The 72,089-nt window shown below is 38.3% G+C and overlaps 4 protein-coding genes across 6 annotated transcripts in view; 2 read left to right on the top strand and 2 right to left on the bottom strand.

The window, feature by feature from the left end:
- Nucleotides 1–42,645: 42,645 nt before the first annotated feature.
- glrx2 (glutaredoxin 2) lies at nt 42,646–46,304 on the top strand. 3 transcript variants are annotated; one of them, XM_008406666.3, is made up of 4 exons: nt 42,646–42,733; nt 44,291–44,357; nt 44,832–45,008; nt 45,559–46,304. In XM_008406666.3, exons 2-4 carry the CDS (start codon nt 44,292–44,294, stop codon nt 45,712–45,714), a joined length of 399 nt encoding a protein of 132 aa, XP_008404888.1. In that variant the 5' UTR covers nt 42,646–42,733; nt 44,291; the 3' UTR covers nt 45,715–46,304. The 3 variants fall into 3 exon arrangements, with proteins under 3 accessions (XP_008404888.1, XP_008404886.1, XP_008404887.2); XM_008406664.2 differs by lacking the exon at nt 42,646–42,733 and adding an exon at nt 42,762–42,944; XM_008406665.3 differs by lacking the exon at nt 42,646–42,733 and adding an exon at nt 44,174–44,193.
- Nucleotides 46,305–46,622: 318 nt separating this feature from the next.
- Nucleotides 46,623–52,866, top strand: uchl5 (ubiquitin carboxyl-terminal hydrolase L5). Its single transcript, XM_008406669.3, has 11 exons — nt 46,623–46,844; nt 47,237–47,300; nt 47,380–47,485; nt 48,704–48,829; nt 48,984–49,045; nt 49,331–49,461; nt 49,638–49,701; nt 49,783–49,885; nt 51,708–51,821; nt 51,944–52,042; nt 52,487–52,866. Exons 1-11 carry the CDS (start codon nt 46,769–46,771, stop codon nt 52,529–52,531), a joined length of 990 nt encoding a protein of 329 aa, XP_008404891.1. The 5' UTR covers nt 46,623–46,768; the 3' UTR covers nt 52,532–52,866.
- Nucleotides 52,867–56,670: 3,804 nt separating this feature from the next.
- On the bottom strand, nt 56,671–58,869 carry rgs2 (regulator of G protein signaling 2). The gene is made up of 5 exons (XM_008406670.3): nt 58,744–58,869; nt 58,569–58,655; nt 58,092–58,153; nt 57,706–57,872; nt 56,671–57,602 (listed from the first exon to the last, which is right to left on the bottom strand). The coding sequence occupies exons 1-5, from the start codon at nt 58,836–58,838 to the stop codon at nt 57,408–57,410; spliced, it is 606 nt and encodes a 201-aa protein (XP_008404892.1). The 5' UTR covers nt 58,839–58,869; the 3' UTR covers nt 56,671–57,407.
- Nucleotides 58,870–68,357: 9,488 nt separating this feature from the next.
- Nucleotides 68,358–72,089, bottom strand: part of LOC103463369 (regulator of G-protein signaling 21-like) — a 6,403-nt gene continuing 2,671 nt past the window's right edge. The window contains exon 5 of the mRNA XM_008406671.3: nt 68,358–72,089. This exon is cut by the window's right edge and continues 960 nt beyond it. The gene's annotated coding sequence lies outside the window, so the exon portion shown is untranslated.

Below are 72,089 nucleotides of genomic sequence, written 5' to 3' on the forward strand. Positions count from 1 at the left end.
TTGAGCCTCGCCTTTGCTTTTATAGTTTGCGATGCTTTAATGATGATTCATAATGACAATGTTGGTTGTGTCAATGTAATTTAGGGTTATGGTGTATTATTATCAGGCAACAGCCCATTATTTCTCAAGTTACTGGGATATTTTAGCAATGCAAAGATTGTTTCATTTTCCTCGACTCCTTAGATCAGACTTATGGACAATGTGTTTTAGGGTTCAAACAGGCTCTTTGATGTTACAAAGAGCCTGTTACCAGCCTTCCTGACAACTTTAGATTTTACATTTTAAATAATTAATAAAAATAAAAAAAAGTCACAGAGGTATTTAGTGTTACATCATTGCTGTCCACTACTTTCTTCAGGACTTGATGATGAAGGTCTTCACTGCACCCTGACGTAAGTGGGACATTTTCTGTTCTCCTTCTGAGCAATACGTTTGAACTCTTTTTGATTTCTCTCTGCAAACTGTAGCTTTACCTCAAGAGTGAAAATGAGAAAATGTAAGGAAAATCTGATTTGGACATTAAAAAAAAAATAAATAAAAATAAATAAAATTTACTGAAATTGATGAAAGCCGTCTACTTAAGAAGACCAAATGGTAAAACTGAATTACAAGCTGATTCATTAAAGCTCAGTTTAATATTGCGTGCACCTGCAACCACTGATTATTTATATTCACCTTGAATTAATTTGTTTGGGTTTTGAATTATACAGACTACATTTCACCTTCAAATTGGAAAAAACTAAAACATTGTTGTAATTATCTGACATATTTTTTTTGTTTTTACAATAACATGGCATTTAGAAAGTGCTATGCTTTTTGCCATGTAAGAAAGTAAAGACTGACTAAGCCAACCATAAATGTGACACACCTATTTTCAAAAAGTAAAAAGTATGTTTATATTTTGACATGCATGTTTTGTATATTTGAAATTGATGCAACATCACAGGTCAAAATCCAAAAATAATTTACATTTTACCATTTAATGAGCTTCTTAACAGCTTTCTTGTCAATTAACATTATAGTGCAAGGAACACAGAGAGACGATATGTTTAAGAAAAACTAAAATAGATCCTTGCTGATGTCCTTCTCTGTATCTTACATAAAAGCTCAGCCTTTACAGCTGATTCTAATTTTGCATCAGTTGCCAGAGGAAAAGAAAAGTGACTTTTGAAAAGCAGCTCAGTGACTAACCTGAAATCTGCATTCAGATCTGTGGGAAATACATCTGTAAATAGACTCAGAAATTGTGCTCTTAGCACACATTTGATGACCATGATGCTCATATTTTAGTTGGGTATCTTAGAAAAAACAGAACAGTAGAAGTGAAAAGATAATTCCTCCTAGGGGGAGTGAAAATGTCAATACAGGACATGATTGGATTGTGTCAGCAAGAACAGTGCATCAGCATTAACATAGAAAAGGGATATTAGAGCGAGCGGAACTACACCGCTTGAATGCTCCATTGTGAAACAATACACTTTCCAGATTTTAGCACGTTATAAACAATACTTTCTGTCTTCAGAGAACTGAAAAAGAGGTGTAATGACCAGAGATCATATAAATATTACCATCGTTGGAAGTATCATAACTGTTAAGTAGTTTTGGAATATTATATCTGGGATTAAAATGCTCACAATGTGAATAATCTATCACTCGATTTGCCTCTAACGACTACCCTGCCTTGCATAAGAATGCACACTCTGTTTTTCATCTTTTAAAAGCATTAGATTATAACCAGATAGCACAATTGTCTAGAAGCAGCCTCTCTTTGTAGAACCAACTTTCTCAATCATCTTCACACATCCAGAGACATCTGAAGCTTGTCAAATTAGGCCCCAGAATGTGACTCGGTCATTCAAACACATGTGATCACCCCAGTGTGCTTGTGATGGACCGAGTTAAAACAGGAGGAGTCACAGGATATCAATTAGAAAAATAGGGTTTTTTATTTTAACCCAAAGATTTATAAAATGACAAAAAGATAAACTGAGCTCATAAAAGAGGTCAAATAAACAAAACTGAACTCAGGCAAAAATGTAAACAAACTGGCTGCACAAACAAACATAACTGACCTAACAAAGAAATGACACACAGGGGTTTATATACTGGCTGATCAGACCAATTAAGACACAATAGGGGTAACTAAACAAATACAATTACAAACACAAAAACAAATAACAGTACAGCTAAGTTTGGCTAAACTAAAGACTCTCAAAATGAAAATCAAAAATATTAAAGTTTAAATACTAATATTTACTTAAATACAAAACTTATCTAAACAAAGAAATTACAAATTTCCCCTGCCAGCAGGAACTAGTGGTGTAGTCCAATCAGCATTTAAGCCTGCTGAGCCCTGACCCCCATCTTTTGTCTGGCCACTCCAAGGCAGGTAAGTACCGGCAAAACACAAACAAAAGGTCAGTCTCAAGCAAACAAATTAAACTTAAGTTGATATAAATACACATGCTAACTAAATGTGCGCGCCAACATAAAGAACAAATGTATCCAAATCAACTAATAAATGTTTTACTGAAACTAAAGTGTTGTGTTTGTATGAAAAACAAATTGTGCATAAAAGAGTTACCGACTTCAGAGTGTGGCCATGGATTTGGCCATCACACACTCCCCCACTTCCTGATCTTCCCTCTGGCACCGAGAAAGGTAATCAGCAGTGGTGTTGTCTTTACCGGGGATGTAGTGAACCTTAAACCGAAATGGCTGCATAGCAAGATACCATCTGGTGATTCTCCCATTCGTGTCCTTCATTCTTTCTAGCCACTGGAGGGCTCTGTGATCAGTCTGAAGTGTGAATTCTCTTCCTAGCAAATAATATTTAAATGAGTCAAGGGCCCATTTAATAGCCAAGGCTTCCTTCTCCACAGTTGCATATCGCCTCTCTCTTGGCAGCAGCTTGCGACTGATGTAGGCAACTGGATGTTGTTCCTCTGGTGGTCCCTGCAGAAGCACTGCCCCAAGGCCTCTTTCAGAAGCATCAGTCTGCAACAAAAAGTCTTTTGCAAAATCCGGTGATTGCAAAACTGGATTCTCACTCAGAGATTGGCTAATGTCCTTAAATGCTGCAATGGCATCTGCTGTCCACTGAATTTTAGTGGGACTTCTGGAGCCTGTCATGTCTGTTAAGGATGCTGCTCTAGCTGAGAAATTGGGGATGAATCTATGGTAGAATGCAGCCATGCCAAGAAAAGACCGCAGCTGTTTCCTGGTTTGTGGGAGCGGACAAGATGCTATCGCATTAATTTTATCAACTTGAGGTTTCAGAGTACCACCTCCAATGGTGTACCCCAAGTACTGTATTTCTGTCCTAGCAAGAGCACACTTTGCTGGATTGATGGTAAGGCCTGCTGAACGCAGCCGATCTAGGACCTCCTTTAGATGGTCAACATGCTCTTCCCAACTTCCACTGAAAACCACAACATCATCAAGGTATGCACAGGTGAATGCTGAGAGCCCACAGAGTACCTGATCCATTAGCCTTTGAAATGTTGCTGGGGCCCCATGCAGACCAAATGGCAGGACTGTGAACTCGAACAATCCCCAGGGGGTACGAAATGCTGTCAACTCCTGGGACTGTTTGGCGAGAGGCACCTGCCAGTAGCCCTTAGACAGATCAATAGTTGTTAAATATCTTGCTTCCCCCAGGTGCTCAATGAGGTCATCTATACGTGGCATTGGGTAAGAGTCAAATTTTGATATGGAGTTGAGGTACCTGAAGTCGATGCAAAATCTTATTTTGCCATCCTTTTTTGGAACCAAAACAACAGGGTTGCACCACTCACTTGTTGAAGCTTGGATGATTCCTAGAGACAGCATGAGGTCCATCTCCTCCTTCAGCTCCACCCGGAAGTGTTCGGGTATCCTGTAACTCATGCGCTTTATAACAGCATCTGGTTTTAGAGCAATGCTGTGCTCCACCAGAGTGGTGCGACCTGGGCACTCTTGAAATATGTCAGAAGTAATAAGAGATGTTACCTGAGACTGTTGCTCGCTGGTGAGATGGCTTAGATCCAGCACAGAGGATGTTACTGAAGGTAAATAGTCATTAACTTCTTCCTCCTCCTCCACTCTGTGAATAAGCAACACCTCAGTTTCATTCTCCTTCCGTTGAACCCACTCCTTGAGAAGGTTAACATGGAGCACTCGACTTCCTCGCTGGAGACCTGGTGTAGAGACTTGATAGGTAGTAGGTCCAGTTTTCCTCAGTACTTCAAAGGGTCCCTGCCACTTTGCAAGCAACTTGCTGTCAGAAGTTGGCAACATTACCAGAACCTTCTGACCAGGAGCAAAACTTCTGTGGCGAGCTTTCTTGTCAAACCAAACCTTTTGGCGTTTCTGAGCAGTTGCCATGTGACTCTGGGCCAACTCACTCATCTGCTGCAGTTTATCCCTCATATGGAGGACAAATGACATAACATTGACAGGTTCCTCTTTACTTTGATCTCCCTCCCATGCATCTCTCAGCAGGGTCAGAGGGCCCCTCACATCATGGCCATAAAGGAGCTCAAATGGGGAGAAACCAGTGGAAGCCTGAGGTACCTCCCTGTAGGCAAAAAGGAGGTATGGCAACCACTGATCCCAATCAGACCCTGTATCATTAACAAACTTACGAAGCATTTGTTTGAGGGTTTGGTTAAAACGCTCCGTCAGGCCATCTGTCTGTGGGTGGTATGGTGTCGTCCTCATGCTCCTGATGCCCAACAGCTTATAGACCTGTTTCAACAGTGTGGACATAAAGTTAGTGCCCTGATCGGTTAAAATCTCCTGTGGAAATCCAACCCTTGAGAAAAGCTGAATCAGTGAGGAAGCCACATGTTTTGCTTTAACAGTCTTTAGTGGAAAAACTTCAGGATATCTTGTCGCATAGTCTGTGATGACTAGCATGAAGCGATTTCCAGATTTACTTTTTTCCACCGGGCCAACTACATCCATCCCAAGACGCAGAAAAGGTGTGCCAATAATGGGAAGGGGTTGAAGTGGTGCCTTGGTAGGAACTCTAATTGAGGTTTTCTGACACTCAGGGCAGCTTCTGCAAAACAGGGCGACATCTGATCTTAAACCGGGCCAGAAAAAATACCGCCTAATGCGAGCAGTGGTCTTATACTTCCCAAGGTGGCCAGCCCAGGGAATAGAGTGTCCCAAAGTAAGCACTGTCTCACGAGCCTCCTTAGGGACAACTAACTGCTTAAACTGGCCATGTTGATGATATAAAATGCCATCTTGCAGTATATACTGCTCTTTATTTGTGTCAGATCCTACAGAGGCCTCCCTCCTAGCCTTCAGCAACAAGGCAGACAAAGTCGGATCATTCTGCTGCATTTGATGTTTGTGGGTATTGAAAACCCAGTGAAATATCTGGAGCCACTCCAGCTGAAGTCTCACCCAGTGCATGTTGACATTTCTTTCACTGCGTGGCTTCTGAGACTTTCCAGGTTCTGTCTGCAACTCGGCCTCGAAAAAAGGTAGAGCACTAAGTGTTGCAAAATGCTCATCTTGATTTTTAGCTTGGGCCCTGGTTACAGCCACATTACAGCTCTGCACATCCCTCAACAGGTCATAGATGACTGGCAGATCCTCCCCAAAACTACAGGATAGGGTAGGTTATCAGCTACCCCAACCTTCAACAGATAGGGAGCCCCCTGCACCTCAACAAACATATCAGCAGTGGGGTATGATTTCTCATCACCATGTACACAGCAAACTGATATAGTTTCAGAAGGGCATATACAACTAGTTGGTACATGGTTCTTGTGCACTAGAGTCTGTGTGCTGCCAGTATCTATTAAAGCATTCATTTCATGTCCAGCAATCTTCACTACAATAATTTTACTTGACTGTTTTATTTCAGGTTTAATATTCACATTCTGATGAGGCACAAAGCACATTTGAGTTAGCTTACTTTGATTCTTGGGGCACATGGGTTTGGTGTGACCTTCTTGTCCACAGAGGTAACACACTGGAAGCCTTTTTCCTGCCTTATAGGGCTGGTTTTCTCTTAAGAAAGGCTTACCCACACCCATTGCTAACTTTTGATGAGGCTGAGGAGGTTGTAACCGACGTGAATCTTTGGCAGCTCTCCATGCACTGTTGCTCCATGGCTGACTCCTACTTCTGGCAGCTACAAACACGTCAGCCAGAGTAGCAGTTTCTGCAGCAGACTTCGGATTGTGCTCCTTGATCCAGACCTGAAGCTCAGGACACAACATTCTCAAAAATTGTTCCAGAATAATCAGTTCACCAACTTGTTTCACAGTTTTATCTTTAGGCTGAATCCACTTCTCATAAAGTTCTTTCAGCCTTGAATATAATTCCTTTGGACTCTCATCAAGAACATCAAGGCAGCGAAATCTTTGTCGGTAAGTTTCTGGATTTATATCATATTTTTGTAAAATGGCAGCTTTTACATTTCCATATTCCAGGGAATCATCCACATCCATATTAACATAGGCACAACGAGCCTTACCCGTCAGAAGAGGAATAAGATGGAAAATCCAGTCTGACTTTGGCCAACGATAAGCAGCTGCAATTCTCTCAAAAGTGGTCAGAAAGTGTTCAATATCATCTTCAGCAGTTAATTTTTCCAATTTAGGATGATGTACGTGCACAGACTGACCTGTTGAGCTGAAATCTGAGTCCTCAGGTTGAGATGTTGCTTGAATCTGATCAGTGTGAGTTTCAACAGGCTGTGGATCAGTTGATGTGGGCTCAGGGGGCGGGGTTGTCCTGGCATGCATTTCCATCTGCAAAAGCCGAAACTGGTGTTGCAAACACTTAAAGCGCTGTTCTTGTTGTGCAGAAACCTCTCTCTGCTTTTTCTCCCGAACTTCCTGTTGTCCCATGAACGCCTGAAGAATCCCAGCAATATCATGCAGAGTTGGCTCTCTGGTCTCATCAGTGGCTTCAGCTGCTGCTGAAGCTCCTTCTTCCATTTCCTCCCTCTCCGATTGCTGGGAAGCCTCTTTGGTCTCAACCTTGTTTCCTTTTCTTGGGCGCATACCATTCTGCATGGCTCAAAAAAAATTTGTTGGAATGGGGGAAAAAAAAAAAAAAAAAAAATTTGCTCACAAAAAGCAGAAAAAGAAGAAAAAAAATCCTGGCTCCTCAACTCAAAATCCTCACTTCTGACACCACATGTGATGGACCGAGTTAAAACAGGAGGAGTCACAGGATATCAATTAGAAAAATAGGGTTTTTTATTTTAACCCAAAGATTTATAAAATGACAAAAAGATAAACTGAGCTCATAAAAGAGGTCAAATAAACAAAACTGAACTCAGGCAAAAATGTAAACAAACTGGCTGCACAAACAAACATAACTGACCTAACAAAGAAATGACACACAGGGGTTTATATACTGGCTGATCAGACCAATTAAGACACAATAGGGGTAACTAAACAAATACAATTACAAACACAAAAACAAATAACAGTACAGCTAAGTTTGGCTAAACTAAAGACTCTCAAAATGAAAATCAAAAATATTAAAGTTTAAATACTAATATTTACTTAAATACAAAACTTATCTAAACAAAGAAATTACAAATTTCCCCTGCCAGCAGGAACTAGTGGTGTAGTCCAATCAGCATTTAAGCCTGCTGAGCCCTGACCCCCATCTTTTGTCTGGCCACTCCAAGGCAGGTAAGTACCGGCAAAACACAAACAAAAGGTCAGTCTCAAGCAAACAAATTAAACTTAAGTTGATATAAATACACATGCTAACTAAATGTGCGCGCCAACATAAAGAACAAATGTATCCAAATCAACTAATAAATGTTTTACTGAAACTAAAGTGTTGTGTTTGTATGAAAAACAAATTGTGCATAAAAGAGTTACCGACTTCAGAGTGTGGCCATGGATTTGGCCATCACAGTGCTTAAGGTTGAAATGCAACTGAAAGGCAACCCTTCACCCCATTCTAAACTCTCTGCAGCCTTGATTTACTTATCCATCCACTAAATACAAAAACATAATCCCCACAATAGAATAACATCTTCAAACTTGCTGTATCCCCACATGGTTTGTCGCTAACTGCAACCAAGAATGGCTTTCTTGTTCTTTCAACAGCAGTTTACTTCTTACTTGTTGACGTTCCACTTTCATTAAGGCCAGATTCAAGGAATCCACCTTAAAGTTCTGCAGTTTGTCCATCGACCTCCTAAGTTGTGGTTCTCTGCAGCTTGTACAGAATTATCATCAACCACTTTAATGATTCTCTAACACTGGTGATTCACAAATGTTCCCTAAAAAAATCCATTGAGGCTAGAACAGCTGTATTTGATTAAATTACTCATATGTCACATTTATTGATGAGGCGACTTTTGTAGGCAATTTGGTGCACTAGGTTGCAGTGGTGTGAAAATGTGTTAGTCCGCCTTCCTGATTTTCTGTTTTCTTCTTTTGTATTTGTTACACTTGCCACTCAGCTATGAATTTTTTTTCACCCTTAAAAAATAAACATCTTGATTTAAAAATGTGATTTTGTGATTACTTGTCTTATCTTTCACACACATTTAAATTAGTTTTATGCTCTGAAGCACATAAGTGTGAAAAAGAGGCAAAAGAAATCGGAAATCAGAAAGTAGGCAAATACTTTTTCACTCCGCTTACAGGGAATTAGAGTAACAGTGTTTTTTTAAACTTTTTTTTAAGTTTTAAAGCAATTTATTCCTTTAATTTCAATTTGATTTTATATACTGCTGTATGTTTGTTTCTGAAATAAAATGCAATACACTGAAACGTATTAAAGTGTGCTAACAGTGAGAAGCAGTATGAAAAATAAAATGAACCCCTCTAATTCTGCTGCTCCCTTGTAGAACTCAAACCCAAACCTAAAAATCACCATTAAATGCATTCTTAATAAAACAAAACAAAAAAATATGACATCCAAAGCCATATATTTAATGGAACTTCGACACAAATCCTCTGCAGTCAGTCAACACTATGCAAAGTAGGAAAGTGCACCCTTTTATTTCAGCTCTGTAATGCTTTCAGACAGATGGCAGAACTGAGCCAACACTCAAGGACTCGGTAAAGAGGATGCGCATGCATTGAGCCAAAAAGCTATTTATAAATATAATTTGACAGTGATGCTCCACAATGCAGGAGAACTGTTGGACATCCAACCTGCCAGGGCGGCGATAAACAAATCCAACCCTCTTTAGCACTTTAAAGAGCTCTAGGAGTGTGGTAGTGTTTGTTTGGCATTTTGGCCGCTAGCCACGCGGAGAGCAGTTCCAGTGGAAGAAAGGCATTGTTATATAATGGACACAGGCTGCGAGAATGCTAACAATTGAGATAGGAAAGGAGTGACACGCGACGTGGTGTCTAAATCCTTACAGATATCAGCTGCTGTTTTAAAGCAGTGTATCTGAAATGATCTACTAGCTAAGCAAATGTGCTGTGCTTCAAAGGTCTTTGTCCCCCTGTGAGAGATTGAAGTGCAGGAGGGTAAAACTGCTGAAAAGGAAGATATTTCTGGACAAGCCAAAATAGTGTTAAAAGCCAAAAAATACCAAAAACTCAAACAAGCAGAAAAATGTGTGCAGTAATGAAATGTATATTTTATAATTATGTCACTGTCATTCACACATACTATTTAAGCAGTGCATTTTATCTGACAGAGAAAAAATAACATTCACATTGTCTTGTGAGCTGAGAGGCGAATAACCTTTAGAAAACAGTTCAAATTTAGTCTCTTTCTGAACTGGTACAAGAAAACAAATGCTCTTTGAATTCAAATTTAGCTGACGGTCTCCTTTTAAGGAGACCGTCAGCTAAAATGACCTTGGAAACATATTTATCTGTCATTAAGAAACATAGTGTGTCCAGCCCAGCTAATATTTCAGATTAAAACATATTTCTTCACAGCTGCAGCTATGTTAGGTTGCATTTTAACTCCAAGTGCATTGAAGTGGCACCCTAAATAATCTACCCTGAAATAACTCAAATATAAATAATGAATGTTTTATTGTCAAATGTTTAGTGTTTTTCTTTCAACACTTCCGGCTCTATCTGCAGCACATTTTCAAATGGTTTTACTTCATTAGATTTTGTGAACAAAGATTCTGACCGGAACTCCTGAGATTTCAATGCTGGCCGCCATTTAAAAAGCTGCAATGTTTAAAACATCAAACTAATACTGGAAAATATCAACACCATCTCAATCTCAATCTGCGTGAAATTAGAATCTAAAATCAAGGACACCTCTTTGCATAAGCTAATTACACTATAATTACCTTTTTTTTTAATTTTCTCATTAGGTATTCATGAAATATATATACGTAGATAAGAAAAACTAAGAAAGTGATGAGCACAATATGCATCCCTCTTCAAAACGAGTTGAAATGGTGACGACTTGCTGTGCTGAACTAGAGCCTTACTTCGCTGAGTGAACGTCAGCATTTCTTTTTGTCTAATTTGAATCTGACTTATCAGGTGCAGCTGTCCGTGGTAATGAGCAGTCAGCTTGACCTTGGTACTAATCAAAACATTAAATATTTATAAATGCAGTAGAACTGTCTCCCAATTAAACCACAGGTTTATTAGCTTTTAATCAGAAATGTGCTAAAGATTTGTGATAAAGATGTCATTTTAGTTATAAAATATAAGACACATACATGTAGGAATGTAGCTGCAGTTTTGGTCGGATTTTATCATTTTTAAAAAATCAAAGCACAACTTAGCACGCAATTTTATTTGTTAGCTGTATTTCACCATAAACGATCAAATGTATATTATGCACTTTTATGCATCACAAGTTTAACGCAACCTGGTGTGATAGATAGCAGGTGAGAACTGGTCGGAAAAAAAAAATAATCTTGGAGGCAGACACCTGCCAGTAGTTATATTCTTTACAGCTCATACTTGCATAGCACATAAAGAGTATCCTATAAATTATAACCAAGTCAAAACTACCCTGCCATACATTTCCCTGAATTTTTAGGTCAATAATCTTCTTTCTACTTGGTCTGCAGAATGTTCTCAGCAGCATTAATGGGATATGGGTCACACTTTGTTAAAAAGAAAAAAGTGCCTGCTGTATTTAGCCGAGCTTTATGAATGAGTGCCCAAGTCTGCACCTTAGTAAATGTCACTGACTGTGTGTGATCCCATTAATTAAGAAACTAAAGGAAAAGCAGAACCTCGGTTAGTAAAGACAAATACATTTTCCATTTTGGGAAGATTTTAATTCGTATGCATCCTGTTGCAATGGCCTCACATCAGTTACAGTCTCACCCTAAAGTGTTCATTTGCATAAACTACCTATGACAGCAAGCTAAATGTATGTTGTTAATGACTGGAGGAACAAACTGTGGACAACCCAGTTCTACATTTCCTATCTGTTAGGAAAGCACCTTCTTTATAGAACTGCAAACTATTGGATACAAACAGATTTGATCTCCAAATCTCCAAACAAACAGATTTGATTCATGGGCCAAATGGTCCATGAATGCCATTAAACAAAGGTATAAAAATCTATATATAATGTACGTTTTATACCTTACACCCAAATATTCTCTGGACAGCCGGTGTGCAAAGGTTTACATGAGGATTAAATTCTCTTTGGTCACTGTCTTCAGCTCATGTCTGCAGCAGACTCTCTGTTTGGTGTCAGAGTATTTAATTGTGTTTGATTTTAAAACAGTAATAATACATTTTACACAGCTAATAGCTGAAACCAGTAACTTATTTATTCAAGTTGCAGAAAAAGGCTTTCGGATGTGAGAGTAAAAGCAGCATCATAAACCTGATGGGTCCGAGAAAGAGCATAAAACTGTAATGCATATAACGCGTCTTCAAGATGAATCATATTATCTGCCTCCAAAGATCATTAACACTATCTCATCTTTCATAATCTAATATAACCCACCCATTCGACAGAATATGATAATTTCCCAGGTGATTAAATGTTGCATTGTCACAAGTTATTTTCTGATTTCCTCATTTCAGGTAATAAATATTTAACCTGAGCGTTTAGATGTAATAAATGCTTTTCTCATGCACTCAAAACCCAGTCAACCAGATTTTCGCATTTCCAGACAGTGCAAATTTGATTATCAAGCTCCTTTTAAGGCGACAGGTGGAAGCTTTCTTTTTTTCTGATAACTACAATCTGCCTTTCTCACTCTAGTTAAAATATGTGTTGTCATTACACCAAAATCTCACCAAGATCTTTCCAGATCTATTGCTTATAAACCTGCCAAGTGCATCCGAAAATGTACTCATGTGACCCCCCACCTAAAAGGCAGTCATTTTTTTAAACGTTATCGCATTTAAAACTACTGATAACGCATCCGGGATGGGCTACACCGGTCCGTTAGGATCAGCTGTATGTTGGGAAAATGTGTTATCAGAGGGAGAGAAAAGGCACATCCTCTTTGATTGACAGGTGATCTCTGGCTGCCAGGAGCTGTGCAGAAGCACCACAGCAAAGAGTGATTAATGCCACAGATGGTGACAACAGAAGAAAAAGCAGCTCATGCATAGCATTATCCACAGTGAAAGAAATGAATACGAACTGAGAGTCACGCATTAATCTGTCTGAGACCATGAAGGAATCTGAAAACATTTTTTTCTCCTCAATTAATGCGGTAAAAGCTGTTTGTGAACTAACACGAAAACCTTTCATAGTAAAATATCAAGTATTTATGCTTGATCGGCTTCAAATAGTTTGCCATCAAGTGGGATTGGCTCTAGTACCATCGCTAAAAATAAGGGGAAAAAAAAAAATTATCTGCACAAATAAGACACTAATTATCTCTCCCAAAGCCTGCGCGCCTCCTCCCTGAAGAGAGGCTGTGGAGGGCAGCGGCAGTAAATGCAGCTCCTCCACCTCTGCCGGGCTCATGTTTCAGTGCGGTGTTTACCCTTGCACTTTCTGAGATGACAAACGAGAACAAATTGCAGGCCAAGGGTGCATTAGTAGGGTTATTGGGTTATGTGCCGGTAAAATATAAGCCTGACAAAATGCCCTTTCCCGGCGAATCTCAGAAGTGTCATTCTCCAAAGTAGAAAACGGAGCTCCTGCTATGTAACAATGCCTCTTTGTGCCTTGGGCACAGGTTCCGCAATGCACTTATGGGATCTGTGCCAAGGTGCTGATTTCAATTAGACCGATTTGACAATAGGACTGCGACAATAGTGCCAGTGATGTAAGAATTTTGATTTAAGAGTACATTTGTTTTATATCAAAATGTTAATTTGTTTTGGTAAAGATATGAGTACAAAACTATGCAAGATTATTATGTTTCCACAGTCCTAAAGAGCTAAATACAATTTCGCATTGGTGTTGGATTTTGCCCTTTTATTTTCTTTAGGTTTTCGGATCCAGCACCAAAAAAAATCTATGGGCTGTATTGGAAAAGTTGATCATTTTAAGTGAGCTACCTATCATTTTAGAACAAGCTATTGCTAGAAATCCTTTGTTCTGCTCTGTGGTGATTTTACTGCAGCATAAACTGACTGTCCTCTGAGGGATCATATTGGTGCAGCAAGCAAGCACCTTGGGAAATAAAACAACTAATTAACCAGAAAGTAAATCTACTGTGTTCTCTACTAGCTTCTTAAGGAAATACTTCTCTGGGATCAGAGGCTGAATTGCTTCATAATTGCTGTCACAAGTTGTCAGTGTTTCTAAAAATGAATTTTATGTGAAAAAGATTTGGCACTTTTTGTGAAACATTAACTCCTGCCATGTGATACCTAGCTTGGCTAGTTAGACTGACTTCTTACCCTTTCTCAAAGCACATAGAAGTGACAGAAAGTGCCTCAACTCCACCTTGAAGAGTTTCTGAAAGGGGCTAATGAATGCCTTTCAAAAAACACAACTGAAGCCTTGTGTCACTTGGAGTCACCATACGAAGTTCAAAAATTTCAAGTTGAAACGTTACATATGTATAAAGAGCATTTAAGTACGGTTTCAGTCTCCATGTTGTAACTTTATGGCTTTAGAATATTTCAACATGTTAAAAAAAATATGTGGCAGTTTAATAAGGTACAGCATCACAAAGCAGGCACACAATATTCCTGTGGAGATATTAACCATCTGCTATTTGTAGGTGCTCAACAGAGCTGAATATGCAGCATACAGTGAATTAAATTGAGACCTCCATCACTGCAGATGTTGATAATGAGAGAAACATTTTCCAGGATGACAACAAGTAAAATCTCTTCCTGTATCTGGATCCAGAATTATGACAACAGAGGTTTGAGTCCAAGGGACAGAGTTCCTGTCCTTCAGCGTCTGTTGTGCTGCTGGCTTTATCAAAAAAACTCAAAAGAAAATCACAAAAGCTCAAAGAATAAAGAAACGAGACTCTGGTTTCTAAAAAGAAGTGACTTGACGTGTATATTGTGCTTCAAACAGATAGTTGCAGCATTGTATTAATGAATACAAATGATAATTTAAAGGCAATAATCACATTAGAGAATTATGGAGAGGATAAAAGCTTATTATACTTTAGGAACTGAAGAGATGAAAGTAACCAGAAGGTTTTCTTATTACCTCAGACAATGGACTTGTGAACTTTTCAGTGGTGCATTTGATATGATCAAGCAGAGAATTAAATGTTACTGAGATGAAAGAAGCTAATTTCTTCACTCTATTACTCTCTGTGCATGCTTATGCTCTTATTCTTGTCATTTACTGCGGAACACGTCCTTTTTCCTTCTTATTGGCATGCTTTCCTTGTCTGCTGTCTGTGTTGCGCTGTGTAGATACCACCCTCTGTAAAAAGACGGTTTTCAACTCGTTTCCTCTAATCTGAAAGGCAAAGATTTTGTTGCCTTTTGAGTATTGCATGGCACCATATGAACATCAACATAACTAATCTCACTGTATTAACTGACACAAAATTTAAAGCAATATGCTGAGTTTAATTGGAATTTTCTAACACAAAACTTTGCCTTCTATGAATGATGAAATCAAAAACAATTTGACAGTTTAAGCTGATAATAGTGTGTCCATTTTTAAGGCCCTTGTCACAGTTTCTGTTTGCACTAACCTTAACCATCAGTAATGGTTAAGACCCAGCTCTTTGTGATCTCACCTTTAACCACATCCTTTGCTTTAGCGCTTTGCAAGGTCTCTGCTGAAACCACAGTCCTTGCTGGTCTTGAAGTCACTTAATGGTATTCTGGTCTTCTTCCTGTTCTCTGGTAGCTGTAGGCAGCTGTAGCTTTTGCGACTCCAACCCGTAGCCAATCAATGACCAACAGTTTTCTGTGACCTCATTTTCAGCAAAAACTTCACTAGCTTGGAAACCGTGCATAGCAGATTTTAAAAAAGTTGGCTGCTACCACCTAATCTCCAACGGCCATGAAAGTTCTCAGTGAAGTAACTAAAACAGAATGTGTCCCATATTTTATAACAATATGCACATGAAATGCTGGGGGCTGGAGGTGGAGCAGCTGTTAGCATTATTTCCTTCCAACAAGCAGGTACTGGCTTCACATCCCCACCACCATGCAGGTGTGAAGAGAACGTACTAAAATCTTAGGATTTGACACTTTAGACAAAACAATTAGTCTAAGCCTTTAAGGAAATATAAACACACAATTTTAAGCAATCTTGCTGAATCCAAGTTAATTACCTAAATATCGCCTGTTGAACAGACTTCGCAGGAGCATATTTTAGATCTAATTTATGTGAAAGCCTGTGCATGACCCCATTGTATAAAGACATGTTTAACTTATTGGGAGTCGTAAAGCAAGAACAAATGTTCATATTTTTCTATGAACTTGTTTAAAATGCTACATTCTCAAAATGCTTAATATTCTTTGACCTTTAAGAGTGACTTGTAAAAACACAATAACTTTACAACAGTGTACTTATAAAGTATGCTGTTTCATTTAATTATACAATTTTTCAATGAGGTAAGTCAATGATAAAAATAAACTTCTGTTGTTGTTTGCATATCAAGTAATTTGTAATTTGTAAATAATTTGTAAAAGTTCCAACATTCCAGGGTTTTTTTTTCTTATTTTTAAAACATTATTGCAATTTTAATATTAAATTGCATTTAAAAGTTGTTACTTCAAACAACTTACTTCAAACAAAAGTTAGATGGAAATTAGGAAGGAACATTTTTATTTTAATGTTAAAGCAATGGCTTTTTTCTTCATCCTCACCACCATAATTACTTCCTCAACATCCAACTTTGACTCCTCTTTTTGTCTTCAGTGTCACTGAGGATGACCTTAAAGTTCAAAAAGCCTCAATTCATCCACTCTTACAAGAGTCTGTCCCGAATTTTTGTGAGCTTGCTTGCTCCTGAACAGTGATCACATGTGCAAAGAGGCACAATAGGATCCAGTATTTGATAAAGGAATAAGGAAATCAGATCTAGAAATTCCCTTTGATACAGATAACAGTGTGTAACGTGCATGTGACTGAGGAGCAGTATAGACATAATAAAATCTACTCGCAGAGTCGGATTACTTTCATTAAGATCATGATCAACTACATTTTTAAATCTGTTAGGGTCCAATCTCAGATAGTTTGAGTTTTTGTAGTTACACTATATCCCCATTTATGAGCACCTGAATGAATGAACCCTCACTCTAGTCCATTGCATGTCTACAGCAGCAGGATATAAAAATTATAAACATGTGTGGCACACAATCTCACCTATGGGAAATTTGGAGAGGCCAATTAACCTAACAGTCATGTTTTTGGACTGTGGGAGGAAACAGAGGTACCCGGAGAAAACCCACACATGCACAGGGAGAACATGCAAACTCCATGCAGAAAGACCGGGGCCGGGAATCGAACCCAGAACCTTCTTGCTGCAAGGCAACAGCTCTACCAACTGCGCCACTGTGCAGCCCTGTGTAGAAAATACAGCACCTATATGCTTTCCTCTATTTTAGCTTTTTTTTTTCTGCGATAAAGCTACATAAACACCATTGTCTGAGCCAGCAGCTTTAACTGACCCATGTCCAGACAGGGAATGCTTAAAATTGAAAAAGTTAGGGCTTTTTCAATTTCATTTGACATTCAAATAATGACTTACTGAACACTATGCACCTTTATTTATGTCAGATAAAGCGGCGGTCAGAGGTGTTGGCATGCGACACTGCCAGCAGCTGCTAGATTAAGTCCTATCGCTGACATCAGCTTGCCACTGTTTCTTGCGCTGAGCGTAAATGCACACAGACAAGGAACAGATACACACTTTTGTTCCACGTTTCACCACAACCAGACTGTGCAATTGTTTCTGTCTCCTGCTAATCGTACAATGTGCTTGGCTCTGCTATGTGTTGAATGGCTTTGGTTAACAGCAGCAAGTGAAAAGGCATGGGAAAAGTAGAGCTGTCTGGTGTCAAAGAAAAAAAAGAAAAAAAAATGACAGAAATTGAGGAGACAATATTCAGGCAGGAAAATTGAACAAATCCAACATTTGGAGGATGAAGCTCTGTTTTTGTAAAGGAACTATTCTAATGACAGCAAGACGGAAAACGTTTTGAACTTTGTTTTATCTATTTACAATCCCAGCACATATTAGGGAATAAATTATTCACAGACTTGGACCACAGCTCCCTCTTGCCTAATTGAGATGACTGATGTTGTGCACTTAATGTGTAACATCCTGAGTTTCACTTAAAAAATGCTAAATTCTAGAAAGCACACAGGGGACCTAAGCAAAAGTGGCAACCTTGAAATCGGCGCAGATATAGGTCCCCTGTTTTCAATTAATTCCCAGCGCCAACACTACCAAGCAGCTTATTTGCAGCCTTGCCCATATTTCACCTTTAATAAGTTTGCCATCATCAATGACTGAGTGGAGGTTGCAATGACCCACAGAGACAGACTGGAATCAGCTTTGATTTGTGGAACAGAACGTCATCCTTTCACCTCCATGGAGGTTTTTATTTGACTGTTGTCGATTATTATGCCATTTCAAACAAAACCTTCTGATAAGGGGATGCTCTGCTGATGTTACAGAGCTTGTAAATCATGAGGACAATAACATGTTATCCTATTAGAATCACTTGGCAAAATTGTAAATTATTGATGTATACCAAAGTACAAGTCAAGTTTTGATAAAAAAGAAATGTTTTCTCTGTGAAGAAAAGAGTTGCTCTGTGAAAAACAAATTACACATATATTGTATAGAGATGTTCTTAGGAATATCTAAAAATCTGGGGGAAAAAAATACACTTCAAGTTCCTGCATTGAGTCGTACAATTTAAATTACTTAAAGATAATTTAAATTGTACAAGTAAAAACAAGAAAAAATGCCCCCAAAATCAAATCGATTTTGTATAAACATATATCTCAAGAAGTTTACACATCTACAAATTTGAACCATGCAGGCACTCTTGGCACCCCATGTGTAGATATAAAAATGGTACAATATTTTACATCAGAATTGTAATATGTTAGTAAGTAGCTTTTCTTTGCCAATCTCCTTGGAAGGTGACTGATCTAAGATTGACAGTGTGTAGCTATGTTTCAGGCTCTTATTTTGAAGTTTAATGGGAAGTAGTATTTGTGTTGTTGCCCTGTTGTTTTGATAGAGACAGTTAAAAACAGCACATGGACTGGCTGACAGCATTTGCTTAAAACGCCTGACAGTGAGACCTGGAGAGGCGTGGTTGGGAGGAACGGCCCCCCCGATCTGAACCCAAGCGGTGTTCTGTTGTTGGACTTCTGTGCTCGTCACGGATTGTCCATCACGAACACCATGTTCAGGCATAAGGGCGTCCATATGTGCACTTGGCACCAGGACGCCCTAGGCCGCAGTTCGATGATTGACTTTGTCATCGTCTCATCGGATTTGCGGCCGTATGTCTTGGACACTCGGGTGAAGAGAGGTGCGGAGCTGTCCACTGACCACTACCTGGTGACGAGTTGGCTCCGGTGGTGGGGGAGGAAGCCGGTCAGACCTGGCAGGCCCAAACGTGTAGTGAGGGTCTGCTGGGAACGTCTGGCGGAGTCCCCTGTGAGACGGAGCTTCAACTCTCATCTCCGGCAGAACTTCGAACACGTTCCGGGGGAGGTGGGGGACATTGAGTCTGAGTGGACCATGTTCCGTACCTCCATTGCCGAGGCGGCCTATCGGAGCTGCGGCCGCAAGGTCGTTGGTGCCTGTCGCGGCGGCAACCCTCGAACCCGTTGGTGGACACCTTCGGTGAGGGATGCTGTCAAGCTGAAGAAGGAGTCCTACCGGGCCTTTTTGGCCTGTGGGACTCCAGAAGCAGCTGATAGGTACCGGCGGGCGAAACGACATGCGGCTCGGGTTGTCGCTGAGGCAAAAACTCGGGCGTGGGAGGAGTTTGGAGAGGCCATGGAGACAGACTTCCGTACGGCTTCGAGGCGATTCTGGTCCACCATCCGGCGTCTCAGGAGGGGGAAGCAGTGCAGCACCAACACTGTTTATATTGGGGATGGTGCGCTGCTGACCTCAACTCGGGACGTTGTGGGCCGGTGGGCGGAATACTTCGAAGACCTCCTCAATCCCACCAACATGCCTTCTGTTGAGGAAGCTGAGCATGGGGACTCTGGGCTGGGCTCTCCAATCTCTGGGGACGAGGTCGCCGAGGTGGTCAAAAAACTCCTCGGTGGCAGGGCCCCGGGGGTGGATGAGATCCGCCCGGAGTTCCTTAAGGCTCTGGATGTTGCGGGGTTGTGTTGGCTAACGCGACTCTGCAATATCGCATGGACATCGGGGGCAGTTCCCCTGGACTGGCAGACTGGGGTGGTGGTCCCCCTGTTTAAAAAGGGGGACCGGAGGGTGTGCTCCAATTACAGGGGGATCACACTCTTAAGCCTCCCTGGTAAGGTCTATTCAGGGGTCCTGGAGAGGAGGGTCCGTCGGATAGTCGAACCTCGGATTCAGGAAGAGCAGTGTGGTTTTCGTCCTGGCCGTGGAACACTGGACCAGCTCTACACCCTCAGCAGGGTCCTGGAGGGTGCATGGGAGTTCGCCCAACCAGTACACATGTGTTTTGTGGACTTGGAGAAGGCGTTCGACCGTGTCCCTCGGGGGGCCCTGTGGGGGGTACTCCGGGAGTATGGGGTACCGGGCCCTTTGATACGGGCTGTCAGGTCCCTGTATGACCGGTGTCAGAGTCTGGTCCGCATTGCTGGCAGTAAGTCGGGCTCGTTTCCGGTGAGAGTTGGACTCCGCCAAGGCTGCCCTTTGTCACCGATTCTGTTCATTACTTTTATGGACAGAATTTCTAGGCGCAGCCGAGGTGTTGAGGGGATCCGTTTTGGTGGCCTTAGGATCGCATCTCTGCTTTTTGCGGATGATGTGGTCCTGTTGGCTTCATCGGAACGTGATCTGCAGCTCTCACTGGAGCGGTTCGCAGCCGAGTGTGAAGCGGCCGGGATGAGGCTCAGTGCCTCCAAATCCGAGGCCATGGTCTTGAGCCGGAAAAGGGTAGAGTGCCTTCTCCGGGTCAGGGGGGTCGTCCTGCCTCAAGTGGAGGAGTTTAAGTATCTGGGGATCTTGTTCACGAAGGGAACGGGAGATCGACAGGCGGATTGGGGCAGCGTCTACTGTGAAGCGGGCGCTGTACCGGTCCGTCGTGGTGAAGAGAGAGCTGAGCCAAAAAGCGAAGCTCTCGATTTACCGGTCGATCTACGTTCCCACCCTCATCTATGGTCATGAGCTTTGGGTCATGACTGAAAGAACGAGATCACGGGTACAAGCGGCCGAAATGAGTTTCCTCCGCAGGGTGGCTGGGCTCTCCCTTAGAGATAGGGTGAGAAGCTCGGTCATCCGGGAGGGACTCAGAGTAGAGCCGCTGCTCCTCCACGTCGAGAGGAGCCAGTTGAGGTGGCTCGGGCATCTGGTAAGGATGCCTCCTGGACGCCTCCCTGGTGAGGTGTTCCGGGCACGTCCCACCGGGAGGAGGCCTCGGGGAAGACCCAGGACACGCTGGAGGGATTACGTCTCTCGGCTGGCCTGGGAACGCCTTGGGATTCCCCCGGAGGAGCTGGAAGAAGTGGCTGGGGAGAGGGAAGTCTGGGCCTCCCTTCTGAAGCTGCTGCCCCCGCGACCCGACCCCGGATAAGCGGAAGAAAATGGATGGATGGATGGATGGCCTCCACAAATTGCCACGCAAATGTTTTTTGTGGCAGCATTTTGGTTGCACGGTTGAAAAAAAGATCCACAGACAGATGAGATATGAACAGTTTGTAACAGTTGAACAGTTGAGAATACTGTGACTGAGCAGGCTAACAATGTTAACGTTGACATCCGCTTTAGAGTTTCCAATAACTTCAAAGCAATAGCTAAAGGGATGGTAGTTCACTGTCTTTTTTTTATTTTTCTTTACAGAATTTGGACTCCTGCTGTGCAGCTGAGAGTGGTTACACCGGAACCTGAAACCTCTACAAAAACATGACTATTATGAACACAATTCATTTAGATTTTTTTTATTTTATGAGAAGCAGCATTGATTAATGCCCTTTCAGCATTAGAATAGCCTTGGAATTAGAAAAAATACAAATAAAAAACATACAATTTATGAAATAGTTAAACTAGATTGATTAATTTGTTGGTTAATTGATTAGTCTATTTCAATGAGAGTAGGAAAGGGAGAAAATTAAAAAAATTAAAAAACAATAGACAAAACAAATTGAGATGTTAATCTGTTAGCACCTGAGTAAAAAATATATTTTGTGTTTGTCTATAATTATTTTGGTCCAATGATTTGGTCAACAGCAATAAAAGTAAAATGGCCTTTTGAGTAATTTATTTGAACTTTAATTCCCCAGTAAATCCTGCTCAGCAGTGGACTTTAAACCTGAGATAGCTGGGTAAAGATAGCGCTTAATCTCAGGTTCCTCAAATATTTGTTGTTCTTTTTCCATTAGTCCATCTCTCTATCACTAAGTAAACATTTAATTGAAACATGAAGACTCTAAATATAAATGATTTACCAGTGTTCGATTAGTTCCCCGTAACCAGAGAATGGGAGAACATTTTTATATATAGTTTACAACAAACGTAGCACTTTGCAAACTAGTCTAACTAGCATATTCCAATAAAGTTCAGTTATGTATATATGGTTCAGGTCAAAGTACATACAGTAAAATTCAATCTTTTATTGTAAAAAACATAAAGCAGTACTGTGGATAATACTCTCCCAATGGGAACAGTGTTGTTAATGAGCAATAAACACATTAACAACACAATTCCCAGGAGGTACTGAATGAGAAATGAGAAAAAGTTTGGATGAACACAGTCTTGACATGTGTCGCAATGTTTGCATTGTTTTCATGGTGTTAGGTGATTACAATCTGTTCTGAAAAATGCATATATTAAGACCATATTATTAAGCAGAAAAATACATTTTACCCAGCAATTTTCTAGTCTTTTCTTTGAGTGATGCTTTTCTGGTTAAAATTTGTACAGGGCATAGAAGTAGCAGAGGAAGAGGGTAGAGTTCATGTAGAGGTCACCTGTCAAACTGTCTATACTACTCATCAAAGTTTGACAAAACGTCTTAATTTGATTTCTTCTAGATAATATTTGTCTGAAAATCACCACAGTTTTCCTTCAGTATTTCCATGAGAAGAGAGCATTACCCAGTTTCCAATTCAGTGACTTTGATCCCTCTTCCAGCTGTCATCTAGATCCTGTCGGTCCTCTTGTCTGTTCTTGTCCAGCCTCAGGTCTCCAGGTAAGTCTACCACCCTCCCTCATTACCCTAGCATGGCTGGTGACTAACTGATCGCATCTTCTCTGTTGTTTTTCCTCTTTCTGCTGGTGTAGAAGCAGATTCTTAGTATGTTTTCATATATCCTCTCTAATATTGTATTCCCAAGATAACTTATGTTGGCATGTTTTGGAGCGATACCAAGGTTGCGCTCTATGGAATTCAACCAGTCACCCAGAGCCTGTACTCCACTACCCAGATGCTCTCATTCATTTCCTGGATTCCCTCACCTGCAGCTCCATCTCTGCTCATCAGCTGCACCTGCTCTATATGACGAGTTTCTACAAGGGAGAAGAAAACCTTTTAGATAATACTATTCAACAATGTTATTCCTAGAGTTACACAGTTTTTCGACTTCCTTATCTCTCTCACCTGTGACAGAATGTCACAGGTGAAATAACAAAGAAGTCAACAGTGTTATTTACTGAGACTCGTCTGTCTTCAAAAAAGCTTTTTTTTTCTTTTTTTTTTTAAATTTACACATTAATATTCAATACGACGAGCTGAACTTGTAACACATTGCCTTAGGGCAGAGCCATGATTCCTGCTGAGCTGCTCAGACCCTGTGCTGTGCAGGCTTTCCCATGAGTTGAGTCATTCTTGTAGATATGTATTCTAAATGTCCGTATGAACCTCATCCAACTGCATCATTGATAAGACAAATGCCTTAAACAAGTGCTTGCTCCTTTGACAGCTCTTTTGTCGAATTTGAGTTTCATCTGAAATCATATTAGATTTTGAATCAGTCAAAATAAATAGCTCTTATGGACCCAGGTTTTGGGATTCTGGGATACTTTGTGGCAAAATTGTATTAACTCTGACAACAACTTGCAGCGTTACCACAGATTGCCATGTCCAATGATTAGATCAGACGGGAAAAGCACAGCTTGTAGTACAGCATGACATTTTGATAAGCAGCCAACAATAATAGAGTTTTTAAATACAATTTAGGAAGCGACTCACATATACAGAGAATAATAAAAGTATAAAGGCAACGTTTTGTTTTTGCTCTCATTTTGAGCTGAACTCCAACATCCAAACCTTTTTCTATATACAAAACAGAACTATTTATCTCAAATATTTTGTGTAAATGTGATTAAATGTGAGCAGTTCTCCTTTGCTGTGATAATCCTTCCCACCTCACAGGTGTGGCATATCAAGATGCTGATTAGACAGCATCTGAAAATGAAGAAGGCACCCCTGATTATTACACAGATCAAAATAAAAGGAGACTTTGAAATGTGCAGTTTTGCTATACAGGGAGGTCTAGATGGTTTAGAAAATCAGTCAGTATCTGGTGTCACCACAATGCACCTGACGTAGTGAAACCCATCTTCTTCACATAAAGATTGTCAGATTGTTGCTTGTGGCATGTGGATTGCTTGTTCACTCCTCCTCACTGGTAGGAACTGGAACATGCTGTTATGAAGTGTGAGTTTGAGGATGGACCAAAATGCAGACAGAAGCTGAAAACTTACAAAAATCACAGAGAATGCAGGGAGCCAGAGCAGAACAAAAACTCAAAACAAAAAGCAAGCAGAGTAACGACAGGGAAGTAAGTGGGATATACCAGTTTTTAATGGGAGGAAGAAGCAAGGAGTGTGTGCAGAAGAAGGATGTAAATACTGTGAGGGTGAACGCTGGAACAAAAGTCCTGGGCTGATTAGCTAACAGGTTGCAGGTGTGAACGGAGAGAGCAGACAGTACACAAGGGACTAAGAAAATGGATCTCAGAGTAACAACAAAAAGTTAGACACAAGGAAGAAATAAACATAATAAACTAGAAAAATTAAGCTGGACTAAGGTTAAAAAGAAACAAGGTTCTAATAAAAGGCTCTAATCAAAGAAAGAGACAAAGGAACACAGAACAATAATACTAATAAAACTATGACCTGGATCTGACTGTCGTTCACACTGATCTATGTCGTCCTGACATGCTCAGTGACAGCGGGGCTAAGGTCAGAGAGAAGATCAGGTTAGAATGTTAATAATTTATCCAGTGGAAAAAAATTGTGAAAAAGTTGGAAGCAATAAAACCAGTGCTTCTAGGACAATTAAAATCGAAACAAGAAAGTTATTGAAAGGCTTGGAAGAACAAATTCTAGTGACCAAAAAGTAAATACAGCTGGACACTGTATGTATGACCATCCAGATAACAGCTTTTGTCTGTATAGAGGCTGCTGATCATTAAACACATCTGCTGAAGAGAGATTGTCTATGTTTGGTACATTTGGAAGCAATGAAATTCAAATCTAGATCCCAAAGTTTGATTAAAAAAATAAAAAATACTGTCAATGCCAGAGCGGTGCAGGAGGAACAACATTTAAATATCAAAATCATATTTAAATTCTGGTCAGCAGAAAAACTAAGGGAGTCTTGTTTGCCAACCACAAAATTATGTTACTCATCTAGCCACAGATCTTTTTTTTGTTGTTTTTCTTTCTTTCTTTATCCTTTCGTGTGATTTCTATAGACCTTTGTTATTTCACATTCTCTTCTAATATGCTACCAATAAGTTTTGTTATTTTAATATTTAATGTTTCCCTGCAATTGCTTAAAGGAAACACTCGTTGCTTGGGAAGAAGGAAGCTGTAGATATTTGTTTCCTGGTTGTAAAATACATTTTGCAATATGTTTGCTTTAGTAAATGATTACCAAAATGTTTGCAGAATTATACTAGCTGAAGAAACTCAAAAGGACCTGCAGAGTTTTTCCATCAGTAAAAATCTTATATACATACAATACGCATTTATAAGCTTCATGCCAATGTGATGATACAGATAAAGGCTATATTACAATCTATCATCCACAGATGATAGATTTGGATCATTTATACTTACCTTGTAGAAATAATTAATATAATTTCCTATGTATTTACACACATTTACATTACATAGACAAGTGCAGGAGAGTCTAAGAGCCGCTGGGTAAGGAATTTAACTTATTTAAGGGTTAGATACTGGCTGAGAAGTTAAACATAGATGGTATTTGTAATATTTTTGAAAAATTGATTTGTTCATTACAGATGTGATGTACTGTAGGCAAAGCAGGACTAAGTTATGATACTCTTTGCATATAAAACAAAGTTTGTTCTTCCTTTAAAGTTTGGCTGAGAGCAAATTCAAAACCCTGTGGTAATGCTGAGTTAACACTGCATTGTTCAGATTTTACTGCACAGCCAGCCTCTTTTCTCTTTGTTCCCCATTGCAGTCAGGATGTTATTCAGCATAGGCTCAAAAGTTATTCCTCCTGGCTCCCAAAAGCCAGACTGTCCTTATCCTTTGTGCAAGACTGAAAATGTCCTTATTCTCTACAAATTAATTATGATTTATCTGTAATTAATTCGGTTCATTTCAGGTAACAATTATGCCCCTTTTTAAATCTGCAAGTCAGTGTTGAAGAAATATTAAATAAGAGAAACATTAGTGAGGTCACAAGCAGCTGTTTGCACACAGCATGTTCTGTCACTAAAGAAAAAGAAGCATTTTACACATTTTAAAGCAAGAATCATTCTGAGCAATGGGCCTCAGCTAGAAAAAGTGATCAGCTCCATCCAAGTCAGGGGCCACAATTTCCCTCTAGCAAAGCGGTTTAGCTCTCTGTTTTATTCACAAGTGAATGAACCACTGATAGGCAGGGTAATTGAATTGGAACCTTGTCTGCAGAAATGCAAATGGTGTCTGTTGTGGTGAGCAGAAAGATGATAGCTCTAGTCTGTGTCCTGGATTTTGAGAGGCTGATCATAACCAAAAGATAGAAACTCCTGATATGATAAAATCATCTGTGATGACTTTCCTCCATAAGGCGGCTGGACTTACACCTGGAAGGTGTGAAGCTCCATCAGAGCTGCTGCTTCTTTACACCAACAAGCAGGAGTTCAGGTTTTTGGGCTTTTGATTAGGATGGGTGGAAAATAGCCAGTGGTTTTTGTTGGGTTTCTGTCCTTCTTCCTCTCAAACCTCTAGACATGATCTCTGAAGTTTAACTATGAGGCTTATTCACGATAAATTAGTTGAATTTCTGCAGCCATATTAATGGTACACCAGCATTTATAAAATATTGGATTTATTTCTGGGAATGATTTTAAGTTACCTAAACTCCTCATATTCAATTTCATTTACATTTGTTTTGGAAAAGTTCTTTGCAAAAGGCATTTCTCCTTTTTCTGCGGAATTAAAATAAGACTTTCCAAAGTGGCTGCAAAATATTAACTCTCGGTTTGTCTCTAACAATACCAACATATTTTCTTAATTTACTGAGATTTTGATGTGCAGCGGAACAATCTGTTCAACCTCCAAAGAGTCTTTACCGAGTCCATCCTTCACTGGCTTTCCATCCACTGTAACGCTTTATGAAGTACAGCTGCAGCTGTTGCAGCTAGACAACTTCAGAAGTGATGCAGCTTTTCAAGGTTGGCTGCTTCCTGGTCGAGGCGATATTAGCCTCTGGAGGGAGGTGGGCATCAATCTCACATGTCTCAAAGAACAAAAGGCTGCGTCTGCAACCTTGGAGGGTTTTCTTTTTCTTTATTTATATGCCTTTGCTTTTCTCTTTTTTTTTGTTCCTCCATATATCCTCCTATGGGCTTCTTTAGAAACTTTGTAGGGTTTCCATAATTCCACATCACATCAGAAGTAAAGCGGAAGCTATGTTCAGACATCATGAAAAATTAACTAGAACTGTCCTTTTGAAAGGCATATTTGTGTTTGCACGCTGTGTTTGTCCAACATGAGGTCTGCTTCTTTTCTTTTAATGTGAACACTTTTTGAAAAGCAGTGGGTGCATTTCAGCAAAAGATGGGCTAAAGATAAGACAACCACCACCATTTTAATTTAAATCTGAGGTCTGTCTCGCAACAAACTTCTTCACCTATTTTACAGTGAAAAAGACATTGCTAAAAAGCTAAATATATATTTAATTTCTAAGACATCATGTTCTTTTTAGTAATATCAGCTTCCGAAGCTCCTTTCCTGACAACCTTCAATGCTTGATGACTACCTTCCTATCTAAAAAACATGATTAATTTGTTTTGGTTGATGGTGCAGCACACACTGAGGCCAAATAAAAATAGCCTCATACTCCTCTCTTCCATTCTTCCTTAGGTTCCTATTGTAACTCTTGTTTTGAGGCACAGCAACCTCTCTTTCACAAGGTCAGCCTCTTTGCATGGTACAGTCCTACGTTTCCACCCTGAAGATACAATAAAGTCATGATTGTTCTTAAGTTTTGTTTTTAATTACCACATATGTCTTCCTGCGATACCTTGTGGTTCAGACAACACTGGGGGAGGGGGAGCCAAGAGAAAGAAAAGGTCTGACGACAAGAAAGAGACGTAGTGAGGCATCTGGATAAAAGCAAGGAAAGCAATAATGAAGGAAGGAAGCATGTGGGGAGAGGAGATATAAGAAACGCAGTGAAGTCTGTGGAAATACGTAGCAAGGAGAGGAAGAATGAAAGAGAAAAGAGAATAAAGGAGGAATGCAGGACCAGAGCAGGAAGCACTTTCCACTCAAATTACGTTCATTTTTCTGGCAGAATATATATATATAATTTTTTTTATTTCTCTGGCCACATAAAAGAACTCTTTGCAGAAAGACTCCTAAACTCCAACCTTATGTACCCTACATATGTATCACCCCAGGGATGGAATTCTAATGTTTCTAAATGATCAGTATTAGTTTTCTATGACAGCTGTTGAAGGTGTCATAGGGAAAACTTAAGCAAATAGTTTTGCTTAAGTTGGCTTATCTATTTCCCATGGGTTGCTTGTGAATTTGCATCAGTCTGCACCGAGATTAATTTATTGATCTAACAATTCTGTGTTTTCACCTACAATCGATGTGCCCCACCCATTTCTCCTTTTCCAAAGGTGCTGAAAGTCAAAAATTGGATTGGTTTGTTTTCTCTCAATGTCACATAACCAAATTTGTACCCTTTACATAGAACATGTAGCTCAAATACCTGTAGTGTTGGGAATAGTGTGCAAAGCCCTGCTGAAACTGTAGTAGTCATGTTTTATTCAAGGTTATTGAACAAGACAACTTTCTCTTTATGGTTCTGCCCACGTATAATAACTAGAACTGCATTTAAGTCAAATGCTAAAGGTCTCTTGAGTAAATGGGAAGTGAAAATGCTAACAACAACCTTAGATCTTAGCACAATACTGAAAATTATACTGATGAAAACATCATTGCAGGCGCAAGACGTGAATTTATAGAAGACTTTGGTGTTAAGCTGATCACATTTCATCCTTGGTAAAGGGGGAGAGCAGCTGAAACAGCAAAATATTCAAAATGTTCGGTTTCTGAAGGATGACTTTTTTACACACAAAAATAACAGAATGACATTGAAGTATTTCATAAATCAGATGGAGTCATATCAAAACAAAGTAATGCAGATGTTATAATACCAGTGTTAACTAGACATGTATTTGCGGTTCTGGGAATTGTTATTTATTTCATTCCAGTGCTTTGCAGTATATAATACATCATGAATGATAACAATCTTGAACATTTTTCCGTACCAAACCAAATGAAAACATCTTTCCCAGAGATAAAACTTGACTTTATTGCAGACTGTAATTGTATGCTGTGTGTCACATCAGATGCATGTTTAGCTGCAGTTTCCTTAAATTATCCCTGAATTGAAAGAATATATTAATATAGCAGAACATGTTTATATATATTTTGGGACAACATATGTATTGCTAACATGCCAAAGTGTACAAGGGATACTATAGTGCCCAAAGTGCAGAGAGCTAAGTGCTTCACAATCATAATACTAACCTAGGCTATACATCAATGAATAAGCATGGTAATATATTCTACTGTTTGTTTTAATGAACAATTAATTCCTGACTCGTTATGGGAAAATGTATGCTATTAATAAACTCAGTTTAGGGTTCAGAAATCTCTGCTAGCTCTACTTTAAAAAGTAAGTATTGTTTGAGGGGGAAGATCTTGTTTTATGACGACAGACTTTTATGCTGCACCGTATCCTTCATGCGCCTCTGCCAGCAAGTTAGAGAAATTTCAATAAATAGTCCTCATGTGACAGTGTCTTTAACTAGACAGAAACAAAACAAGCCTGACAGCGCTCAGGGTATTTTTTTTCCTTTGAATTTGGTCATTATTCTGCACAGAGCTGAGAGGAAGCCAAGTGTGGCAGGTGAGAGCATCCCGACTAGACAGCTGTCAAAGCCACTCTGAATGGAAGGGCAGTGCGGGAGAGCAGCGTCACCACCAGAGGCCTCGCTGCTCTGACTGGTAGGAAGCAGGTACAGTTGGTGTACAAAAAACTCAAACAGAAAGGAAACGTAACGCTCGCATGCACCTGCATGGGTGGCTTTTGTTGCCATGGTATCAAGTGATTGATCCCCTGAGTTAAGTAGAGGGAGAGAGAGAATATTAATGATGGGGAAGAAGCGGTGGTGGAGGAGGGAAAGCAATGGCATGGCGGGTGAGAAAAACAACTAATAGAGGCTCACATCGATGTGCCGAGGGAGGGATCAATGAAAACAGCATGTAGTGTGTTTTGTGTTTGGCTAAGTCTGTGAGGACACATTGAAACACTGAAGCCTTTTATTGCTTCATGTGAACTGCTGTTCTCAGCTTATTGTGTGGAAAACCGTAATGTTATAAAGCAAGCAGGCTTATGAGGATTTAAGTAAATCTATACATTCTGAGACTATGATCGGGTCCCAGAAGAGTTTCTGTTTCCATATTGGTTTATGATTAAAGCTTCATGCTCCACATTATTTAATGAAGATGGTGATTCCTCATAAAAAGTGGAACCCAGGTGAGATGGTTGTCTCTATTATCCAAGGAAGACCATTTATTACTAAACTGGTAGTAAAACGAACCATTATGCACAGCTAAGACAAGAATCTAAATAAATGAACAATCAAAACGTGAAAACTAGCCGGGGCAAATGTTATCTTAAATCTATTGTTTCAGCTTCTAGGCACATTTTCTAAACAGATGAACAAGGGGTGACCTTGTTAGATATTTCTGAGTTATTCTGAGTTTCTGGTAGAAGTACATATCATTCTTAGCATTTTCAACAGCATTCAATATCAGGAAACAGAACCTTTAGAGAACATGGCTTTTGTTTATATAAATGATGGGAGGCTGGGATTCAAACTCAGGACCTTATTTCTGTGCAACTGAGCAAATTTACTTGAATAATTATTATTACTGTCACTAAAGCTGTCAGACAGTAAAAGTGATGATGGTAGACGCTCATCCCTCATTCTGCTTGTTCGATCTCCACCCGTCTCTGTCGTTGTGTCCTTGGGCAAGACACTTACACCTTACCTCCTGGTGGTGGTCAGAGGGCTGCATGGCAGCTTCTGTCAGACTGCCCAACAGCAACTGTGGCCACCATCCACTTATATCTTCTGATGATGACGTCCACCATCAGTGTATGAGTGTGTGGGTGAATGGGTGGATGATAACTGACTGTAGAGTGAAGCGCTCTGTGGTCCTCTGGAGTTGATGAAATGTGATGCAAATACAAGTACAGACAACGAACTTTAGATAAGAGAGTGGACAAGGTGGACAACCTACACAGCTAATGAATCGGGAGGATGATGTTATGACCACGATACCAAAGTTCTGTTCTCACAGAGCAGTGGTTGAAGAGGAACTGATATTTCATTGCTGCAGAAAAAGGAGTTACCTTTAACAACAACTTCATTTTTACTTCCTTGATGCAAAATGCAGAGAGCCCAATGCTCTTTTATTTAGCTCCATGCAAAACTTGAAAAGTATCCCCCTGAGAATGCATAAAAATGTGATATAATAGAAGGGTAAAAGACTCAGAAGCACCAACTCAAAGATGTAGCATTTCATGCAAATGTAGTCATTACAGTAATGATGGTTGTTGTACCAGCATGAAGCTATACCTGTCAGGGTGACAATTACCATGTGCTTAGTGTTCTTCAGGTCTGTACTGGATCTGTACTGCAGAATTCATTTCAGTATCTAAACTCATGGTTGGTTGATGTACTTTAAAAGAATGCATCCAAACTGTGATGCTCGGAATTTTCATTATATTTTGCTGCACAAATTATGTTAAATTCTAACAGTAATGAGATGCCTGCTGCGTAGCTCTGTCTTTTCAACCACTGATGAGTGAGTTCCCTTTTTACTAATGAGTAACAGAAACCTAAACTGCTTTTCCATAGCAAACTGTAAAAAGAAAATGTATTAAGATTTTTTTTTTACTCTAAATAAACCTCTTTTTATTCAGAAGTTTATTCAGATTAATCAGATGTGACCAGAGGTCATAATCACAGTTTGACAAATTACAAAGGCTTCCTCTAAGATGAATAAACTTTACAGATAAGATTTGAGAGGTGGAACGAGATGGAAGATTTAACTCGGATTACAAATCTCTCAAATTTGAAGCCAATAGAGCATCTCTGGAACCGAGACCTTGACTCACAATTTACACGACCAAAATGATCTGCTGCTGATATCCTGGAGTCAGGTGGCGCAGCACACCTTCAGTGGTTTAATGTGGTTTAAGCCTTGATGGGTTGAGGCAGTTTGACAGCAAAACAGAATAAACAACTATTAGACAGACGTGATGTCCAATAGTGTTATGTCAAGCTGGTGCATGAAGTTTATATTGTTTATTGATTCCAAACACGATCATGTATCTTTGTCTCTCTGTTCGCAGCTACTCTTATGGCGATTCAGGACAGAGTTAAAAACTAGCTGTGTGTGTGTCTGCGCTCACATCTTTTATCAAACCTCACATCTCTCCATGTGAACAGATGCTAAAGGTCAGTCTTGTGATCAGAATCTTTCAAAGTCATCAGAAAGTAGCTTTCAGCGTGACAATAAGTATCATGTTGTAAGAAGCCAGTTTAACTGACTGAGGAAAATAGTTATTATTCATTGGATCCACTTTGGAATGGTCAGCCTTTTACTTTTGTGCACCGAAAGTAATTATATAAAAACTGTTCTCTTTGATGAGTTTTAATTAAATATTTTACACACTATATTATCTAATTTACAACATGTATTTGTATGTATTTCTGGTAGACAACAAAATGTGTCTTTCTGCTAATTTGAATAAAGACTGTTTGGGAAAAAAAAGTTTTCTCTATAACCAAACACTGAGTAGTTCACTGACATAACGTGATTTTTTTATTTTTTTTTATTTTGTCATTACTATGTTGCAATAACAAATGCTGTTAAAAGCAATGTTTTGCTTGAGGTTACGTTCACAATGAATTTTTGCATCTAAACTTATGAGGAAAATGCACATAAAAAAAACTTCTTTTGGAGGCAGCATGTACGTGCATACAAAAATAATTATCCATGAAAACGGAACTGTTATTTATTTTTTTCTACGTTTTGAGGCAGCTTTTTTCATCATCAGGTAACAACCTGTCATTAGAGAGAGGCTGTAGCAGCTGCAAAATCTGCCAGCTCAGTGGGCATACGAACCGATCCGTGGCTTCCAGTCACTCTGATCAAATTCTTGTGATTCAAAAGAAAGAAAGAAAAAATAAAACAGCTCTCCTTCCAAAACATATATAAATAGGAGTGTAGTTACATGAAATTATTCAGTCAGTCACACATTTTCTTGCAAAATAAATAAGATGCATAAAAGAGCATTTATTATCCAGATTCTGATTTCTGAAAATTGTAGAGCATCAATTATTAATGTTTTGTCTTCCATGAGCAGCTTCAAGTGAATAAAGCTACTCCTGTGAGGAAATATTTTCTTTGAGAAAAATGAGTCTCAACTTTCTGAAAACTGTCTGTATGACGTCTGGTCAATAGTGATGTAACCCCACAGCGCCAACTTGGTCACACGCAATCCCATAACTTCCCTTTTTTTCCCCCTTTTTGCTGATGTGCCTCCCCATGAAGAAGATTGTTGTGCTTCTGATAAAGTGTTTAAGTTGCTGCAAGGTCAACGTTACTGCTGCTTCTGACAAAGTGACACAGAGACAGGGAACTCAGCTCAGGGGGTTCTGAAGCCAGCAGATAAAACTGCACAGGAAGATGGATTCTTAAAAAAGATAAAAGAGGAAAAGAAGTATGGAAAGAAAAAGGGTGATAGATAGCCAGCTTCTAGGACCAACAGAACGTCATCTGTGATTGCTGCAGGCCACCCACACAGGCAGAGCAGCAGCGACAGGCTGTTTACTTATCTGCCTTGGCCCTTGGAGCCTCAGGGGTCGAAGATTATTAGAGATAAATGCAGCATTTTCACTCTGATGTATGGCGTTGGTTTGTGGTACTGCTAGGTTTTATTGCTTTACAAACTGTTAGGCTAAGCTCTCTTTGGACAAGAGAAAAGTCTTGGGCTAAAAGTGAAAAAAATGGGTAATAATACAATCAAAAGCAAATAATTGTAGAGAATATATCTAAAACAAGATCAATAGCTTCTGAGGCTCTCATTGGTTGAAAGCTGCAGGTAAAGATTTCAACTCTTAGCTGAGCAAATTTCTTTCAAAAGTCACGTTTACATGTTAAACTTTGAGGCGCTGACAGAACAGCACAACCCTGCCCTCTTGAGGCAAAAAAAAAAAAAACTCCACACATTGCGCCTTCACAAGCAGAAATAATAATAAAGTTAATTTGATATACAGAAATAAGCATCAAATGTGCCGGACAGTTATATATTTAAAACCTAGGATGTTCTAAAAGACAAGTCAAGTATTTAAAAAGAATGAATATTAAACCTTTGATAAGGAACACTCCATGAACACTGTAGACACTTTAAAATATTCATAGTAAAAAGTCATGTGGTAATGTGCTAACGTGTCATTTGGGAAGACACACTGACACACAGGGTTACTACCAAAACATCATGTGTAAATATTCTGAGGGTGGAGGATGAACGGGACAATTATTTAACACGTGCCATATATTATCACTTTAAGGTTAAGCTTGTCTTGCGGTTGTATGTCGATTGGGCAACTACAAAGCAACATAACAAGGTGGCGTTGACCTTATTTGTAAAGGGCCAGAGCACTTCATGGTGTGGAGTGATACAAATCAGGGGAAGCAGGGATCAGGAAGTGTCTCAGCATCTTCCAGGGGGCCTTTTTATTTGCCATCTTGTATGAAGAGCTCCAGGATTACCGTGCTCAAGGAGCTGTGAAATCTCCTCTGACACCTTGGGCGTCTGAAACAACTGGTGTCGCCTCTCCTATCACAGAAACACACACTGGCCAGCGTCCATCCTGAATAACAAGGAGAAAAGCTGCCCCAAAGCCCTCACACGCAAACCGTCTCTCAAGCCCAGCACACACACACACACACACACGCACACACGCACGCACACGCACACACACACCCCCACACGCAGACACACAATCTCTCACACACAAAGTCAAAAAGAATCCGGTCCTGTCCTTTTTAAATTTCTAAACCCTAACCTGACATGCCACCAATCCAATTTGTGTCAACTGCGGTCCTTCTACCCATCGCCTCAACGACAAGAACAAAAACAGCTATTCGTGTTGACAGCAGTCAGGAGAATACTTACTCGCCACATTGTCGTAACCTTCCCTAAAACAAATGTCACCGTCAATAGCCCGGCACATCTCAGCTGACACATGCAATGTCCGGTCTTTCAGCGGAGACATTTGAAAACCAGAGATGACACAGGAGTGGGAGGGGAGCGCAAAATTCATTTAAATTGCACAAATATGGGATTTATGGTTTTGATTTTCTTTGGTGTAACCCTAAATCTGGGTGTCAACAGGCTGAATTGCCCTGAAATAATACATGGTGGGACTGTTGTTGGTGCATGTTTTCCAGGATAACAACAACGAAATGACTTATATTTGAAAGAGTTCGGCATCTTATTGAATTTGAAAAAGTTTAAAACCTTGAGCAAGTTTCTCCTAAGAATGACATAAATTATTTTTATATATTATAATTTCAAGCCGACATGATCATCCACCTAAACTGACAATCTATGATGGGAGATTATTAATCAGAGAAACAGCATTTTGTGGCAAGTAGAAAGACATTTTTTGTCAGAAAAGCAAAAAGCAGTCATTTTTATAACTTTGAAACAAAGTGATGCAAGGGTGTAAACATGGAAGAAGGCGCGCTGGCTCGATGAGAATAAAACTGAACTGTTTTGAACCACATTTAAAATGCTGTGTTAAAGAAAACTAACTCTGCATGTCAAGTCTGTAACACTCTTTCAGATTTTTAAATCTGTGTTTTCCTGCCATTTTAAAATGAATCACTACTATTGTTGGTATTGTTAATAAAACACTTATTAAACCCATTGGGTTCTCAGTTGTTATGTGAAAGATTAATGTTATCAATAATTTCCAAGGTTTTCATCCAGATTATTTTAGAGGTGCAGTTCTGACACTGCTGGTAAAAAAGGGAATTACCGAAGTCATTAGGATAATTTTCTTTGGATTAGAGTCATTAAATATTCCAGAGTACGGATCTTTTAAAATGGAATTACTATAATACTTCAAAAAATTTTGAGTCATAGTTGTGACGACATGAAGAGAGAAGTTGATATTCAATCATCAATAAAGGTTGTGTTGCCAATTTTCCATCTGTCCTTATCCTTCCTATAACTCTTTTGAACTTAATTAGCATCTCAGAGCATCACACATTGTTTTTTTATTTTTATTTCTTTTGTCTTTTCTTTTCACAATTTTTTGAGACATTGCTGCCTCTAAACAAAACACATGCATGATTGCTCCCTGACAGCCAATCGGCAACCTGAGTCATGAGTGTAATCAGGAACGGCTGATTGTCCACTGGAGGAGGTGGAGAGGGGAGGAAAATACGGTGCTGCTTACACAATTCATGACAGCCTCTCGCAGGACCTTGCCGACTGATTACAGCTCAAAGCTAAAGCATGTGGCAAACAGATATTACATCAGCACATGCTAGCATTGAACCAAGTGTAGTATGCATGTGCGGCTCACAGCTATATGCACTTGTGGCAATGGGAGAATTACATTTCTATAAGGGCTCCAGATGAATTCACAGATTTTCTTCTCACAGCAGTGATTAATAGTGATGGTCTCACAAATTGTTCCATTGCTTCAGTTGTTTTGCACTTGGAAACCGTTGTGTTTTTGAGAGTAGCGGTTAGATAGGCATTCAGTGATGAAATTCGGATGCAGAGAAATTGAAAGAGCCTAGATTGATTTCGCAAACCAGACCCATTAAGAACTTTGATGTGAAATGACATTCCCTGAGCCCAAACAATACAGAGAAATCTGGAAGCGTTATCTCATTTCACCTCTAACCTTGTGTACTCCCACAGTGTGCTCGTTGCCACCTGCACAAAGATTGCCTCTATTTTTAGTTGCGCTTCAGTCTGGTCCCCAGACCATTTTCTAACATGTTGCTCTCTGACTCATTTTATAAAATTGGGTCAGATATTTGTTCTGTACTTCTTGACCTCACAACAGTTTTGCCTTTCAAACTGGCCACCAGCAAACCCATAAATGTACATTTTTGGGATGCAGTGTCATCCTATTTTGACTAATAATAAAACCATTTGCCATTAAAATTGACATAAATTGTTGAACCAGACTTAACGCGGTTTCAGTTTTCAGGGCTTTAATTGACTTCTTAAAAACTCTTTGTAGTCTTATAATTGAAATTTGCTGCAATTTAAAAGATGAAAGAAACACCCAACAATTCTTTTTTTTTTTTTTCACTTTTTCCAAGCTAGTTATGTGAAGCTTTTTATTTATTATGCCAGTGAAACTCTACGGAGGAGAAGCAGAGCCAGCGAGGGAGCCTGCTGAGACCAAGCCAGGTGCTCTTGGAGTCCAATCACATGCAGCTCGCCCTGTGGGCCTGGATGTGTGGACTCTGTCAGCATAAAGTTGCCATGAGGGTTTTAACCAAATTTCCTGCCTGCAGTCAGACAGTGGAGGTAGTACACCAATAAAGTGGATTATCTTGGTGTAGCTGTTCAGACTAGACACAATAAATTATAACTTGATGTCCAGGTGAATTTCTGGTAGTTTCATTTTAACATTTCATAAATGTCTAAATGAAACAAGTATTCGATCCTCTACAACTAAGCCAGAACTTTGGCTAGTTATTGTTGTATCAATGTGGCGAAAAAATGACAACTATCCATCTGTAAGCTTATAACTTCATATTCTAATACTTGCCATGAAGTCTAATAACTATACAGTCTTCTTTATTTCTGCTCTTAGATGTACAGCCAATCAGCATCAAGGAAAATAAATGCTGCTCTCAGATTGGCTGCATTGAAAATCCCAGCCAGTCAAGTCTCATTGCTCCTAGGTATTTCTGGCAGTAACTTGGAGTTAAGTTTCACAGAAAAAATGTACGAAAAGTTGAAACTATGAACCAGGTCCACTGCATATGAACTATGGTTCATAATATGGGAATCTTTTGCAATCAATTCTTCATCGCAACGGGGAAAGAACATCATGGGGAAAAGAGTGGACCTCCACAAGGCTGGAGTGGCACACATTCCTGCCTTGCTGTTGTAGATATTCTGAAATGGAAGAAACATAAAATTAGTGTCAGTTGCCCTTTGTCTGGGGCTCCATGAAAGGTCTTGCCTCTTGGGGTGAGGATGGTCACTAGAGAGGTGATGAATCACTGCCAGCACACTACACAGTAATGGATTGAAATATTCTCTCTCTCTCCCTGGCACATCTGCAGGCATCATAAGTTTCATAGTGAATTATCTAAATGACTCAGAGAAGGCTTACGTGAGCGACGGCTGCTCATGGAAGAACCATTATTGAGTCCTTTGGAATCAATTCAACACTGCATTTTTGGAAAAAAGTAAAAAAAAACAACAACCATCAAATTCATGGATAAGAACCTTCTTTCTTCAACCAAAAAAGATGAGTTTTGGATGCAACCTATAAAAGTGTGTTAATCGGAGCTTATTACGTTCAGTCTTCAGACATCTATTCTTTGAAAATCTATAGAGTAAGCTCCTGGTTTGAGTTGCCATGTAGCAGCCAGGAAACCTGAAACCACCAGAGGAAGCCCAAGTGTAAGAAGAGCTCATTTGTTTTCAAAGTTAATAATTTGCTGTGACAGTCATCTTTTCGAGAGGAGCATTTCCCAATTTTTCTCTAACATACATTAACAAAAAAAAAATCAAACAAAAAAAAATCAAACAGGACTTGCCACACTCTGTACATCAATCGCTGTTGAGATAAACATTTATGCATTTTGACATTCCTGACAAAACTAGTGAGCAGGGAACCAATTGCATTATTTGCTACCAAATCCAAACACTGAACAAAAAGTTGTGTCTATAATAGTAAATTACTTAGGTAAAGAGGTTGCAGAAATCATAATCATTTCATTTAGTATTGTAGATTTTATAGTTATTGTTAATGAGGGCACTGTTTTATTCTTATATATAAGAACTCAGGATTTATACCCAGCATTAACTTTTAATAGTTCATGAATTTTATCTGTCCCTGGCTGCAGTTCAGACTTGAACCCATCAGCCCTAATCAGCCAAAATGAAATTCAGTGCAAACCCCCCTGTCTGCAGCCCCTCTTGACTGACGGTACTATCAACACATCGAAATAGAAAATCTCCACATGCTGTAAAGCAAAGGAGGAACTACAGTCAAGCTCCATTCCTGACTGAAACTCACACAGATTGAAAAATCCCTGTGACACAAATTTAATAGATATGCATGGCAAGTGTTAAAGATTCTAGTATTAGTTTATTGATAAACTGACCAAAAATGAAATATTATGTGCTCCCCTAATTGCCTGTTAAGCAGAAACTCAGCAGCACTCAATCAAGCTATTGCCATGAGCTACACTTTGATCAATGGAGACGAGAACTAATATTTTTCCTTGTAGCTTTCAGGCATGAAGCAGTGGGTAGCAGCAGAAAACACCATAAACACAAAGCAAAAAACTTTAAGCTCATCAGACGTTCTTTTCTAAATTTAAGATGAAAGGACATGAAAAGGAAATTGTCTTGCACTTCACTTGGTTCACACAAAAAGTATTAAAAAAAAAACTGTGAAACTGTGAAGCACACATGACTAGTCCATGTCTTCCTAATACTATATTTTCCAATCAGCATAAGGAAGCATTTTTCCCTTCAAAGCGGAAAAAATGGACATAACAAAAGAAGTAATTATTTGATTAGATGAAACTGAAAATATTACTTCTTGGACACACCAATACTAAAAAAAAAAATCAATTTTATTATTTTTTTCTCTGAAACAAAGAAATTCTAGGCTTACACTTTAGGTTGAATCTGGTTTTAGGGAGAGAAACAAAAGAAGAAAGAAAAATATCTACAGAACTATGTTTTATCAATACTTCATGATATACTGGTGTGCAGTGCAGGACAAATTTACAAATCAATTGGATAAAAGTACGCATAATGATATTCTTAATCAGGAATAAAGCAGAGAAGTGATGTGTATCAGACTGGTTCAGTGTTGCGATTAAGATTCTGTATACCAGCATTCTCTGATAATGTCCAATGTAATAAATTTTTTTAAAGCGATAATTCATCTATTCTTTCTGATTACCCTTTTTTTTCTTTTTGCTAGAAACTAGCTTTGAAAAAAGGCATACACTTTTTTTATTTTCATTAGGATCCTATAAGTACAGATTAGTTCTTATCAGACAATCATTTTCCCCACATGTGGAGTTTTTCTTCAGTCCCTCCACAGAACAAGCACGTGCTGCACATGTGGGGTTTCTCCAGCCATGCTTAAACACAAACGAAATCAGGGGGATTTGAGGCAATGAATTTCTGATAAGAATGAATGTGATAGTCTGTATTTTGTATGCTGGGATTGGCTCTGACCTCACATAACCCAGACAAGGAAGAAATGACATGAATAAATGAAGTCCACCGAGACGATGTGGATGTCTTCTACAGGTTTATAATACAATGTCAACAACTTACCCCACGCTGTCTCTAATTTGTCACAATGAAGCATCACAGGACTAATGACAATGAGGTGGAAGATATAGATCACTCTAATGACTGCTCATCCTTTTCCATAGACAAATTATCCACAGTGCAATGTCCATTTTCTGAGTAATCGTAGGCAGTTTTGGGTTCCTCTCTTTTCTTCTCTGTAAAATCTTGCACCGATAGTTTTACAATGACAGCCCTTCAGAATGGGTTCAATGAAATTAAATTAGCATTCATTACATCTGTGTGATAAATGATGTGCTTCTCTATTATTTTTTGAACTATATGTGTTTCTGCGGTGTTCAGTGGTGCAAATCCATCCACAAACAATTTGTCACCCAATGCCCGCTCCACACGTCAGCACTTCAATGCGGCTTGAAATGTTTCTGCATGCGTCATTACCAAAGTGTTGTACATGGGAGCTGGGGCACGTTTTCTGAAAGTGCCATTTATGTTAGGCTGTTTTATATTGTTGTCACTTCAGTATTGAGGTTGGTGAAGCTATTTTCTTTTTAAAATATTACATTTTAATTTTACCCTAAGCCCTGCCTTTGTACAGTTGCATTACAAAAACAAAACAAACAAACAAACAAAAAAAAAACACTGGAAATGTACTATAAAGTAGTCTGCCATTCCTTTTATATTTTATTTTCCCAGTAACAGAAGTTGTATGTATTTTTTAGTCAGAAACCATGAAAAAGGCCTGAAGCCGGCACTGTAAGCCTTTTAAAGACCATTACCATGGCAACTATTTAGCCAGTCAATGAGAATCAGTTTTTATCTTCCTCTATGACCACCCTTATTTATCATTTCAATTTCTCTACCACTTATTGTGACTTGCTTCAAATATGATTCTAAGACATTTAGTCTACAGCGCCAAAATAATAATTAAAGTATGTGTGAATTAAAAATTACGAGTTCATTCCTATATCCATGGCATTTATTGATTTGTTTTGGACAAATAGTTTCCTCCTCAATGGTCAAGGTAATCTAAATGCTGCCTGCCTGCTTTTTTATCTGAACTGCTGATTTGTTTGATGGTGTAAAGGCATTCTGAGATGATGCATATATCTCCTCCTTCCTGAAAAAGCTGTTTGAAGCATTTCTGTGCTGCCTCATCAGGTATTTTGGGATTTGTGGTTGAATCTGCTGCCTGAGGCGGGCCAGAATGGTCAATGAGAAATTCAGAATGGATCTATTCTACTCTGCTTTTGACAAAGGAATGGGAAAGAGACATGCAGGTTAAATGATATGCCTTTCTTCTTGTTTTTATGTTTTAACAAAGTGAGATAAATGGAAAGAGAAAGCTTAAGTTTTAGAGTAGCTGCATTTAAATAATGGCTATTGTATTCCAAGACACATACTTTTCAAGACCTTGCAGCAGTGTTGAGCAACGAAAACTAAAAACACAATTGTCACATATGTAATCATTTTGAGTACATTTAAGAACAATAATTAAATATGAGTTAATGTGTTTTTGGTAAACCTCTTGAAAGTGGATAACTAACTGAAATACACCTTTTTTTTTTAAAAATGTTGTATGCAAAGCTCCTCTTTATATTTCACATGCTGAAACAAGGACAAATTCCTTTCCATTTGTGTGATTTGAAATGTGATGTATTTCTTATAAACCTTTGAAAGCAGAATTGCACATGGGGAGGAATATTAAAAAATCTGAAAAGTAAAATAAGTTAATGCAGCAGCCTTTGTAGTCCAACAATTGTAAAATGTATATGACATTGTTAGAATTTGAACACAAGGTTTAAATTTACTTCCAACACTCAAGTATTTGCAGGTGCAACGGCATTTTACTCGAGTTGTATCTCATTGTAACTGATTTGTAAAAACTCAAATATTGTTGCATGATACCAATTTTGCCACAGATCCTTATGAATGTTATGTTGTGTAGTTGTCGCAAATAAATTGTCACAAACACATAATCTGATGATGCTATTTTTAATTACTCATGTTGTAAATGTGTCCTTACTGTATTTTCTATAAACACCAAATACCATAACTTTTTTTTTGCTTCACTTCCGTCCTGTTGGTGGCGGTAGCGTGCACTTCAGTTGATTCGCCACCTATTCACATAGGAAGAAGAAGGACGCTCCATTCGTAAGGTGGGAATCGGACAGAAACGGTGTAAATAAGAGGGCAAAACCAGACGAAAAGCTTTAAACATTGTGTTGTGTTGCTCCAGAGCTTCTCAAACACTAACAACATGTTTTATTCGAGCGACAAATTCGAGTCTTTACTAGCCGTTTGTTCATTTTTCACCATGTTTGTCCACGCAGACTGTCTTCGTAGAGTGGTATGGACCCATTGCAGAAGGTCATTCCTGCTTGCTTTACGTAGAAAATACAGCAGCTCAACTACTTTAATCAAACGTCCACGTTTGCTAGTTTGACACTACTCGTCCTTTTTGTAATTGTACCGTTAACATTAGCAAACCACTCAGCAGCTGTGAAGATATTGTTGTCCCAGACGCCGAACAGCGTTGATTCGTCAAAAGTGCTATTTCATTGTTTTTAAGGACGCTTGACCGACTTAGAAAAGATGTTTCAAAAATCAACCAAGGTATAAATCCCACAATACTGCTTTAAAACACAGTTACGTCTTCCTGACATTCCAAGAAAAGCATTTCCAACGTGTTTGTGCAAATAAAATTAATCTTTAAAAGACTTAACATAAAATAAGACAACAAACTTGACAGGATGACAACGTCATTTAAACGTATTTAATGATCTGATAAGATAAAATATATTTATTAAATTACTCATGTTTACATAAATAGGATAGAGACTCCGGAGGGCGGGACGTCTAAGAAATTTGAGAGTAGTGTAGATTATTCCTGCTTTGGAAAGTTACATTAAATAACAAGTCCTGTTTCACAAATAAAGAACTTTATTTTGAAGTACATGTAAGTTGTTTATATTATATCAGACCAAGTCTTATTCCATGTCATGAAGGTCATCATTGGAAATGATTTTCTGTGATATAGAAACTGCCTTTATATAAATTGATATTTTAAGGAAAAATTATGCAGCAGAGATGAATTTAGACCAGACTTAAAAAGTTTTATTTTAAATTTTTGATTCTGAACTACAGCTCATAAACTGAACTAGATTCCCTAAAATTTGTGAAATAACTACTCATTCAAGCTTTAATGTCAACATAACATTGCTTTCAACAAGCAGGGCAACTTTGTCCCTTCCTTTATTACTTTACAGCTTATTGCGGTTTACCATGTTAGTAATGCACTTTTCAATATAATCCTCATTATAAACATGCATATAGTTTGTTGTCTTTTTAATTGAGTAGACACTTCTGGGCAGTTAGACAGACATTTGAACCATTTGCTTATTAACCCTGTTAGGTGGATAATCCTAGATTATCGGTCTCTTAAACCGTGCTGCAGTTGTAGAAAGGCCATTAACTAAAGCAGCAGTAGTGAGTGCACGGTGTTGCTACTTTCTACAGTTATTGCTAAAGCTGCAGCTATGGTTAAGTTTTCTTTCATTTTTTTTCTACTATTTTGCCTTCCTTTCCTCCCTTCCTTTGGCATTATCACATTTCTAAGGTTATTAAATGTACCTTGCTGTGTGTGTTAGTTTTCATAGTCATGTTTTCCTTTGCTTGTGCCAAATGGGCCTATGTTTTTTTTTTTTTTTCTTCAGGATGGGGAATCTTACCTCCTCCAGTACTGGGGGTCTCTCCAGTACAGCCTGTGTACAACTTGTTCAGGTGAGTAGTTGTTTACAAATCTACCTCGTGCTTTCGCCATGCTACTGTTAAGTGGATGCCTTTGAAACTCCCTAGTAACTCTTTGTCTTTTAGATTTATGATTTAAGTCAAGAAGTAGTGTTTGAAATATCTCTGAAGACAGATCTATGTATAGTTGCTTCTCAGCTGGGTTCCTGCTCTCTTTAATCTTTGGTCTGCATACACATCGTCTGTCAGTGTGATCTTACAGATTACCTCAAGTTGTTTTTCAGTTCGGTTTGTAATTAGAACTATTAATGAAGTGAATTAGATTTTTGGGGGGTCTGTTCCTGGCTAGTTTTATTTTCAGTTACATGACTTACTTTTGATACCTGTATTAAAAAGCTAATTGTGATGAAAAAAAGTATCTAATGTTCAATCATGGACAATGAATCCTGGAAATATTCAGTTAAAGCCTTATAACAGGCTAATTTCTATTTTCCCTCAATCTTTCAGGAGATGGTGTCACAGAACTGTGTTGTCATATTCTCCAAGACCACCTGCCCCTATTGCAAAATGGCCAAAAATGTGTTTAATGAAATTGGTGCCAATTACAAGGTGATTGAACTGGACCAGCACAACGATGGGAAGAGACTTCAGGAGGCCTTGGCACAGTTGACTGGTGTCAGAACAGTAAGAGTGTTAGATCTTAACGTGAGACCTTTAATGAACAGTTTATTTTAACTTTCGGATTAAAGAAAATTATATATATATATATATATATATACATACTTTTTTTTTTGTATTTATTTCAGCCACAAATAAGCCCCAAATTATTCATACCGTGCCAGATTTTAGTTTCTTTTGATTTTATTAACAAGTTTCTTCTGACTGGAAGTAGTATTAATGTTTTGAAATGATCCGAAACATGTGAAAACAGGGTTTAGAAGGAATAAAGCAGGATAATTAAGCTTATGGAGTGTTCTTTGTCTTAACCCAATTGTAAATTTGAGTAAAAGCTGGGTGTTAACCAAACAATTTAAATGAACTCTACTGATTCTTTGAAGCAGAGTGGTCAGATATCTGGCCAGAAACATGTCAGAAGATGTTTGTTAAAGATGTTTTTTTTTGGGGGGGGGGGGATTCTTTTGCAAATGCTATTTAAGCAGTAGACTCTTAAAGCTTTCCCTATAGGTGACACACATTAAATTTTCCTATGTTGCCATATTGTTTATTTGTTCAGGTTCCAAGAGTTTTTGTGAACGGGAGCTGCATTGGGGGCGGCTCTGACACCAAGCAGCTCCATCAGCAGGGAAAGTTACTGCCCCTCATCGAGCGGTGCTCCCCCTGCTGCGTTACCGAGGGATCAGGCAGTGGACACTTTGAACCCTCTAAATGACTAACCGTCGTTGTAGCCTTTTTAAATCCTCTATTATTTAATGTTTTGCTTAATTGTATACTAGCAGTTACAAATTTTATGAACATGTCCATGCTCTTGGTTTATCAAAGTCAAACAAATTGTTGATGTCTAATTTGCTTGTATTTTCTCAGAGGTGGGAAATGTTAGTATGCATTTTATTAAAATCTCCCATCTTAAAACATTAAGTAAACTCTGAAAGCACTCCCGTTCCTTTGTTGAATTACAAAATGAAAGGGGAAAAAAATAGTTTTAAACTTTAATATGTACTGGAATTGGGATACCTGGAAATATTAAAACACCTGACTATAACTTCAGACACACACTTTTGCTATGCTGCTAGTCTGCAAATTTTGGAGAACAACATTATGTGTATCTAAGTAGCTTATTGCTTTGTGACATTTTAGCAATAGCTGTGAATGTCTGAATGTTTACTAGAGAAAAGCATCGATAAAGAATCTCCAATGCATGTCAAAGTGTTTACGGTTTCAGGTGAGCCTAAATAGGAGAAAATATTTTTATTCCTGTACATCAGATGTATATTATTTAATAAACATAAAAGACAGACCTTTCTCAAGTTCCAGAGCATTTGTGTGCATTTATCTCCTCTTTTGGTGGTGATATTTTTTTTTGGTTTCCGTTGACATTTTAATATTGGAGCGTATCAGTGAATTACAAGCACTAATAATATAGAAATTATAACGCACATTTTTATTGAATTAAATGTTGCATTTATTGATGTGCTACTGTATTAAGATGCATTTCTGCATTTAACATTCACAAAAATTCATAGGCATACAAGACGAGATATTAGACCATAACATATATATGTTTATTTTTTTTTTGCAAAGTTGCGGTAGCACCCCACCGGTGCGTCCTCTAAAACAAATCGCGCGTACCCAGTTAGAACACATTGCACCGCACAGAAGTGAGGTCACCGTGCTACAATTAATTAGCCTAGCTAGCGTGTGCACTGCTAAGCTATAATAATTTGATAAATATATATGTTCTGAGGGTTTAACTGTGCGGTGGAAAAATGTCTGGCAGCGCAGGAGAATGGTGTCTGATGGAGAGTGACCCTGGAGTGTTCACGGAGCTCATTAAAGGTTTCGGTGAGTGTTTTCTTTCCAAACGTTGGCAGCTCATTCAATGTAATGTGGCTATGCGCAAACGCTAGCTAGTTGATGCAAAGCTAACTTCTAAATTAGGTGGTGCAGAGTAATTTTCTTCATTGTGTTTACATATAACCAGCTGATAATCTTAATATGGCATCTGAATTTTGCTCTTTTGAAACATTTGCATGCGGTAACTGGGTAGCGGTCGATAACTTCTTCAGGAAAGCTAAATAGCTAGCATTACTCAGCGTTCAAAAACGACGGCGCGTAAAAACAAGCTGTCATGATAGCGGACTTGTGTTTTCAATGGGTTTGTTGTCAGACCGCGTGTAAAGATCTTTTATTCAGCTATTCAAATGTTAGTTTAATGCTGCTTTTTTATTTGTCAGGCTGTAAAGGGGCTCAGGTTGAAGAGATCTGGAGTATGGAACCAGAGAACTTTGAGAACCTGAAGTATGTTTATATTCGCTACTTGACTTTATCGCACTCCTTCTCTTAAGGCGTAATTTTTAATAAATCTGTTCTGCCTCAGGCCAGTCCACGGGTTGATTTTTCTCTTCAAGTGGCAGCCAGGGGAAGAACCAGCAGGATCAATTGTCCAGGATTCGAGGCTTGACCACATTTTCTTTGCTAAGCAGGTAAATCGTTTGTGTTTACAATGAAACCTACTGAGCGAAGGATAAACCCAGGACTGAAAGAAGTTTAAGTAATAATTGTTTGCCTTTGTTTTCTTTAATGTTAAATAGTTCATCCAAGATAATGTTTTTGCTATGTGTTTACTGGATAAATGTGAAATTTAAAACTCTATTGTAAAAAAAAACAACTTATCTGTAGCACACAGATATGCTACATTGTGGTGTCAGAAAACTGTAGGTTTGTATCTTAAACAATTAAAGATAAAGTGGTTTACACAATTCTTCAAAGCATTTGAATGGTTTCAAATCGAAATGTCACAGCAATAACATTGGTACTTGCTATTCACTGGGGAAAAGGTTAAATGTTTCCACGGTTTATTTGAGATAAAATGTGAAAAGTGTGGATTCAGTCCGGGTGTTTTGATTTGTTTTTCTCAATGGGACTCGTTTTTTTTTTTGTTTGTTTTTTTAATATATATTTTTTCCTGTTCTTCCAAAACATGAGATCTATGTGGACGCACATGCTAAATGGCAAAATACCTTTACGGCTACACATAATATCTTCCCTGTGCTGATAATATAAATATAAAAACGTTGATTTAATTCAAGCTACTCGAAGGAAATATATTTGCATGAACAGTTTATATATATATATCTATCCATCCATCCTCTCCATGCCTCCATGCCTCTCCAGCTAACGTTCCGGGCAAGAGGCGGGGTCACCCTGGACAGGTCGCCAGTCTGTCACAGGGCAACACAGAGACACACAGGACAAACAATCATGCACACACACACTCACACCTAAGGGCAATTTAGACAGACCAATTAACCTGACAGTCATGTTTTTGGACTGTGGGAGGAAACCGGAGTACCCAGAGAAAACCCACGCATGCACAGGGAGAACATGCAAACTCCAAACCCAGAACCTTCTTGCTGCAAGGCAACAGCTCTACCAACTGCGCCACTGTGCGACCCTATATATATATATATATATATATATATATATATATATATATATATATATATATAAGCCAATGCCACAAAACTGTGACCACTAAGAATATCTCCAATACCAGTTTTCTGTTTGTTAGTATTTTTACAGTCCTTGTCCATTTCCAACAGCATAGTGTGAAGATGCTGCAGATGCTTATTACTGTTAATCAGTGGCTGTTCTGTGTGCTTTTAAATGTGTGTAATTTCTGCTCTGTGTGCCATTTCCAGGTCATAAACAATGCATGTGCCACCCAGGCGATCATCAGCGTTCTGCTCAACTGCTCCCATCCTGACATGTTGCTCGGCGACACACTGACTGAGTTCAGAGAGTTTTCTCAGAGTTTTGATGGAGCTGTACGTAAATGGTATCTTTTATACTTGCTGGCATTTTTCAGTTATGATGAGAGAAGTGATAAACAACGTGACTTGCATATCTCTCTCCGCCTCTGCATTTTGTGATGCCAGCGTTTCACCGTGGGTTTTATAGTCTTCTGCATTTGCTCCTCAGATGAAGGGTCTGGCTCTCAGCAACTCTGAAGTGATCCGACAAGTTCACAACAGCTTTGCAAGGTGAGCGATTTCCCATGTCATCCCCAAGCTCTTTTCTTTTTAGCTTCTTGTAAATTTGTAAATTAGCTGCTGAATTAATATGTGTATTCTGAAATACAGGTTAGTTTCAAAATATCCAGCATTCTTGGACCGTTTTTTCAATCTAATAACATAAAGAATACGTTTTCCCTACAGTTTATACAAATATTACATTGAAAAAGTATTTTGCTCTATTTGTGTGTAACATTAACATCAGAATTTGTCACATTCTGATTATCTTTGACTGGGTTTTTATGTGTTTTCAAGACAGCAGATGTTTGAATTTGATGCAAAATCTTCAGCAAAGGATGAAGACGCCTTCCACTTTGTGAGCTATGTCCCTGTTAACGGCAGACTGTATGAGCTGGACGGGCTTCGGGAAGGACCAATCGACTTGGGTAAACAGAATGATTCACTTTATGCATGTTTTAATTTGTTAAAGTTTCTGTATAAATTGTAAAACCAACAAAAAAAAAGATCTTAACATGAGATATAGGAATTACCTTTGATAGTGATGTACTATACATGCTTTTGGAAACAACAGATGTTCATAGTTGTGTATTTTATGCCAAAGGTACCTGCAACCAGGATGACTGGATCAGTGCAGTTCGCCCAGTAATTGAGAAAAGAATACAGAAGTAAACAATATAATTAAATACATTTTTACAAAAGCCTTAAGTCTATTAAATGCTGAGAGAAATTCTCGTCTTCTTCTTCAGGTACAGTGAAGGAGAGATCCGATTCAACCTGATGGCCATCGTATCCGACAGGAAGATGGTATACGAGAAGAAAATTGCGGAGCTCCAGGCTCAGCTCACAGAGGTAAGAAGCAATGAGAAATAATATTACTTTTCTTATTTGAAGGCTTAACTGCATGCTTGAATTTAAAATAAACAATGCTGTTTATACTTAAATCATGCATTAATTTTATTACTTTAAAATATGCTTTTGAGACAACTGTTTCTACATTTTTTTACCTAGTAAAAAGCCCAAAATTAACCAACTAAAGCCTCAACAAGAGGTTTAGTAAATGTAAAAATTCAATGTTTTTTGTCTTACCTTCACTAGGAAAACAGAAAAAAAGTTATTACAAAGGGAATTTAAAATTAACAGTCCCTGTAGTTGATTCACAAATATGTCAGTCTGGTGTCCTTTTCAGAAATTGCCTTAAATAATTTCTGAAACAGCTTTGCAAAAATGACGATGAAACCATGGATTTGAGATTTGTTGTTGTTGGCTAATCTCTCCACTGCTGCATTTGTTGCACGTGCTGATCATTTTGCTCCTTTACTGTTTTCTACCTCTGCATTCCTGACTTTGTTCAGGTATGAAATGATGTTATTAACCAGAGGATGTTTATTAACAGCTTTTTGTCAATTTATACCAGTCAGAGAGACGTTTCACATTTTGTTCCCACCTCTCAGTTGCCATCTTTACCCTCGCTGACTTCTCAAAACACCACTGAGAAGTGGGTTGGGTCTTCAGAGGGATGAAAGTGTGCAGTGGACGGGACATGTTGCAAATTGAGGGAATCTTTGTTGTGTATTTTTTGTTTATTCTTTTATTTTTTGGAGCCCAAACTACATTTTAACCAAAAAAATGTGACTAACTGTAAAGCCTTAAAGCTCCGCCAAATTTCACACGTGGTTGTGGGTTAGTTTGTGTTCTCACACGGTGGAAACCAGCAGGTGACGCTCCTCCCACTTCAGCTTGCATCACGCCAAGGTCCCCACTCCGTCCCTGCATCCTTCATTTTGCTTTAGTGAAACGCCACGCCACTTTAAAATGTCTATCCAAGAGTTTTTAGCCATTTGACAACCTCTGTAGTGATTTTGTGAAAAATTGTACAAATATACGTATTTCTTCACAGCATCTGATAAACATACCTCCAATTTAATATGGATGAACAAAACCTGTTTAGTGGAAGTGGCACTAGTTTAAGTGAAATATCAACATTGCTGTATGAGTAAACTTCTGCATAAAACAAGCTTTAGCCTGTAGTGTGAAGTCACCAAACCGGTTAGTTGTGTGCATCCATGTAATTGGTAGCACAACTCACACCAGAAATTGTAATTACTTCATGCATGTTAAATAATGCAGCAGCTTTCTCTGCTTTCTGTCAGGTTGATCTGCCATTTAGGATTTTTAAATTACAGCTTTCTTTCTCATTGCTGCAGTCCATACAGTCATTTGTTTAAATGTATCTTTGATCCAAAGATACATTTAAAAAAGAAGCTGCAGGCTCCTTGACAGAGGTGTTGATTATGAATCCAGCAGTAAATTAAGTCCTTACAATATTAGACACACATAATCAGTAGTTGTTCAGGTTAACCATAAGCTGCTTGAAACTTTCAGCCTTTACAAAATCCCTTTTTATTCAATTAAGTCTGCAAAGAAGCTTATCGCAAAATCTTACTTAAACATTTCTATTGCTGTGGTTTTTATTTCACCACTAGAGGTCAGCAAAAGTTTTTTTTTCCAAACCTCATGTAACCTTTTCCAGAGTGACATCTTGTATAGCACTGCCCATGTGTCTACATCTATAGGCACCGATCAGAAGACTCTTCTGTATCCAAAGAACTGTTTAGACTCTTCTTTTTTCTAAGAAAATAAGTAAATTTTGTTTTCATTACTATGTTTGCAGGAGGAGCCCATGGACACAGACCAGAACAACACATTTCTTAGCTCCATCCAGTCAGAGATTGCCAAGTATCAGCTCCTTATTGAAGAGGAGAACCAGAAGCTTAAAAGATATAAGGTTAACAATACAAAATGGTTCATACATTTAAAGCTCTGCTTTATTTGTTGTCATCTGGTTTTGTTATCAGTCGCAGGACAAATTAGCTTTGCCCAGTTCTTTTAATTTCTGCTTTCTTGCAGATTGAAAATATTCGACGAAAGCACAACTACCTTCCCTTCATCATGGAGCTACTGAAGACATTGGCAGAGTACCAACAGCTAATACCTTTGGTGGAAAAGGTAACAGTTCTCTTCTTTCTGCAGTTTTCCACGACTTTATTGACTCTGGGTTCACAGAGTCTGAGAACATAAGTGCCATGACATTTCTAAACGTCCGCCATTAAGCATGCCAATTAACTTAATGAGCCATCTGGGTGCGACCTGCAGGTACTCTTTGTGGGCTGAGAATGAGAGATAATTCTTTCCCAGGAAGATAAAAGGCTTGTTAAAAGGAAAATAATTACCACTTTTGATGAGGCACTCCTTTCTAGAAAAGTACCAAGTGAAATGACTAAATCAATGCTTCAGTTTTCATTTTGTACACTAGACGACATCACCTGAGAACATTATATTTTCAAAAGCAAAGCAGGTTGATTTGTAAGAAAAAGCTAAAACTGTTTAATCGTCTTGTTTCAACGCTGTACCAATTGAAACATCATGGTCGATGTGGGTTTTTCCGAACAGGCGAAAGAAAAACAGAGCGCTAAAAAGGCTCAGGAGGCCAAGTGAAGAACACCAACACTGTCTTCATCGGCGAAGGTTCCAATCAGACACAAACACCCAATCATCCTGAACACCAGTCACTCTTTCGTCGGTGAGCCATGTACAGATTCACCATTTATCTTCATGAGAGCGAGTGTGGACGGCCTGCGGCGCTCACGCTGTGGCTTCCTGTGAATTATTCAGAAAGAAAGAACTGCACTGCAGCTGCAGCACAGAGACTGTCTGACAAAACGCTGTCTCCGTGTGTTTATATTAGCGCTAATATGCATGTCTGAAGGAAAAGAATGTGGTCATATTTTGTTTTGTCTTATTTTCATAATAAAATGTCTAGATGTTTGTGAGTTGTTTGGTTTTCAGAGATTTAATTTCCATATTACTCTTTTTCACCCTCCTTCTGGTTTATATTTTAAACTTGCAATGACATATTAAGGCCATTGTAGATAGAAAATAGTAAATTACTTCCAAAAACTTTCCGACATATTCTAGGAAAAACATGGCAATTTCTGAGTTTGAAAAGTGGAATTTTTTCTTTACTTTTCAAACTAAGAAATGTCCAAGTGTTGGACTGTTTACAACAGTCCTTATACACGTGGTATAATCTCGTCTAAAGAGATTCAGCGCTGTTAGTCAAACACGAGTTTTTACTGCCACCTACAGTCGAAGCACTGTAATAGCTGGAAGCGTTGCATTTTGAAGGTGTTGCTGGAGCGATCACTAAGTCTACATAATTCATATAAAGTATCACTCAAACATTGGTATGTGGTTTGCATGCCACTATTAGTTCATCTAATATTTTTTTAGTGTCATTGATTTTGAGACATTAAAACTTACAGATGATTAAAACAAACCTCCAATGTTAAGTAAAACAAAAAATGGATAGTAAATGTTACTGTCGCAACCTGGAAAAGACGGACATTAACACCTTTAACATGAAACTGAGGTCACTACAGGTCATTATTAAAGATGCTGGCTGTTCAGAGTGGTGGATCATTTATGAATCGTTGAGCTCAAAGAAAAAGTGGGGTAGAAATGAGTGTACAAGTAACAGGGCAGCTAAAGTTTACAGAGGATTGCCCTTACCTGGATTAAGGAGGAAAAGGAATTACATTTTTCACTACATTTGGAAATCAAGGTTGCAGAGTCCAGAGGAGGGAAGAGAGACACCAAAGTATAATTACTGCAGGACCAGAGTTAACTTTCCACAGTCAGGAAGGAGTTCTGGAGAAATGTCATGATAAAGTCATGATAGCCATGTGCTTGGACATTTGTGAATGCTTCATGCTTCCATCTGCTGAAAAGTGTTATGGAGCTGAAGATTCTATTTTCCAACAGAACCTGACACCTACCCGCATTGCCAAAAGTGACAATACCTGTTTTAATTTCCCTGATGTACTCCATGCCACGTTTATGCAGCAACTCGTGCAAAAGAAACCCAGACCGTGCATTAAATTTAGCATGGCAATATTTCTCAATATATTGCAAACATTACATTTTTATGCAATTTCAAATCGTTTTGGGTTTTCATTAGCTGCAAGCTATGACGTCTTGAAATAATGTGATTAATCTACATGATGTGATAATTTAATAGTTTTTGATTTAATTAGGTAAAACAGTTTTTTGATGATAACCAAATGATTTGATATTTCAATTTGACCTGCATCTGTACATGTTTCCACATGGTAAGCAGCTGTAGTTTTATTCAAGTATGACTGAAAAAAAAAATGTAACATAAAAATTAGAATCACTGTGTTGCGATGCAACACTGTCGCCAACTGAGCCACTGTGCAGGCCCTTTTATACTTAGAATTGTTTTAATTTCTCCAAGTTTTGATATGTTTTTGGATTATTTAGTATATATGGATTTGTCCCATGGTTTAATCTCAATGATAAAGTGAAGCTGTTGCGTCTGTTTGTCAAAGGGCTTACAATGAGCCCACAAACCTTCTGCGTCCAAGACTTGTGGGGATATACACAAAATTATTTTCTAAAACAGAAATCCACTCATATTTCAACCAAGACAGCACATGGTTTTCCATTTCTTAGAGTCAGAAATATGTTGATGTTCTGAACTTTCTCTTTCCATTCAAATCAGCATCTGAATGGAAACTTACTGAAAATACACTTATTTGCTTTAATTGCTGCTCTTCAACAGAGCGTGCTTCTAAAGCTCTGCGCGTTCTGACGCATCTGCAGTCTGCTGACCGAAGTAAGACGTGGCCGGTTTCTAATTTTAGATCCAGAGTTTACATATGCACCTTAAGTACTTATTGGACCCGATCCCAGAAGTCTGTTGCCAGGTCGGTGCATAGCAACGGACGAAAACCTCATTGGTCTTACTACCAGCCAAGGGGGAAAAAAGATCCTCTTTGTTTTATTATTCTGTCCGTCACGACACGTGGACGAGCAACTGAAGTAACAAGTTTTCTGTTCAGCTGAGGCTTTAGTATACCCTAATCGTCACGCTGCATTTAGCTCTTTATTGAATCCACTAAAATTATCTGTGTTTGACCAGGGTCACGGGATAAAGAACCGCAGTTGGCAGACGGAGAACACAAATGCTATGAAAAAGGATGAAGTCCTAAATAGCAAGACTGCTGCATAACGGAATGCGTATTTGGTATGCCTACATGGAGGGTCAAGGAAAGTTTATTTATGAAGCTCATTATCGCACACAGTTCCTTAGAGAGCCGAAGAGGCCCATCGCTAAAAACATTTCTGTTCAAACTATTTAAACATAAACCAAGTAAATGAATGTAACTTGACCTCAAATGTCAGAAAAACAACCCAGTTGACACGAGGTGCAGGCTTTCTTTTGGGTTATAGTTCAAAATGTTTCCAACAAGCACTAAATTTTAGACATTAAAGTTTTAAAAAAAATCCTTTTGAATCTGCAGTAATCATGCAAACTTAAGGAACCTCTCTTCTTTTGCTGTCATAAAAACCTTAAAACAAATACAAAGAGTAAATTGTACACGTTTACTCAGTCGACTACTCCCACTTTTATTGACACAGGCCAGAAATAGACTGCTCTCAGCTGCAGGCACACAGAAAAAAAAAAGAATATGTTTCCAGGTAAAGGCAGCAGGAGGTGTCAGGAGCAGGATGCTTGTTCCTGCTGCTGTAATGAGCTCAGAGCCTCTCTGAATGCAGACATACGTCAGACTGGAGGAGGATTCACACTATCTCTTCTTCTCCACTGACAATCTAAACACTCATCATTGTTATTACATTCAACCAAAGAAGGGTGTAGTATTCCAAAAAGATAAGGAATGCTGTTGTGTGACTTAGCAAACTGTTTCTAATAGCTAGGTACATTGCAGACCTTTGTCCTTTTGCCATGGGTGAATGACTGCTATTTACATTACACCTTCTAATTTAGGCTGAGTGACGCTGATTGCGTGGCATCTAGACAATTTTTCCACTAAAATTAGCAAAGAGGCTTATACTTATTGAAATGGCCGTCTGCGTGAATTCCCACATGTAGTGCCTTGCAGAAGTATTCATGTGTCTTTGTAACTTCGTTGCAGCTGAAATTTTCAAGCTGCAACAAAGTTCACTTGTATTTATGCACAGCGCCTAAATAAAACTATGTATAGATGGGGAGATAAAGGAAACAGTGAAATCTGAAAAGTGCCGCGTACATTTGTGTTCAGCCACCTTTATTTCTACACAATATAAAACTAAACTGGTTTAGTTTACTTAATCACAGAGGCACCCAAGAGGTCAGTGGGTAACTCTGGAGGAGCTGCAGAGATCCGCCGCTCAGACGGGACAACAATGAGTCATGGAGGCCTACTCCACAAATGAGTTCTTCTTGAAGCTCATGTCCATTTGAAAAGGTGGACACCGCACTTTCAATCATTGTATGGGCATCATATGTATCTTGTGCAACAATAAATGTAATTTGTGAATGCTTGATAATATTTTTGATACTTAAATAATATAGTTACTATTCAAAATCAACCACTGATTTAAAAAAAAACCTTGGTCAAATCCACAAAGATCTATGGATTAAATGCACCAAAGCAACGAAGAAATATCTTACTAGAATGACCTTAACATGAGTGAAAGATCTTGCAGTGAATCTGAGATTCTAATGTATAGATTCATGATTGAACTAGGTCTGTAAAGAACCACATTCAAGGTTTTCAACATTGAGAAAATATTTTATTTCACAAGCAGGCCAGCTGCCCAAAGCTTAAATATACATGAAATATGATATCTAGTGCAGGATCGCAGTATTTACATTCTCACAGTTATTTGCAGTGAAAACAGTTGACATTATCATACACATTAAACTCACACACCTTGTGTAAACAAGTGCAAATGCAACAGAGTAAAATAAAAAAATAGGGTTAAAGAAAAGTGTAAAACTTTTTTTTTTTTTTTTACATAGTCTGTCAGTGGATTTTGACTAAACATACATTCTTACAGCACTGTCGGTTTCACTGGAGCAGAGAAGCACAGTTCAGTGTTTTCATTTCTCAGCTCTGCAGCTCTACAATGTTATTCTGTTCTAAGTGTATCGTTGCATAAAACTTGAAATAGCCTAAAATTGTAATGGTGGATCAAAAAAAATAAATAAAATGTGGGTAATGACCCGGTGATGAAAATGTAACCTTAATTCCACCTTGTAAAAACACCCTGCGCTTTTCCTGCAGCTTATTTATATTAACCTCACAGCTTCCTTGTTGAAATCCGGCAGCAGGACAGCCTAAAAATGACTTCGCTTTGCATTTTCCACACTCGCCGCTGCTGTTTATGCTCAAAATTTGCATTCAGGTCTGTTATCCTGATGCAGCTCCTGGAATGAACATCATCTGCACTGAACTCACAGTCACAGCGGTAAACAAATGACTTCAGGAGTGGGTGTGTGGTTTGACTAGCACTTTATGAGCTTGCTATTTCCACTGGCAACTGCACACAGTTCCTTGTAGAGGTCTGAGTGGATAAACCTAGGGTAGGAATTGTTTTCCATCAAGCTGTAGACTTTCTTCTGTGCAGCCTGGAAGCTCGTGCCAGTGGGTGCACGTAAGCATTGCTCAATAGCATTTCTTGTGTTGAAATCCAGATTTATCTGTGGGAAAGGAAAATTAAAACATTAAACATTTGATATCCTCGAAACCACAAAGAAAGTAATATAAGGTTAAAGTATCTTCCGAAAAAGCAAATGTCCTTACCTCCTTTGGAGCTTCACTTTTAATGAACTCCTCATAGATGCTGTTGGCCTTGGATGTCAGCGCTTTTTGTGACGTGAGGGACTTGAAGTTCTCACAGGCCGTCCAAAACTCGACGTTCTCCTCACAGAACTCGGACTTCAGAAATATATGGAAGGCAGCTTTCCCATCTGTGGGAGGAAGAAGCGGAGCATGAGGACTGTGAGACGTTCCCCTGCGTCTTTCTCAGGCTCTTTGCCCATTAATGGAAGGTAAAGTGAGTGCAAAGCTATTACGAGCTTTGGTTTATTGAGGCCAATAAAATGCCTTTATTCAGCTCCCAGTTACAGTGTGACCTTTGAGATGCTTTTATGTAAGACCGCTGCAGCAGCGGGATGAATGATACTTACATTTATGGCCGAGTAGTTTGTCAAGTGACTGTGCCCATTGGTTCACGTCATCAACACTTGGCCTGAGGGTAGAGAACAGATCTCTCGTAAGAGGTAATTATAGCTGAGACAGCTACCACTTTTGTGGGCCGCTGTAAATTATTGCAATTGATTACCACGGCTAAAATGGTTTTACAATCGACTGACTAGCTGTTCACTAGACTACATAGCCTTACTTTCTTTCTGCAGTTTGTCCTGCTACACTGAACACTGTAATCTCTTTCACTTTGAATATATTTTGACTGAATATATTCAGTCAAAATGACTGAATATATTCAGCCTATTGTGATAGGCTGTATCTATCACAATAGATACAGCCTATCTATTGTGATAGGCTGTATCACAATAGAGTTAAGTGGATAAAAGTCCTCAAAAGTAAATTGATACAATGTATCAACCACATGCATGTATGTGCATATATAAAAATTGCCATCCTACCTGTATGACTTATTTTTCTTTGGATGCAGAATCGACTTGGAAGAGTTTGTCCACAGAAACCTTATTCTGTTTCTCCAGTTCTTTCTCCTGTTAAACAGCACAAAATACATGAATCACTTTTTAATTGAAGTAAAATGTCATTAAGTACATCAAAAGATCTTTGAATAAGACTTACTTTATCCCCCTTTTCTCTGCAGACAGGTCGGTGGGTTTCATGCAGTCAGGAAGAGCCATGTTTTGTGACGACATGCTGCTGAGGTTCTCTCTCATGGTTTAGACTCGTCTCTTTCTCCCTCTTGGCTTGCGAGGCTGCTTTATACTTTTTGCTGTGGAAATCATGGGTGACGTATTGGAGGGCGGTCCAACCAGAGTCTGAATGGACTCTGCCTGTGACTTTGCCTGAGGCAAAAGAGAGGCTGTCCCTGCATAAACATTCTCTCCCTGAAAATGCTGCCGGTTTTCAAAATTAAGGGTGAGGTGAAATATATGGCAAACATTGTTTATATGTTTTATAAAGTTTACATGTACTCCTGCTAACTCCTGTTTTCAGGTTGATTTTATTTTTTTTATCTCAATGTATTTTGTTTCAACTGACTTTGAAAGAAAAACGAAAACTGAAACGTTAAGCAGGTTTTGCCAAAAAATAAAATCTTTTTTTTTTTCTAGTTCCTCTGTGTCGTTCTTCTTCATTCCCCGTTTGTCCTGAACAATCGGATCATTCTAACACCGGAAACAAGGCTGGATGTTTAATGTTTGCTAAATTAGTCACAAAGGGTGTGTGAGCGTGAAGAATCTTGATGATGGTACGTTGAGATAGGACAGGTTGGTACACACATGATGACGCAATATCCTCTCACCTTTCAAGGTGGGATGGATAAAAATGGCAGGTCAGCTTTAGGCAGGAGACAACTTCACATTTCTTAGATCACATCAGAACATCAGATACGATGAGACTCTTATGTTAAGGAATTCACTATTTTTAGAAGGACAGTTTGATTTAGTGGATAAAGTTTCAGCCTGCTCTGCGAGCTCTCAGGAGGATTTCATCTCAACTGTGAAGCTACTCTAGGAACTGATCCTCCTTTGGCAAACACAAACTCAAATATTGCAACCCATTTAAGTCAACATTGAAAATTTAAACCCAACAGGATTAGGAGTGGTCCGTGCTTGTTTAAAAAAAAAAAAAAAAGCCCCCCACACACTCCAGCGAGCCTACGGTTATCTGGGAATATATTTGGATGTCAGTGGTCAGCTGACGGGAGATGAAAGAGATGGTGACGGATGTGGTTGACAGAAATCAAATTATGCAAGTTCTAAATTTGAGATGTGAAGTTATTTTGGAGCTCAAGCTATATCAATGCCTCTTTCACCAACAAACTGATAAAAACATTGTCTGCTTTGAATGTGATTACATTAGTTAGGGATTAGGAAAAAGGAGCATGCTGATTTGACTCAGACTTGCTCTTTTTAGTCATAAAACATGCCGTTCTTTTGCTGCTCAGCTGTTGAGTATTGTTTATGAGCTAATTTACGATTTTCTCCTCCGTTTCTCCTTCTGTGTATTTTCCTCTGTGTTTTTTGATAGTCAAGGAGGCTAGAATGATGCAGCACAAGTTGTGCCCCAATATTTTCTAATTTGCAGTGGTAGTAAATGAGATATTGTTTTAACCAAGAGTCTGGCTTGTTACATTGTTAGAGAGATGTTAGAGAAACACGGGAGATCCAAAGATAATGGCCTAAATGAAAGGGTAGTGGACGCTGTGGGTTTAAACTTAAAGAAACATTTCCACATTTTGTCACGTTAAATCCACAAGCTTGAATGTATTTTATCTGAATTTTAAGTGAGAAATTGACCAGTATAATAAAGGCAAAGTGTACATAAAATGATACATAGTTTAAATGTACAAATAAAACTTTACCTAATCTAAAGTAAGACATTTCCCCTTTGCGGTGTTGACTGATCACATGTGCTGAAGAAAAGCATGTTTCAAAGTGGAGATGGTGTGTACCACTCTCATACAGGCTAAACAACGCTCTGTGAGAAGCTCAAAGTGTGGGATATTGTTCTATACAATCTTATTAAAACACATTAAAGTTTTACACAATGTAGAAAGGTTCAAAGAATTTGAATACATTTGCAAGTTACTGCATACATATAATGAACAGCGTTTCATTGTCCATTCGTTGTTTATAGTCGCTTGTCTTTTCAGGGTGACCTGGGCTGGTGCCTAACCTAACAGTCATTAGGCGAGAGGCGGGGTACACCCTGGACAGGTCGCATGTCCATTACAGGAAACCAGAGATACACACACTCATACCAAACGGTATCCCAGAGAGAATCCACACACACAGGGAAAACATGCAAACTCCACACAGAAAGATTTCAGGCTGGCATTTTAACTCCGAATCTTGTTTTCTCAACTAGATGACAAAAAAAAAGACTTACAATGATGATGCAGCTTCAAGTGAGGGGCTGAATTATGTTTAGCCTTTAAAAGCATACCAAACACATCTCTTCAAGAGCTTATTAACTTAAATTGCATTTTTTTTGTATAACTTCCCAACTTGCACATATGAACCTGCAACATTTCATAGTGACATTAAAAACAAGTTCACTGAGTTCACTGTGGCAAGGAATGGGACCAGCTTGTATGCATGCAGGTCCTGCATGCATACAAGCTGGTGAATCACCCACATCATCTTTGCTAAACACAATCCGCTGTCTTTTTATTCCGTTTATGCCTTTCTTTAAAACTCTGGTCCTTAAATCTCTCTTTCATAAAAAAATAAGAGACGATGGAAAAAGTTAATCAGAACTGAAATAATTTTTCATGATCTTAAACAGTAAAGATTTAGAGCAATGTTATTAGCAAGAAGAGGGACTTAACAGGCACAGGAAAACCTTTTCCAGTAAGATCACGGGCTTCACTATGACATCACATCCCCACAGAACTGAAAGGTCAAATCCACTTTGGAGCACAAAGTGCTCATATGTAGAATTACCACATTTTGTTCTGTTATCAGTGCTATAGTGTATTATCTGCGTCACCTGTTGTACGCTGTTGCGGTCAGCCTTGGCCTCCCTCCTGCTTTCGCACGGGTTTAAAGCTAAGCTTTGCGAAAACATGGTGTTCACCTCTTCTGTTTATTATGATGTGCAGACTGTGTGTAAGCAGATGTCTGTTTATAAGTGGATGGAGAGCAGAGCCAAGTTTCCACTAAAGCACTCGTTTTATCTGCAGCCTTAAACAGAAGGTAATTCCCATCATTGCTTTGCACCACTTGTCCTTTTTGTGTTTTTGGAAGTTGCAGAATTCAGAAAGGACGTGTGCTCTCTAAATCTTCACTTGGGGGTTTTCTGCTCGGACTGATGGGACAGAGCAACAAAATAAAAGGTCAACGTTGAGCATGACGCTTCAAAGGCTTAAAGGATGTGCTCTGGACCAGGAGCGCAGCAATCAGAACAACATATTCTCTTTTTGATTCAAACAACTTGACAGTCAAACAATCTTTGAAAACAAAAAATAAATCAAATAAGAATTACTATTGGACTGACTTTCTATATTGTCTATAGCTTATTAAAGTTCAACCAACAGGTAGGTAACGAAATCAGCTGAGTTACATTTTCTCTTCTGCTGGAACTTTGGGCAAAACAAACATAACATTTAACAGCACAAGAACAGGCTTATTAAGAAAAAGTAAATAATTTAAGCAGAATTTTGCTTGTATGTCTTTTTGCTTAAAAACATCATAAACTCTATAGATTCAGACTAAGTTTACAAAACATTTTTAGGTAAAGTTAAAATTGACAGAATTGTTTTCTTTCTCCTGTTGTAGGATGTAAATTAAAATGACCATAGTTTGGATACAATATTGTGTTGCGTTATGTTTTATTTTTGCATTGTTCATTAATAAACTGGAGCAGTTTTACAGACATCAGAGCAAACATTTTATGGGTTCCTTCGAATACATAAGGCAGGATTGTTCGACTGGTGAGACACACACCTTCACGTACAAGGGCTGACTTATCTGTCTTGGCTCCTAAACAGAGATTTCGTCATTACGAACATTTTAGTTGGACATGCCTGAACATTTTCCCTAATGAATGTAAACAGTGTTTACTTATGGCAGTGGCCCTTTTACCATGGATAATGTGACAAAATGACACAAGAATGATTATAAATGTCAATTATTGTGATAGCTGTATTTAACCTTGCAGATCATGATATTCATTTATCTAATTTCTTATTTGAAATGGATGGGGAAAACACAAAAAAAAACCCAGATAGATACACAAAACACATGTAGACCTGAGAAGCACATTGACATGCCAGGGTAAAAAAACTCCTCCATTGTTTCACAGCCGGGATGAAAGTCACATTGTTTCTCATCGATCCAAGGTTCGACAATCAGTTGGAGACTCTTCTCCAACACCTGAGAGGCTGAGAAGGATGTAAATATCTGAGGTTTAAATAGGGAACACCTACCTCAAACTGCTGAGCAGCAATGTTGTCTTAATTTAAACTTGATCTGATTTACCTATGTGGGCAATTCCAAATTAATTTTTTCATAAAATGTGTTTAAGAAAATGAAAATGTAGGATGTCCTGTTTTACCCTGACTGGAGCTGTTTTGCCAGCATAACTCAGCATTAGGTGGGTAGTTAATATTCATAGCTGATCATTTTTGTTTATAATTTTTTTTTTATTCCAGCAAAAATCGTTGCCTTTAAATGGTAAATGAGTTCAAGCTTAATACCTGGTCGTGCTGAGGTGTTGGGAAATAGTGTGGTGACTGTTTATGACTTAATTGTGACATTTTTCTTGCATATTGTAATGTTGAACAGGTCACAACCAGCTCAGAGGTCTGTGTTTTTGTTTTGGGCAACACTAGGTACTCAGTTGGCAGCACGTCTCCATGGTGCTGATCATCCTTTGTTTTGTCATCATAACTAGACAAACAGGTTGAAGAATTACTTTGGTGTGAATTAAAGAAATATACAATGCCAGACTGTGTTGATACCAATTAAAAAAAATTCCTACAGTCTAAACAAGAACAATGTAAAATGTAAATTAGTCTTTTTTTTCTATGCTACTTGAATTAAAGGATTATTCCTGTTATTCCTGCAGCTTACACTAGTTTATAGTTAGCAAGGACACAGCTGGTACAGTACTTTAAATAAGTTATTGTCTTTAGAACTGCAAAAATAAACAATTTTGAAGAAAGCAGGAAAAAGGAGTCCATTTATCTGCTTATTTCAGAGGGGATGTTAGAAAAGAATAGTTATATATGTTTTTTGTAAAGACAGCACTTTTATAAAGTGGGAGTTATTTCTGGCAACAAATCTATGACATACAGTTCCACAACTTCTTCCTCCATATCTGTGTCGATGCTATGCACTTAACCAACTGTTCGTCATTCCAGTTGGAATCTGCAGTCACTAATGTGTTCGTACACACTGTACACATTTTTCAAGTATGTGTGTTCTGTCAAGTGTCCTATCTGCAAAAACCCACAAGTTTTATGACAAATAATATATGATGCAATATTTATTACAGTTTAATTCGCTTGATTTGCATATAAGTTTAACAATATTTTCTATAGTAAGTGCTACATTATATGTATGTCTTGTATTTCAGCACTTGAGCCACGCAGCAACAGAAACAATGTTTTCTTGGCTATGTCTCAATGACCCAGCAGTATTTGTGTATGTATAAACATAATAGCTTGTACCAATGTCTCTAGGATAAAAAAGGGGAAACAAACCCACGAGAACTATCTATCTATTTCTCTTTCTCACTGTTTCCGATTTAATAATGTAAAGCCCCCCGGAAAACGTCCCAGTTAAACGACGTTTAACTAAAGTTCCACGGGGTTTAGAGTCCCAGTTGACGGCATTTCAACTAAAAACCTAGAGGTTGGAGTCCCTGTCAAACGGTGTTTTTGACTAAAGTCCCAGATGGTTAGAGTCCCAGTTAAACGACGTTTAACTGAAGTCCTAAAAGGGGCGCGGGTTTTACTGTCTTTATCTTTTTTAAAATCTTTTTCTCTTTCTCACTGTTTATTCAATGTCACATGCTGTTTTCATTTTAATTATGTAAAGCACTTTGAAATGCCTTGCTGCTGAAATGTGCTATACAAATAAAATTTGATTGATTTGATTGATTGATTGATCTATTTACTTATATTCACACAAATTTGAAGTCGTCTTTAACCAGGAGAAGTGAGAGACAAAAGTGCCTCCAAGGGACTTGATCCTGCTCTTCACTTGGTTTCACTTCAATAGGCACACCTTTGCAAAGGACAAAAATAGGTTGTGAGTGTTAAAAAAGGTCAAACATGTGGCACTCGGCGTGCGCCGATTGATTGAAGTCTTTCTGGTTTGAGGGACAGGAGAGTCACAGACATCAAAACGCTTCTGAAAACACTCCCTTCCTTTCAAGTTCTCTAACATCCTGTCTGGCAGAATCTGTTCCTATTTTTACTCACATGATAAAGGATACTAAGACTGATTGGTCGCTTCTTTTACTGCTTTTCTGACAAAAAACAGAGACACATATTTGTGTTGTGGTCTTGTAGCAGGCCATAGTGTCTAACAACCATGTAAAATAAGTATAATATTAGTAATAAAACCTGCGTAATAATAAGCTTTTACTTAGTGTGGATCAGTGGAACAATTTCAGTTTGGAAAAACAGAACGCTTTGATCTGTGAGTCAAGCTTCCTTTTTTGCGCTACCTTAAGATAAGACAAATTAAAAAGTAGATCCTATTTGTTAAATAGTTGCAAACTTAAAAGTTGCCATGTCTCTAATTTTTACATTAAAAAGTCAAAACCTTTAAAGTGACCATGTGGATTTTTCTCATTTGGGGTTTTGTAGAGTTGTTATCAGCAGTTAGTATCTTGCGTGCAGCTGAAAGCCTTTTGAGTCGGCTCAGTTTGAAGAAAGCGAGCTTCTCACAGCATGGCTGAGCTAGCAGTTTGTCAGAATGAGGCGACTTTACAAGCAGATTAACCACAAGCAAAATATTTCACAATGAGTCAGGCAATGAGAGTCAACACTGTCATTGCATTTCAGAGCTTGTTGTTTGACAAGCTGAAAATATGGCAAATAGGGCAAGTCAGAGGGGCTTTTTATAAAACATGTTCCCGAATGCAAAACGACTTCTTACAATTGCAAATGCATTCTATCCGGTTGAAACTGCAAACTTCAATGTATGTTAACAGGAAGATATAGATGTACATAATTGTTACGTTAATGCAAAACAAAATGTAAACATTTATTAAATTATGCATTGCAAATAAAATTCAAAACAATGTGGAATTTTCAGTCAGCCTTCAAGAGTCAGATACAATTTCTTTGTGTAAAAACAGTTGCAGGATCCTCGGCGTATGTCTTCACCAGCCTGCAAAGTGATTGAAATGTTTGCAAATTCTTCCTTTTAAAGTCTAGATCAATCAGTTTTTAAGGTTTGCTAAATGTTTTCAATTGGATTTAGGTCAGAACTATGGCTTTGTCTGTTATTATTAAAGTTGTTTTTTTTGTTTATTTCCTTTCTGAACATTTCTGGGTTATTATTGATATTTATGTTATGCCATGTGTAGTTTGTTCATTGATCTTTTTATTATCTTATTAGTTTATTAAATATTTAATTTTTGTTTAGTTTCTTACTTATTCCAGGTGTTATTTTCTTTATGCCTTTTAATGTATTTCCTTATGTTAGTTTCAAGACTTTTCTTTTTTGTACATATACATTTATAGCTCCTTGGTGGATTCCTTTGTTCTCCTCATGCCAAACTCCTCAGGTCTTCATTTGTCATCATTAAATTTCCACTCTGACCTCTGCTTGTACCTGTATCTTGGTTGAATTGAAGACAAACATAACAATTCCTCCCATCTGAATATGTTTCAAACCATTGAATACCAATTCAATAGTTTGAATGGTTTGAATGTAAATTATGGCCCTACCAATGGCCTTAATATTTTCTTGTTATTTCTCCATAAGTATAAATATATTTTTCACAGCTTTATTTTTGCCCACACTCTAAGCTGCCAAGACTTTCACATGTCGTCTGCAGAGGTGGGACGTAATTAGTTATATTTACTGATTTACTTGAGTAACGTTTTGAAGAAAACATACTTTTTGAACTGGTTTTTACTGCACTGTACCTTAACTTTTACTCGTGCAAGTATCGCTACTCTTACTGGAGTAAAAATCCTGGATGCTCTCACCACTGTGAGTAACTTCACTGAGTGGAAAACAAACTTGTAAAAATGCATCAAATACAGAAAATCAGAGCTCTTGTTTACACACAAGCTTTGTTGTTATTGCAGCCTTTATCCGATTGCTATATCTATGTTATGACGTGAATGCAATGTTATGTCTCCAGATTCTCCCATTTGATTTATGAAACTATGCAGCTCCTCCATAGTTAGCATTAGTGTTTTGGCTGCTTTTCTCATTTTTTTATTTATTTTTTCCTTTAATCTGATTTTCTCCAGCTCAAGTGGCCTTTGTTTTACAGTGGTCAGACAGGAAAGCAGGGTGTGAGAGAGGGGGAACATATGCGGCAAGTGTCAACCCGTACGCCACCGCCACGCTTCAGGCTGCTGCTCTCATTAATGTTTTCCTTGCTTGGTGTTTCAGTTTATCTTGGCAGCCATGAGTTGTTAAGGTTACAGTTGCACCATACTTTCTCCATTCTCATATTTAGATATAAAACTAACCTGTGAGAATATTTATGTGCCTTACATTGCTTTGACTTTTCCTAATTTTTATCTTAAAACTTTCTGAAGATAAGAGATGACGCGTCTTTGTAAAGATCAGATGGAAAAATTGTCACATTTCTTGTTTATTTTCAAGAAGTGCAAATAAAAAGTCTATGCAAATTTGTCCACATTTTCCAGCCACATTTGCAACTTGCAAAGCAAAAAGTTCAAATAACCCATAAACAGGAGTTCAGTCTTGTAAAACAGGAAATAAATAATGCAGCTGATGGCAATTTGAATGAATGAAAACATAGATGCAAATCAACATGGCTGCATGTGTAGAATACATATGAAGATGCAATATTTTCCATATTTTCCATCTCTCCTGTTGTCACCACTTTGTTTTCTTCCTGTATTTTTTGAAGTACTTTATCCTCAATATTTGCATGATGGCTGTGAGTGGGAAGCACACAAATTTGCATTTTCCATTTACAATTGTCTTGAATCCTGGATGGAAAAATCTGCCATTGACACAGACTGTAAACACGGATGTTCCTGGTATGTTTAATCAAAAAAAGGAATATTTTAAAAATCATTACGCAAACTTGCAGCATCAATGTTAAAGCTCTCTTAAGACTTTAAGCCTTCTAAATATTTTTGGTGTTTCTGTGGAAAAATGCAGTCATGTAGTCAATTATGAGGCCAAAATTGCTCAATGTTGCAACTTGCAACTTGCACAGTGTGAGTGTGCTTGGTGGTAGGCACAATCAGCACATTGAGGAGGGAAACTTGCACCTCCCACTTCTACAGACAGCTACTTTAAACCGTAATTACCAGTGAAAGATAGTAAAGATTAAGACACATTAGGGGGGCATTTATCTGTGGCCATCTTGGCCACGCCTCCTTAAGTGTCACAGGGTGAAGAATGTAGAGCTTTTACTTTTTAAAATGGAATATGTGCAACGTTTGCAGCACTTCTACTTAATAGTTTGATCCGATACTGGAAGTATGACAAACCTGTATGAAGTCAAAAGATCGATTTGTCTACTTGTAAAGTAAGAACATGAAAGAGACGAGACTGTTAGACGGGGATCAGTTTAATAATTCACAACCCATAAAGCATACTGCTGCAGAGTCAAACAGGTTTTGAGGGAGTCGGCAGCACCAGGATGATTACCTCCTGCAATTTATCTTTCAGTAAAAAAAAAAAAAAAAGAAGTCAAGTGGGTAATGTCTCATCACTATTTCCAATATTGCAATGTTAGGATTCTTTCACAGCAGTCTCTTCAGAATAATAAAAAGCTTCACTGTCTTGTTTTTCATTCTGTGAGCCAGTGGTGGATTTAGAAACTTTTACATGCGCTTTTGCTGGTATATTTTGTATTTCTTGAACTTCCAGCATCAGGTTTACACGCAGGATGCAAGATCTCATCAAATGTACCTTATTTTGTGAGCTTTCTGTGCCATCATTGCCTCATTGAGAAGTTTTCAGTGACTGCCAGAAGGAAAATGTCACCCAGAGCTTCACTGTTTTTTAAGATATATATTTTTAACTAAAATCATCCTTCATTCTGAGTAGAAATATATTTTTCACAGCTTTATTTTTGCCCACACTCTATGCTGCCAAGGCATTCACATGTCGTCTGCATAGGTGGGAAGTAACTAGTTATATTTAATGATTTTCTTGAGAAACTTTTTGAAGAAAAAATACTTTTTGAACTAGTTTTACTACACTGTACCTTAACTTTTACTCGTGCAAATATCAGTACTCTTACTGAAGTAAAAATCCTGGATGCTCTCACCACCGTGAGTAACTTCACTGAATGAAAAACAAACTTGTTTTCAGTAAAAATACACAGAATACAGTAAGTCAGAGCTCTTGTTTTGTTTTAATGTGCTTGAGGCCTTTATCTGATATCTATGTTATTACATGAATGTTCTGCATCCCTATAGACAAACAGGCAGATAGGTTTTACCATTCACCGTACAAACTTATTTTTGCTGTTCTGTAAAATGTTTTGGAAAATAGATTGGATTGTTGCATCATCTTTGCATTTTGATATATCTAAAAAATGCATAGTGACATTTAGACTTATCTAATGCAGTTTCACTGTATTTCTATATTATGTGGATTTGCATCATATTTCATTGCATACTGATAACAGGTTGATTACATCTCCAAACCCTGGCCTATCTGGCTTCATAACACACAGAGTTTTAATAAAAATATGTTATTTCTTTACAGCATGAGCATCTAAGGTCTCTGCACATAGAGAATAAACAGATTAGTTGGTCCAGATCGAATGTAGGCTCAGTGTCTTCCTTTTCTCCTTCATCAGTTTCATCTCATTTTTACCCTCTGCACTAACTTCATATACATCATCTTCACCTTTTCTGTTGTGCTTCAATGTCATCTGGGCATATTATCAGTTTGTAGAGATTATCATATCTTTATGGAAACTTCAGAGGCGGTTACTGTGCGCTACAAATGATTCACAACCTTTGAACCTTCTTACATTTTGTCACTTTAATGTATTTAATGTATTTTATTACTTATTATACTTTATGTGATACGACATGACAAAATAGCATATAATTGTGGAGTGATGCATAATTTATGAAGGCCAAAATCATCTGACCAGAGGACCTTCTACTGTTTGCTGCCCTCTGAGATGTTTAAAGCTGCAAAACATTGTTTTCCAACCTAACTGTCCTTGGTAACAAACCCGTCTGCCATGTTTCTTGGTCTTCATGGTGCTGCAGAGTTAGTACTAGCAGGGCCGCCCCAGGTATGGCGCCAAAGTGATTTGATAGACAGCTGGCTGGATTCATTGATTGGCTCGTGATTTACATCACTGAAGACTCCAAACAACATTAGAGTTTAGCTGTGGACTGTGGACATGCTGTCTGCTATCAGAGAGCTGTTCAATATGGAGGAGCAATTATGAGTTATTTTAGCATGAATGATTTAGCAATGATGATGGGGCTGCGGTTTTGAGCCGGCAGTATGAAACACCAGAACTGCATAATATTAGATCGTGATGTGAGTTTTATTTTTCCTTTGGGCTTAGAGAAATAAATAAATAAAGCATTTGCTGCATTAGCTAAATTAAAAAGGTTGCACATTTTTAAAAAAAAGTGTCAGTATATAATTATGTTTATAAGTATAGAGGAATAATTAACTGATCTTAGTCTATATTGCTATGTTTGGGCAAGCAATGAATTTCTACGAGACAAAATTAAGTATCTGGGTTTGAGTCCATCAGAACCAGAACCTCGAGGTTCTCCATTGATGAGTGTTGCTGCAAACATCAGCAGAGAGTTGATCACCTGCTGAGTGATCAAGTCCCAGCTATAACAGCGAAGAACAGAGGGCAAATTGAAGAAGCTCATGACTACCTGGGGCAAAACTGAACAAATTGTAGTTTTTTTTAAACATTGTCTTATCATTTATGGTTTTCTTCGCAATTCGTACAATTATGTATTACTTTAAAAGTTGCATACAAATCTGTGAAACTAAATAGTGAAAATTCTTGGAACACTCGAAATGTTCTTATTATAGTAAAATTAGTTGTTTCTACTACAAGCTGAATAACAAAGTTTGCTGAATTTGCAATAGTTTGTTTACCCAAGGTCAAATCTTTGTTGCATTTGGACACATTTGGACCTGCAGACAAAAGGATGTCACAAAATAAAATGGAGAAAATCTCATTTCTCTCACCTCTTGATTTCTCAAGAAACTGGAAGTCCAAGACTTCCGGTTTGTCAAACCCACATGCTGCTTGTGTGTCAATAATGCTTTTCACTGACTTCAAACCACAAAGCAGTAGGGGGACACTAACAATGTTGGATTAATCAAAAAGTTAATGTTCTTTGTCATTATTTTTAATAAGAAAAAAAAAACTGTAACATCTGTGCTCATTTGAAAGCTTTTTAAACTACCACTACTGCTTTCAATTTCTGATGATCATTTTCATGATTTCCAACATAAACAATTTTTAAAACTTAACATAAAAAGGAATCAAATATTTAAATTAAAGACGCATTTACCACACACTCAAAAAAACTGCTGACTATTTTTTTTAAGCTTCTATGACGTATTATTGTGTTATGCAATACCACAGACTGTTATGTGCCAACATCACTTCAGCTTATAATGCAATCTTTTCAGATCAGCCTTTTTCCAAAAGTGTGTCGTCTTCTTTGAACATATTTAGTACTGGATGATGAGATTAAATCCATGTGATAGAGGAAAATAAAGTCTTCTATTTTTTTGAAGCGGTTCAAATAATTTAATATCATTTAAATCCACCAGCAGTTAAAGAAGCACTTCAACTCTACAACAAACTTTGCACTCAAGTTGTGACAGAACAGTAAGCAATAAATAATACAATGTTTAAATTTTAAGTTAATTTAACTATCAAACTCCTAATAAGCATTTATTCACTCTTATTCATGCTTTGACAATCAGTAATAAGGCCCAGTCCCAGGATATATAGGTTTAACCACATTTTCAAGCTGTGTAATAGTAGTCCTAATTCTATTATTATCAAATGCAAAACTCATTACGCTTCAGTGCTGTAAGATGTCGGTTTGAGTTTTGGCAAGCCATTGACCAAGTGACGAATTCAATTTGACGTAGGCGTTCTCAAAATGGGAAGTTCTTGGTTTCAATAGTGCAACTATTTGTCAAGATTCCACAAAGAAGTTTAGAAAATGTGAATGATTTCGTTTTCTTTGTACATATCAGTTTAACGACAATACTCGCAAAAGGTAGTCTGACAATAATCAATGCCAAAGAAGTTAAAAGGAA

This window comes from Poecilia reticulata, chromosome 4 (genome assembly GCF_904066995.2).
Source record: "Poecilia reticulata chromosome 4, P_reticulata-male-v2, whole genome shotgun sequence".
NCBI classification, from domain to species: Eukaryota; Metazoa; Chordata; class Actinopteri; order Cyprinodontiformes; family Poeciliidae; genus Poecilia; species Poecilia reticulata.

What these genes read in the sequence shown, in the direction of transcription:
- uchl5 (XM_008406669.3), top strand. Translation starts at nt 46,769, where the DNA reads ATGTCTGGCAGCGCAGGAGAATGGTGTCTGATGGAGAGTGACCCTGGA. An exon ending in ACATTTTCTTTGCTAAGCAG is followed by an intron (nt 47,486 to 48,703) that starts GTAAATCGTTTG and finishes TGCCATTTCCAG; the next exon opens with GTCATAAACAATGCATGTGC. An exon ending in TCCAGGCTCAGCTCACAGAG is followed by an intron (nt 49,886 to 51,707) that starts GTAAGAAGCAAT and finishes CTATGTTTGCAG; the next exon opens with GAGGAGCCCATGGACACAGA.
- rgs2 (XM_008406670.3), bottom strand. Translation starts at nt 58,838, where the DNA reads ATGAGAGAGAACCTCAGCAGCATGTCGTCACAAAACATGGCTCTTCCT. An exon ending in GCAGAGAAAAGGGGGATAAA is followed by an intron (nt 58,656 to 58,743) that starts GTAAGTCTTATT and finishes GCTGTTTAACAG; the next exon opens with GAGAAAGAACTGGAGAAACA. An exon ending in AAGAAAAATAAGTCATACAG is followed by an intron (nt 58,154 to 58,568) that starts GTAGGATGGCAA and finishes CTCTACCCTCAG; the next exon opens with GCCAAGTGTTGATGACGTGA.
- glrx2 (XM_008406664.2), top strand. Translation starts at nt 42,835, where the DNA reads ATGTTTTATTCGAGCGACAAATTCGAGTCTTTACTAGCCGTTTGTTCA. An exon ending in GTATGGACCCATTGCAGAAG is followed by an intron (nt 42,945 to 44,290) that starts GTCATTCCTGCT and finishes TTTTTTCTTCAG; the next exon opens with GATGGGGAATCTTACCTCCT. An exon ending in CCTGTGTACAACTTGTTCAG is followed by an intron (nt 44,358 to 44,831) that starts GTGAGTAGTTGT and finishes TCAATCTTTCAG; the next exon opens with GAGATGGTGTCACAGAACTG.